At 47.5% G+C, this 66,505-nt stretch overlaps 2 long non-coding RNA genes across 2 annotated transcripts; one reads left to right on the top strand and one right to left on the bottom strand.

Moving 5' to 3' along the window:
- Positions 1-31,197: 31,197 nt before the first annotated feature.
- On the bottom strand, positions 31,198-50,567 carry LOC108352419 (uncharacterized). The gene is made up of 4 exons (XR_001840635.3): positions 50,300-50,567; positions 46,009-46,189; positions 39,488-39,747; positions 31,198-39,047 (listed from the first exon to the last, which is right to left on the bottom strand). It is a non-coding gene; the product is annotated as an uncharacterized LOC108352419 (long non-coding RNA).
- A 4,220-nt stretch (positions 50,568-54,787) lies between these two features.
- LOC134481152 (uncharacterized) lies at positions 54,788-60,545 on the top strand. Its single transcript, XR_010056461.1, has 3 exons — positions 54,788-54,928; positions 56,211-58,030; positions 60,291-60,545. It is a non-coding gene; the product is annotated as an uncharacterized LOC134481152 (long non-coding RNA).
- Positions 60,546-66,505: the final 5,960 nt, after the last annotated feature.

Consider the following 66,505-nt stretch of genomic DNA (forward strand, 5'->3'; position numbering starts at 1 on the left):
AAAAATTACCGCTGGGGATTTGGCTCAGTGGTAGAGCGCTTGCCTAGCAAGTGCAAGGCCATGGGTTCAGTCCCCAGCTCCGGAAAAAAAGAAAAAGAAAAAAAATTTACCTAGGTGGGGTGATGCATGCCTTTAAACTCAGCACTTGGGAGTCAGAGGCAGGTGGAGTTCTTTGAGTTCAAGGGCAACCTGGACTACGTAGTGAAATCTAGGACATCCAGGGCTATATAGAGAAATCCTGTCTCAAATCACACCAAACCAAACCAAATAGAAAAAGAAAGAAATCTAGAAAGGGTTGAATGGGAGGGGTTGGGTTTTGGATCTATAAGGGTCACACAAGGGGCTTGAGCATCTCTAAGGAAGGGATCCCCCAAACCCCCTAGCCTGATGCGGGGGGGGGGGGGGGGGGGGAGGACCACAGAGGGCCGGAAAACAGTTATTGGCCCCACAGCGCCACCCGCTGCTCACTATGGAGTAAAGAAAGCCCAGTGTGAAATCAAGGAGAGCGGTGGACCCTGAACCCCAGAGAATGAGGGGAAATTAAGCAAGGCCGTGTTAGTTTGTCTTGTGACGTGAGCACATAACGACACCTCAGGGGATTGGCTGCATCTATAAATGTCTGCCAACTGGGAGTCATCAGATAAAATGGGAGGTTTGAGACACATGTTGACTCACAGACCAGGCTCTCTCCAGAGGCTGGGCCTATGTGCTCTGTGTGTCGAGAGCTGACTGGACCAGAAAAGCCAAGTAGAAAGTGGCCTTCTCTTTAATGACCCTAGGAAATGGCACTTCTAGGCACCAGACTGTCTAGGGATGGGCTTGGAGATTGGGGTATAACAAGCCTACTGCTCACTGACTCAGACAGCCCCCCTGACTCCCCCCCCCCCCGCTCCCTCCCTCCAGCATTCCTTTACAGAGGAGACACAGGGGAGAGTCAAGGAAGGCTGTTTTAAGGTCTTCCTTGCCAAACCCACAAGAGCAGGTCAGTGATTTCCAGCACTCTTCAGAGTAGGTGGGGCACCTCGGTGACTGAGGGAGAGGAGCGTAGGTACCATGGATCTGTGCAGACAAAGCAAGCCTACAGAGTAGTCTATAATCCCAGCAGGCCTTATTCAGCCAATTCCACTCACCTCGCTGTCTGACATCTACATGTCAGGGCTGGGGAGGACTAAGGATGCTCGGTTTCCAGCTCAACGCCTGTCGGGGACTTTGCCGGTGGAACCAAATAATAAACATGGAGTGCTGAACCCTTGAGCTGCTCAAATGTAAGAAGACTGAGAGACACAAACACCCCCGTATGGGTGAAGACACGGTGTGTGGGATCAGGTGACCCTGAACAGCCTAGGGTGGTTGCTGGCTCAGCTTCTCCGGATCAGGAACTGTGTGTCCCTGCCTGTCAAAGTCCATGTCACATCCGAGTAGGGTACAGGCAAACATCCCAAGCCACCAGTTGCCTGTCCGGAAGGATCCCTCATAATGAAACCAGCCCCATAACAGGGCAAGCAGGGGGTTGGGGATTTAGCTCAGTGGTAGAGCGCTTGCCTAGCAAGCGCAAGGCCCTGGGTTTGGTCCCCAGCTCTGTAAAAAAAAGAAAAAAACAAAACAAAACAAAACAAAACAAAAAAAAAAACAGGGCAAGCGGAAGGCTGATGGTTCTTGACTTGCAGTGGTCCACTTGAGAGTGGCTTCACCCAAAGACACGAAAGCCAGATCCTTTCAGTAGAAATGGGTAGTTGGAAGTTTTGAATGTGGCTTCGTCTCCCAGGCCAGTGACATGCAATCTGATGCTCTTTGATGATGCTGGCGGGGAGCAGTGATCTCAGCTCCTAGTGTACCCTGCAGTTGATCACGTTGGGCCCCAGCCACATGCTACAGCACGGTGTGTGTAGCATGTACAGGGTTTCCCACTCAGGGTGTGTCAACGTGGTACATTTTTACTGAGGCACAACCTGGTCATTACTTATGAAACAGTTGGCAGTGGTGGCCCATGCCTTTAAACCCAGCACTTGGGAGGCAGAGGGAGGTGGATTTCTGTGCATTTGAGGCCAGCCTGGTCTACAGATGGAGTTCCAGGACAGTCAGGGATACACGGAGAGACTGTGTCTTGATTTCCCCCACCAAAGATGCTAATGGCTGCCAATTCTCAGTCCCTTAAGCTCATTAGCTGGATTATCCTTCCTAATACATTCCTTATCTCCTTTCTTTTTTTTTTTTTTTTTTTTTTTGGTTCTTTTTTTCTTTTTTTCGGAGCTGGGGACCGAACCCAGGGCCTTGCGCTTCCTAGGTAAGCGCTCTACCACTGAGCTAAATCCCCAGCCCCCCTTATCTCCTTTCTATATGTAGCTAGGACACTTAGATGCTGCATACAGCTTAAACCTCTTGGAGGGGACCCAGGACACCAGTCCCACCAGCCCTCCTGCTAACGCTTGTTCAAAGCAGTCTGCTCCATTTATTTCTATGGCGGACAAGAAGGTAGGGTGCCTTAGTGGAATAAGAACCAAGCAGCCATGTAACACTTGGGCAGCGGGCACCCTTTTCGAGATCTTTCCTTTTGCTTTCTGTTAACATCTTTGCACATTTCCCTACAAACATCTCGTCTCTGGATTCTTTCAGTTTTGTTTTGTTTTTTTAACTTATTTCTCTCGAGAGCTCATGAACCAAGGGAACAGTCTGCCTGCGGTGGGGAAAAGAGTGGACCACTTCCGGCTGCCTGCTGCACCCGCTCCGCAGCCAAGAGACACAGTGGCTGGTTCAGGGCGGTCTGTTTGCTGACTGCAAACAAGGGCCCTGCTGGGGACGTCAGGGGAGCAGCTGCTGGGTGTCCAGCGAAGCTCCAGTGTGGTTTGTAAAGTAAACGGACTCTAATTTGGACAAATACGGCTGGGGCCTGGAACCCGGGACAGATAAAGCTGCAAGGAAGTGTTGACCCGGAGGGACAATGTTTCCAGACCAATGGGAAGCAGGAGTGGCCCAGGAATGTGGTGCTTTGCCTGAACTGCCGAGAGCTACTGTCTGCTCACAGCAGAGAGCGCTATAGCCCACAGCCATCAGACACCTTAGGTATTAAACAGGACATTTATAGGAGAATTGAGAGGGGGCATGCACCATGGAAGCATTAAGTGTCTGTTTACAGTTATATCACCTTGTAGGGAGCAAGTTCACTTAAGTTTGAGGTTTAACATGCCTACCCTAGAGCTCTGGCTGTCATGGGAACATCAATTAGACATTAAATTTTTCCTTTATAGTCTGTGTGCATGTGCGTGCGTGTGTGCGTGCGCGTGTGTGCGCGCGCGCGTGTGTGCGCGCGTGTGTGTGTGTGTGCGCGCGCGCGTGTGTGTGTGCATGCGTGCGTGCGTGTGTAGAGTTCTCAAAAGGGAATGAAATTTTGTAGGAAAAAGGCAGAGTGGCTGGCCCAGAGCGCTCACTAGATGGTAGCTGATGATGTCTCATTTATAAATATTCACTCAACAAACGCAGCGCTTGTAGCAGAGTCCTACTTCCCTAGTTCAGCCACAGTTTTCTCTGCAGCACTGCTCCCTGTGGAAAACCTTTGTCAGGCTCTGGGATGAGCAGGGTGGCTGAACAGGTCCCCCTACTGAGGAAGAACGGAGTCCATGCATCAAGAGGAATTCCATGAAGTTACTGGGGTGTCTCATAGCTTCCAGGACAGGTCCCTACATCAGGGATTGGCATTGAAGTCAGGACTCTCCAGGACAGGAGGCATCAGAGGCCTGTGGCGGGTGAGCTGTGCTGGGCAGCAGGAAGGGTCACTGAAAAGGCTCTGGGAGGTTGGCTGGCCCTAGGGAGGCTCATTTCTTTCCTAGCAAACCGCAGAGGCGGCCCTAAGGGCTGAGTCTCCATGGTAACACTGTCGTTGGGCTTACACTGCTTGCCTATTGGTGTATCCCCCTGCCCCCAAATTTACCCTTCTCCATGGCCAGCCTGGTGTCTTGCCTGGCTGCAACTAAGGAACTGATCTCAATCTCAATCCGTGATCTATGCCACAGGTCTGCCCAGTGCCCCCTGTGGGATAACTATAAAGTTCTGACAAGCCCGAGCTCTGCCAGGCACCCTGGTAAACAAGTCCCAGTACTGGAGTGGAATAGAGGAGCCTGAGGCTGGCAGAGGAGGCACAATTTGTAGCTGAGGAAACAAAATGTTTTTAAGATGGTTGATGATGACAGTGGCCCAAGGACACAGATTTGCCCGGTGTCTTTAAAAGTGGTCACGTCGGGCCTGGCACCCTGGACCTGTAACTCCAGTTACTCAAACACTGAAGAAGGAGGAACACAAGTTCTATGCCAGTTTTCTTCTCAAAAATAAAAGATGAAAAAAAGAGTTGTGACTGTAACTTGGGAGAGAGTCACCTGACATACACAAAGGTCTGGGCGGAACCCCCAGTGACATACTTGCACACTCGCACACACACATACATACATGCTCATGCAATGCACACACATATGCATGCATGCACAAGCACTTGCACACACACAAACGCTCGCACATGTGCGTGCACACACACATGCATGCACACCCATGCACACGACAGTACACTCATTCACAGACACACACACATGCATGCATGTGCACATGCACAGACATACTCAAAGATGCATATGCACACATACTCACATGCACACACACACATATGCATTCTACGTGCATGTAAACACGTAGACATACACACATATGATGATGGATTTTCTGTCCTGTGCATTTTGTCATAATAAAAGCCATGATCTAAACTTAAACTGAGAGAGTGAACAAGCAAGCCTGATTGCTAGGAACACTGGGAAGTCATCTGAGACAAAATGTTAAAAGTCATTTCAGCATGAAGACATAGTTGACAAGGAGACCAAGCCATGAAGATCACATGTCTATCGACCAGTGGGCTTCCTCTCATCTCATTGGCTCATTCAGTCACACTTCCCTTGCTGAGTTGGGAAGCTTCATGAGACGTTCGTTCTCGATGTCCTCACATCGAGAACACACACAAATGAATTCTGTCACCTCTCAGGCATCTTTCCTTCCCTGTCCCCACCGCCATAAGATAGCTAACTATCTATTTATTGGTTATGCTTTGTAAGGACCTGCCTGACTCTGCCTCCTGAGTGCTGGAATCAAAGGTATGACCCCCACCCCCACTGCCACACTGACAGCCATAAGGCAGAGCTAAAAGTGACCATGAGAACCTCACACCATTGGCTGTAAGCATCTGCATGGTAAAGAAAGGTCACCATGGGGCTGGAGAGATAGCTCAGCAGTGAAGAGCACAGACTATTCTTCCAGAGGTTCCAGGTTCAAGTCCCAGAGCTCATATGACAGCATGACAGCTCACGACTTTCTCTAACTCCAAGATCTGACTGAACACCCTCACCACATACAGATGGGAAAAACACCAATGCACATAAAAATAAATAGATTTAAAAAGAAAGAAGGAAAGATCGTCATCTTAGAGCCAGAATAGAACAACCACTCTGTCGGTTTCTGATTGGCCTCAGTTTCCCCAGTGTCCAGCGTAGGCTCACTCTTAGAGGAGCTGCATGAGAAGAATGCCCTGGCTGGAGGGAAGAGAGAGAGAGGAAAGGAGGGGCAATTCTCTACCATCTACCTGCCATCCACCCATGACATCTCATTCAGACAAAAGGACATTCCTGACCTGGAGAGGTTAAGGCCAAAGGCATTTTTTCGTGAGTAATGACCTAGCTGGGGTCACGACAAGACCTCCTGGTTGCTAATCTGAGTTGACCTCTTCCCTGCCCCCTCCTCACTCCAACTCTGACACTTGTGCGCGCACAGACACACATGTGAAAACTTGGCCATCAACAGGGCCACTTGATGACTTCAGTTAAGTCCAATTAACTCCCCACCTGGAATAACTGAACTTTTGTGCCTCCTACCTGTTTCTTTGATACCTCATGTTTGCCCGGGTAAAGTAAACTTTGTACAGATACGGAGCCTGGCTAGAAAAGCCACGCTTTTTCTGCGTGCTGACAAGCATGTGACAATGTTTGCTTCATCCACAGAGGGTTCACTGATCTGTGTTGTTCTCCAAACTGCACCCCTCCCAAAAAAAAAAAAAAGCAGAACCAAAAACAACCAGGCACTGACATGTGTCCATCCAATCTCAGTAGACGCCCCTAAAAATACTGTCTGCCTCAACCCAAGTGAGGTATCTGTGGTCAGAGACTCAAACCTCAGTGAGCTGCATGACCAGCATGTAGGCTGCCCAGCGTACTCAGCCACACTCAATGAAGGTTTGTTGAGTGACTAGAAGAACTCCTATCCATCTATTTTACAATATCCACACTCTGTTTTATCTTTTTTTTTAACTCTGTTTTCTCTTGATGTCAATATTGAGAAGACCACCCCACTTGTTCAGTTTTGGGGATCAAACACAGGGCCTTGTGCACGCCGTGCAAGCAGTCTACCGCCGTGTTATACCCCGGTCAGTATTGCCATTGCTCAGAAGGTGCTCTATTCTCAGTCACTGTCATTAGTTTATAGACGTAAGTCTATAAGCAGCCCACACAGGAACATTTGCCAAGCACGTGGTGCACACCTTTGATCCCAGCTCTAGAAGCAGGCAGAGGTCTGTTCGAGGCCAGCATGGTCTAGGAAGACGGTTCTAGGACAGCCAGGACCACACAGAGAATTCTCAAAAAATTATATATATATATATATATATATATGTATATATATATATATATATATATATATATAGTGTGTACACAGAGAGAGAGAGAGAGAGAGAGAGAGAGAGAGAGAGAGAGAGAGAGAAGCAAACCGGAACTGCACAAGCAGGGATGCCACTGTTCTTGTCAGGCAGGTGTAGAGTCTTTTTGTTTTTCCCAAAACAGTACAGCATGGCCAGCAGAGAGAGTCATGCCGTTTCTTGGGCTTTTCTCACAAACTAAACAGAGGTGAAGCCAGAGCAAAACTTCATGAAGCCCCGTAAGGTCCTCACCTGGGTAGGCTGGAGTGCCAGTCCTGGGTGGCTGGCTTCCCAACAGGACTTGCTTGCACTTGCTGGGTTAGTGGCAGCCCCTTCCCAGGGAGTCCAGAGGAACATCAAGGAACAGTAGCTTCTGGGCGGGGCTTCCCCTGCATCCAGCTGTGTTATATCCTTAGCCTCGGGGAGTCTCTGTGAGAACATTTCCAGCGACAACGGAGGTAACAGGCACCCAGGACCAGTGATGTGGGAGTGCAATTGACAGCCCTGTTGTTATCATTCAATGAGTTTCAAGGACCAGGAAGGACCTTGCATTTTCTGCTTGAACAGGGACTGCATGCTTTCTTTTCCTTCCTGTCTCTTGAAAGGTTATGCAAATATAATTAGCCACCCCCAGGGTCCTTAGTAATCTGTTGAGCACAGCTGGCTTTGTCCCAACTGGTTTTTGATACCTAGCATTCTATTCTCAGCTTCTGTGGGAGCAATGTTCTAAATGTTTATTAAATGTATTTTTGTCAGGTAGAGTAGCTCACTTCTTTAATCCCAGCACTCAGGAGGCAGAGGCGGGGGATGGGGGAGGGGGGTGGATCTCCGAGTTCTAGGCCAGGTTGGTCTACAGAGCGAGTTCCAGGATAGCCAGGGCTACACAGAGAAGCCCTATCTTGAAACATGCCCTCCCCGCAAAAAAAGGTATTTTTAAAATTCAGATTTGCTCCATCACTATGTGCTTTGAAATTAGGGAGCTTAATTTAATTTTTGTTTCTATTTAAGTTGTTTTCATTAAAAACTGACTTTTCCTCATGTAGGCCCCCAAATCGATTCCTTCCGCAAACATACCACGGAAATTACATCCATTCTCCCGTGGGACCCTGGGATCAACTGAGAAAACATTCAACCCCAGTGAGACCTGCTCTATGAATCCATTACATGAGTTACAACAACTTTACTAATCTCAGGTGGACGTGGGGCAGATCTGTCCTCTTTGGGCGGTAAAGGACTCTGGAACATCCCCCCATCCAAATCTAGGCATCCTGAGAACAGGATATCCTGCCCAACTCGGTCCGGCCAGCACCCGGAAATCAACTGTCCAGTACCTTTACATTCTGACCACCAACCGCAGAGTGATAAGTCCTCTGAAGATTTCTCAAAATGAAGCAGGGAGGATGTTAAGGCGATAACGGCCCACAGCGGGGGATGAAACAAATCGTGACCTTCAACAGCAAAAGTCAGGACGTGACCGGCCCCAGATACCAATGACTCATCCTTAAAATCAAGAAGCAGTAGAAGCAGCCCATTCCCTGCACAGCTCTCTGCTGAACCTCCGGGTCGTCCCTTCCTTCATTCCTTGGGATCTGGCGACATCTGCTGACAGTCGCTGGTTACTACGTAAATGAACCTTTAAAAGTTTCTAGAACCGGGGTTGGGGATTTAGCTCAGTGGTAGAGCGCTTGCCTAGGAAGCGGAAGGACCTGGGTTCGGTCCCCAGCTCCGATGGTTGTGAGCCACCATGTGGTTGCTGGGAATTGAACTCAGGACCTTGAGAATTGCTGAGCCATCTCTCCAGCCAAAAAAAAGAAAAAAAAGAAAAAAAAAAATTAAACCGCATAGCTCAGTGGTAGAGCGCTTGCCTAGGAAGCTCAAGGACCTGGGTTCGGTCCCCAGCTCCGAAAAAAAGAACCAAAAAAAAAGTTTCTAGAACCGCATCCGCACGCCAGTGAAGGGAGGTTTGTAATCCACAACCCTCATCTGCCTTTGGGCGCCTTTAGACTCCAAAACAGGAAGTAGTACCTATGACGTTGCTCATTCAACAAGTAGGGGAGCCTCACGTCCTGGCTCTACGCTCGCAACAAGGCAGAGAGCAATGTGGGCTGTAAGTGGTGTGCGCCTCAGTACTTGAAGGTGTGATGGGTTTTTTTGTTTGTTTGTGGTTTTGCTTTTTGTTTTTTGTTTTGTTTTATAGTCAGAGGTCGGTATGAACAGCTCTCCCGGAGTACAGGGAGTTGAGGAGGTGGGGAGTTCCCGCCTGACCCTGAGGAGCCAGCTGAGGCAAGGAAGGGCTTATGGGAGAGTCCTTGAGGAAGGGGTGACCTCGCAGGAGACAGAATAAGGGCATAGGAGCTGAGTTGAGCAGGGATTTTGTGTAGGCAAAACCCTGAAATGTGTGTTTGGGACATTCCAGAAAATACCGCGGAGAAGCAAGTGTGTTCTGTTTCTGCTGCTGAGGTGGAATTTCAAGCAGGATCTTTGAGAAAAGAAGGCTCTGCAGAAGATGAAACTCTAACGGGAAAAAATGCTGTAATGCTTCCAGCGCTGTGGTTTACTACAGCGGAATGACGTCAGAGATGACTTCTAAAATTATGAACTAATTTTTTTAAAAAATAGAGACTTGCGGGTTGTGACCCCTTTGGATGCCAACCAACACTTTCACAGGGGCCGCATATCAGATATTTGCATTATGATTCGAGACAGTAGCAAAATCACAGTTATGAAGTAGCAATGAAGTGATTTTCTGGTCGGGGGGGTCACCACAAGATGAAGGACTGCACTAAAGGTTGGGAGCATTAGGAAGGTTGATACGCGCTGCTTCAGAGAAACAGGAAGTTGTGGGCCACTCCATGTGGCTGCTGGGGAAAAAACAAACAACAGGAGCCGCAGCGCCCTAAGAACTCCAGCACAAGAACTAAATTGAATGAATACTCGTGTGGCTGTGTAGCCCTGGCTGTCCTGGAACTAGCTATAGAGACCAGGCTGGCCTCGAACTCACAGAATCCCATCCTCCTCTGCAGCACTGGGCAACTAAAAACATAAAGAGGTAACCTAGCTAATGTAAGCTAGGCCGGTTGGGTGAAGCCACCAGGTGGCGCTATAATCTCAAAAAATGACCATCATCCTTGTTCCCCCGAGAGGATATGTGACTGTCTAAAACAGCCTCCTCTAGAATTATTTGCCAAGAACCCCGCACGATAGTGCACATCTTTAATCTCAGCACTTGGGAGGTAGAGGCAGGAGGATATCTAACTCTAAGGAGACCAATAGGTCAATCACTATTTCTGTATCCACTGTCTGTGCCTTCCGTGTGAGTTCTCATTCAGACCCTGGGTGTCTCTTGCGTTTGAGTTACTGGCTTATATACAATTCTCTATCTGGGTCCAAAGGGTGTAGGCTGAACCCTGAAAACTGTCAGCATCTGCAGTATTTCCTTCTGTGGCAAGAAGAAGGAGGAGGAGGAAAGGAGGAGGAGGAGGAAGAGGAAGAGGAAGAGGAAGAGGAGGAGGAGGAGGAGGAAGAGAAGAGGAAGAGGAGGAGGAAAGGAGGAGGAAAAGAGGAAGAGAAGGAGGAAGAGAAGAGGAGGAGGAGGAAGAGGAAGAGGAGGAGGAAGAGGAGGAGGAGGAAGAGAAGAGGAAGAGGAGGAGGAAAGGAGGAGGAAAAGAGGAAGAGAAGGAGGAAGAGAAGAGGAGGAGGAAGAAGAGGAGGAGGAAGAGGAGGAGGAGGAAGAGGAAGAGAAGAGGAGGAAGAGGAGGAGGAGGAGGAGGAGGAGGAAGAGGAAGAGGAGGAGGAGGAGGAGAAAACCTTAGAATGGAGCTGGTAATGTAACTCAGTGGGCACAGGTCTTGCTAACAAGCCTGATGGACAGTTTGGTTCATCAGTCATGAACCAAATGATGGATAATGATGAGTCATCCTTTGACCTCCATACATGTGCTAAGTTTGCATGTATACATTCTCTCCCTCTCTCTCTCTCCCTCTCTCTCTCTCTCCCTCTCTCTCTCCCTCTCTCTCTCTCTCCCTCTCTCTCTCTCTCTCCCTCTCTCTCTCTCCCTCTCTCTCGAGTTACGTTTTATTTCGTATGTACGTGTGCTTTGCCTGCAGGGCCCGCTCGCCCACAGCACCTGGGTCTGAGCCACACTAGGACGCTATTCCTCATCTCCGGTTGACCTGCAGCGAGCGATCTTACCTTCTACCTCGTGGATCGCTCAAGACCCCATCCACCAGGGACAATTAGGTAAGCTTCCCCTCTGGTCAGTGTAAGCACCTCCCTGTGTCTGAGGAAATGACCGTTGAGTGTCCGGCACCCCTCTGGCACTCTTGGAGGCAGAGGTAGCCTCAGCCATGGTCTTTAAGGCTATGGCTGGCCCTCTTCACCTGGCCCCATTCTCCTACCGTTGGAGCTGAAATTCTAGTTCCCTTAGGCCTTCCTGGGCCACTGTGCCCCTACCTGACCTTTCTTCACTTTCCCTTTGGAGCTGTCCCTAATTCCACAGCTCCTCTAGGCCTTTGTGGCTTTTGAAACCCACTTCCCTTAGGCCACTTGGGCCTCTGCACCCCTACCTGACCTTTTCTCACCTCTGTAGAGCTGTCTGTCCCACAGCTCCTCTAGGCCCTTGTGACTTTTCAGTGCAGTTTCCTTAGGCCCTACTGGGCCATCGCAACCCTTCCTGTTCTGACTCCACCCTTGGAGCTCCAACCCTGCAGTTTCTTTAGGCCCGGCGGGGCTATTGGAACTCTCTGTGCCCTCTTCTACTTCTCTCACTTTGGAGGTAGCTTTCTTGAGTCCATTCCCAAAACTTTCCTAGGGATCAGACCTTCGACAAGAGCTCGGTTCTCATTCTCACCTTCTGGCCTCTACGATAGTCCTGGTTCCAGACTAAGCTGACCCCCATTGAGTTGTGGTGATGACCCACGGAACAGCTTGGTCCTCATTTTGTCCTCCCTGAGTTAGGGGGTACCTACAGCTACAATGACATTCCACGTCCCCTTTCTCATCTATGGGAATGGTATCTTTCCTGCCCTTATTTCTTTGGGATGCCTTTTAGAAAAACCTCTCAACTCTACACCTGAAACCTGACCTGAAGGGCCCTAAATTTATTCACCTGTCCAGTCAAATTTGGCCTCAATATCCCTAAGATAATTAATCAATACGAATGGCCACCTAATGGCACCCTTGATCCTAATATTAATCAGGATCAATTGGAGAAATAGAGATTCCTCATTCCCTATTTCTCCTTTCTCCAAAACCTCTGTCTCCCAGGACTCCCACTCATGTAAATGTCCTGTCTTCTAAGGTACCATCAACGGCACTGTCCCATATCAGGTGAGCCACCTGACTATGTGACAGAGAAAGGAGAGAAAAACAGAATAAACCACAGACTATTCTCAATGTTGCCACACATCTCTACTCTCTAGGCTTTGATTTAATTCTCTGAATTTTCAAAGGTATATGATTAAAGCCCTGTAAAACCATTAACGAATGAGTTAACTTAAAATGTGTGACACTAGGGTAGATAGTTAAAATCTGTACATAGGAAACATGAGGCTGGGGCTGGAGAGATGGCTCAGTGGTTAAGAGCGCTGACTGCTCTTCCTGAGGTTCTGAGTTCAAATCCCAGCAACCACATGGTGGCTCACAACCATCTGTAATGGGATCTGATGCCCTCTTCTGGTGTGTCTGAAGACAGCTGCAGTGTACTCAATACATGAAATAAATAAATCTTTAAAAAAAAAAAAAAAGAAAGAAAGAAAGAAACATGAGGCTGTTGCCATCTCGGTCACTGCCCCCCACCCCACCCCACCCCATCACGGCTGACAACTGTCTTTGCTAGCATTTGAAAGGATGGACTTGGCTTGCCATGGACCTCACTCCCATCCTGATTAAAAAGTGACCAAACGGCCTAAGTCGATCAAGGAAAACAGCTCCTCCTAGCTGTGAGGCCCAGAACCAGCAACTCTCCTCCATTTTATTTATTTATTTATTTATTTATTTATTTATTTATTTATGAGTACACTGTCTTCAGACACACCAGAAGAGGGCATCAGACTCATTACAGATGGTTGTGAGCCACCATGGGGTTGCTGGGATTTGAACTCAGGACCTCAAGAAGAACAGTCAGTGCTCTTAACCGCTGAGCCATCTCTCCAGCACCCCTCTCCTCCATTTTCAATCACACTAACAAACCACAACCGAGTACCTTCCCTTCCTCTTCAGCCTCCCCGATTTCTCTTTCTCTCTCCTCAGCAATAGGCTGCCCACCCAGCCAGGGCTGGTGATGTTCCAGACCAGGACTCCAAATGGGATTACAATACCCCCGAGGGCATCCTAACAAGGAATCAATTATTAACTTGCTTCCTGGCCAGTCTCCACAAAGCTGCCCTTCAGGTAGTAAATTATGAAAAATCCCAAAAGGTCATCCAAGGTAAATATGAAAATCCTTCACAATTCCTAGACCGCCTTATGAAGGCCTCCTACTAAAGTGGCTCCTGAGACTCTTCAGGGGGCTACTTCTCCTTCCCAGAGTTCCCCTAACATTAGGACCAAACTTTAAATGTCTATTGAAAGAACCCCTGACTTCTCAGGCAAAAAAATCTTAGCTGTGGCCTTCAAGGTGCCCCATGGAATGAAAAGGACCCCAAAACAATAGTACCCAATGATGACCAAAGCCTCTCAGCTGGCCAACGCAAAAGCCCTGGCTCCCTGGTCTCCCACAGTCTAAGACCCTCCACGTTCCTGTTTCAATCCTGTCACTAGGCTCATGCCTGGCCTTATCTCATAAACCACCCTGACCATGTCCAAGGTGCTACGGAAGAACACTGGAGTGTTGACTGCCTCCATGTTCCTCGTGGCATGGGGACATCAAACCCTGATCATCTTTCAGCCAGTCTCCTTGGTCTAACTATGGACAACTGTCGGGGACAGGACTTCCCTTGTCCTGACCACTGCCAGGAAGCCCCAGGTAACTATCGCAGTGTCAGGGTACTCAATCTCCTTTCCTTTGGACACCAGAACCACTTTTCCAGTCCTGACAAAATTCAGGGGATCCACACCTCCTTTCTGTTCCTCCTTTGTCAGAGTAGGAGGACAACCTTACCACACTCACCAACACCCCACTGAACTGTAATTTAGGGGCATCTTCCTTACCCATTCCTTCCTTGTGTGACAACTTGTTCCATTCCCTTGCTTTGAAGGCACCTAGGCAAAATGGGAGCTTCTGTTTCTTTGCTCCCCGCATCTGCTTGACCCCAGACTCACCAGTCATTCCCATCCTCCAAACTACACACTCTGACACACTCCCCCACCCCCAGCCTCTCAGACACAGCCTCAGGTATGAGGGCCTTAAAACTACACACACACACACACACACACACACACACACACCACTCTAATCAAAACCCCACCAAATATATAACCAGGCTCAAGACCTACTCCCTCCCCCCTCAAAGTCACAAGGGGACTCATCTCTGACATCTTTGGAAAGAATCTTTTTTTTTTTTAATTTTTTTTTTTTTGTTTCTTTTTTTCAGAGCTGGGGACCGAACCCAGGGCCTTGCGCTTCCTAGGTAAGCACTCTACCACTGAGCTAAATCCCCAGCCCCTGGAAAGAATCTTTTGTGTCCCATTTCTTTCCCCTTTAACACCCCTGTACTCGCCGTCTAAAAACCCAATCACTCAGTTCAGGATCTCTGACTTACAAATTCAGCAGTAGTTCCCCCTCACCCCTTAGTGTCTGACCACCATACTCTCCTCTCCTCCATCTCCTCAGAGACCTCCCATTTCTTCGTCCTAACCCTTAAGGATACCTTTTGTATTCCTCTGGACTACCAGTCACATAACACCTTTGCCTTTACCTGGAGGGATCCAGACACTCACACTTCTACCCAACTCACTTGGACCGTCCTACCCCAGGGGTTCCAGGAAAGCCTGTGTTTATCTGATTAGGCTCTGGCCTCTCACCTACTTTCTTTGTCATTTTCTAAATCCTTATATGAGGTGGCCCACGGCCCCTCTCATGAACCAATCCTTGTGCCTATTACCAAGCCCTTTTGTAGACTTCAACAGGCCCTCCTCCAGGCTCCAGCTGTACATTTTCCAGATGTAACTCCCCCCTTCTTTCTCATGTCACTAAAAAGGAGGAATATGCTCTCGGAGTCTTTGGTCACCAGCTTGGACCTTTCTTTGCATTAGACCATGCTATCCAAGAATGGGGTCCTTGTGTGTGAGCTCTGGTTGATGGGGTCCTTGTCTGTGAGCTCTGGCTGCAGGTGAACTTCTTGTATGTGTGTATGTGAACTGAAGAAGTTATCCTTGGGTCACCTGTCACTGCCTTATCGCCTCACCACCTATTCCGTCTCCTGACGTGAAAGGGTCTCCAACACTGCCCTTTCCAGACTTCTCTCCCTTCAGGAGGCATCAGTAAAGGATGCTACACTTACCTTTCAGTCATATTCATATCTCAACATTACAAACTGACTCAAGTTACTGACTGGCTTCTGCCACCCATCATGGTCGGTTCCAAATTCTAGAATCTACCTCTCCAGCAATTTCTTCCCTCCAGCTCCTCTGGCCATTTATTTCTCCCTGCCCACTAATTAAGGAGCCTTTTTCCGGCCCCTGGAACTTGCTTTGCTTTCCAGAGTCTCACCACTGGGTAACTCCCTAATTACTACAGCATTTGCTCCTCTCCCTCTGTTGGAACCCTCCCTGTTTCCCTTCCTTCTCCCCCCAGGAGCTGCCTGATAAGCCCTGTAGCTTCCTTAAGCCCTTCTGGGCCTCTCTGACCTTGTCTGTCATTTCGGTTCTATCTGGAAATTTCACAGCTTTTCCATTCCCTCCTGGGTTTCTTTGTCTCTCAGCTCCCACTCGGAGCTTGTAGGAACTCTCTTCGACAGAGTTCATTTTGTGGCCCTGTGTCTCTTCCTCCACAGACTCAGATTTTATCAAAGCTTCACTCTGTTACCACAGACAGCTTGGCCTCCGTACAGTTTACATGGCTGCAACTGGCATGCCTGGTTTTCAATGCTGGCAACTTCTGTCACTGGACAAACGATCCACAAAGCAGTGCCCTTTTATATTTTTAATTAAGTGCCCATGTGCCACCAGATGGGAGATAAGGAAGTGGGGGTCATTGTTAAACTTGACCACAGACAGCACTTACCACAGCCACACATCAGGCATAATCCACACCCTAGGTCTAGACATGGCAAAAGAAGTGGTTTAAAGTACCTCAAAGGTCCTCATATGGGTAATATTATTATTGATAATATTGATCCCACTCTCCTGTCATACCATCTTTTGTTTCAGACCTTAACCTCTGCATATCAGCTAGATTGACTGACAGCAGAGAGAGGTGATATTTTTGTCTCTTTCTTGGGTGAATGCCACCTTTAGGTTAACCAGTAGTAAGGTAGGGTGAAAGATAAGAACCAACACTCCAGGGGTTGGGGATTTAGCTCAGTGGTAGAGCACTTGCTTAGCAAGCGCAAGGCCCTGAGTTTGGTCCCCAGCTCCGAGAAAAAAAAAAAATCCAACACTCCAGTCAGATTCAAAGCAAAAAACAAAACAAAACAAAAAAACAAAAACAAACAGCAAACAAACAAAAAACCATAAGAAACAGCTTGATGCCATTGACCGTCTAGATGCTATATTTCTTAACCCTCTTCTCCTTTTCTTACTAATTATACCCTTCCTTATAAACTTCTTATTTAAACTCTTCAACAACAAATACAAAAAGATTTCTAATAGGACCTTTAACCAGTTGTAATTACAGGATTACCGACCCCTAGTTTCAGAGCCAGAGGCCTGCAACACCCAATTATATCCTGAGAAGACACTCAAAATGCCCCGAGGACCTCAACGCCCCTGACCAACAGGAAGCAGCCTGGTGATAACACCACCCTCTTTCTCACCTCTCCCTTTCTAACTTCTGATTGTTTATTAAACAAAAGCGTGGATGGTACTCCCTGAGCTGAGCACCACAGAGGCTGTCAAAGCGGCACCAGGTCTCTCCTTCCTGCCCCAGCCTGCGGCCACCTCAGTGAAATGCTATCCAAAATGGCAGCTCCTGTCAAAATGGCAGCACCACAATATCTCCTCTGGCAGCTGGAGCTGCTGGAGCTGTCCACGGTGCCTCACCTTTTCCTCAGTCTATGGCCAACGTGTGGAGCTGTCCACCTTCTTTCCTGCGTCAGCCCACAGCTTTCATGAAACACCACCGCAGGAGCTGGCCCACAGCTCCTCCCCACCCCAGCAGACCCACAGAGATGGCGCCTCAGCAAAAGCTGACTGTAGCTTGGAAGGACTTCCCACTCTAACCCATAGGCCTGGTGCAGGGATTGCTGAAGAGGCTTCCCCTCAGAGCTGTATGGTTCCTGAGCTCCCATGTTTCACGATGCCCTTCTGCTGACATACCTTTTCCCCTCAGAGCTGTGTGGTTCCTGGGCTTCCGAGTCCTGGGACACCCTCCCATTCGAGCAGAAATACTTACAAGGGTAACATGGGAAGTGTTGGTGGGAGGAACAGAAGGAAGGGAAATAATGTAATTATATAATAATCTCAAAAAAGAAAAGAAAACCTATCTACCCTGCTGTGTTCCTGGCTGGTCTCTCTCCCTGCTCCCACATGTTCCTGGCTGGTCTCTCTCCCTGTTCACACATGTTCCTCCTGGCTGGTCTCTCTCCCTGCTCCCACATGTTCTTGGCTGGTTTCTCTCCCTGCCCCGACATGTTCCTCCTGGCTGGTCTCTCTCCCTGTTCACACATGTTCCTCCTGGCTGGTCTCTCTCCCTGTTCACACATGTTCCTCCTGGCTGGTCTCTCTCCCTGCTCCCACATGTTCTTGGCTGGTTTCTCTCCCTGTTCACACATGTTCCTCCTGGCTCATCTCTCTCCTTTCTCTGTCCTTCTCTGTCTCCTTACTCTGCCTTCATGGCCCTGCTCCCATCTGTCTGCCTATACCCCTCCTCCAGGTCCTCACTCCCTTCCCTTCCCCCAAATATATCAGATTTGTTACATGGCATGATTTCTCAGGGGTATCTTGGCATGGGCCTGCCAGGTACACTCCATCCCCTGCTGTATTACATTTCATGACAAAGTCCCCCAGCAAGGAAACCCTGGGCATTCCTCTGCCCCTTCTCTATGAACTAGCGTGGCCCACGGCCTCTACCAAACTCTTTTCTAGTGGCTTCCTGCCCTCACAGGGAATCTTAGGTCCTCATAAACCACGGCCCTGCTGGGCCTGATGTTTAAATTCCCAGGACGGACCCATTGAACCAAAACTATAGAAACTTAAAGACCCAATCTCCATGGCTCCTGCAGCTACCAACAGTCCCTGAAGCCTGTGGATGTGGCCCCTCCTGGGCTGTGGGGTGACAATACTCTTCATTCCATGAATGTCTCACTGTGTTTCTGGCAGACAAAACCAAACAAACCAAAAACCCAACCCAGTACATCCCAGAGCTTTTCAGAATGCTATCTCTTCCCTGGCCCAGCCTGTGTGCTCTCTTCTCAGCCCCATATGTCCAGTACCTGCTACATCTGCCATCGGTGTCTGCTGCAGATTGACTCCAGGAATCACTGTGGACACCACAAGCCACAGTGTTTCAGGAAACCCTGCACTGCCCCCACTCACACCTTTATCAGTGGCTTACAGTGGCTAACGTGGCATAAACGTCTGGCAAAGCCGTCGCATGCTTGTGTAAGGAACCAGGACAAGACGTCTGTCTGAATCCAGCATGGATGTGACCGTTGTAGGCCCACCCATCTGGTGAGTGTCGGCAATGTTACTTCCCCAGTACTCTTATGCAATGTTCGTTCTAAGTGTTTAACCCTCTCACACAGTATTGCTGGCACTAGGGGTCCAGTGGTGAGCACAGTAAGGCAGACACAGTCTTGGAGAGCTCAAGGGGCACAGGGAATATTGATCCCTCAATGGCTACATGTCCTTAATGAGAACATGGGGTACTTTGAGCACCCCCTAACTGAGGATGACTTTCTAGAGACTTCGGACCCTCTAACCAAAAGTGAGCAACAACTCCCTGACTGCTTGAGGTGCTGCGAGCTAATGGGACCTGCCGCTGTGGGTGCAGACTCCTCGTCCTGAGCCTGGAGAGGTGATGTAACAGCAAAACCAGCACCAAGGCTGGCCCAGACCCAAGCAATACAAGAGACCGATTTTCAGCCATATTGTCAGGCTGTGTTCAGTTGAAGGGCACAGGAAGGCTGGAGAGGACAGCACCAGAGCTGGGGCACTGGAGGTGTAATTAGCCCTTGGAGGGAGAGGACCCCGAGCTTCTCAGGTGGCTTCTATCCTTCACCCACTCCTCAAAATTGATAAAATGCTGGCCATGCTAACTTTCAATGATCCCCGTCACTGACAGATTAGCATACCCTGGGCTTCTCCATAGAAGTCAGCTGTCCTTCACTTTCTTGCTCAGGTCTTTACTATTTTTTTCTGCCCCACCCACCCTCTCTGGTCTTTACTCACTTGGAGGCAAGCTAAATGGTACCAAGATCCTCCTTTCCATGAGTTGGCAACTTGAGAGCCAGCTTTGAACAATGAGAAATTTGCATGTCTTCTAGCCCGTGTAATTACCTGCTTCCTCTTTCCGGCTTCATCTAGAAAACAATTACTGCAGAGGCAGCCTTTTCCTAGATGAGTACTGTGTCAGGCAGGCTACATCAGGACGTGGCTGGATGTGTCAGGCTTTTTAGGGTCTATGAATCTTGGCTATCAGGGCCATCTCATAGACATGTCCACAGGCCAATCTGATGGAGGCAGGACTCCGTTGAGGTTCCCTCTTCCCAGGTGTCTCTAGTTTGTGTCAAGCTGACAAAAAACTAACCAGAGCTCTTCGCTTCCCTCTGTGTAGCTGACCTCCAAGCTGACTTGACTCAAAGAGTATGGCATTTTAAACCGTCTCGTCCTTTTCATTCTCCTCCTCGGGAAGGAGGCTGCATTGGAGGCTCTCCAAACAGGATCCAAAGAACCATTTTAAAAGCTAGAACCAGGGCTGGAGAGATGGCTCAGTGGCTAAGAGCACTGTATATGCTTTTTCAGAGCTCCTGAGTTCAAATCCAACCAACCACGTGGTGATTCACGACCATCTATACTGGCATCTGATGCTCTCTTGTGGCATGCAGGTGTGTATATGCAGACAGAGTACATAAAATAAAAATACAAAAAGTACATAAAATAAAAAATACATAAAATAAATACATCTTAAAAAAAAAAAGCCAGAACTGTAGTTTTGATGGGTCAGCATTTTCTCGGCTTCAGCTCTGTGCCCAGCCCTGGCTTGTAGACATACTGTTGCTTCCAGGGTCTTACTGCCCGGTGGCCCCTGGTCACCCATATGCAGTTGTCTAAAGCTCCACTAGCATCATCCTCTCTCAAACTGGTCCCTGTCCCATCTCTAGGCAACGAGCTGGAAGTTATCCTCAGTTGACCGGGCTCCCTCATTCCTCGAAGAAAGAACGAGCTGGACATCTTGTTTGCTTTACTGTTGTTGTGATAAAATATCTCAATGAAAGCAATGCCAATGAACAGGGATCAGCTCTGCTCACGGTTCAAGGTGACAGTCCACCCTGAGGCAGCAGGAGCCTGCAGCAGCTGGTCATCTCACATCCGCTGCCGAGAAAAAGGGCAATGACTGCTTATGCATGCTCACCTCCATTTCTCTTTCTCTATGCAGCCGGGGATTCCGGATCAAGAAATGGTGCAACCTACAGCCAGGAAGGAACGGAAACTGGGAGCCTTCCCTCCCAGGGAAGGTAATGGGGTAAGAGGCAGAGGGTGAAGGGTTGTGAGTGTTGGAGAACCCTGCTTTTTAAGGTTGTAGTCCACCATGCTCGGACAGCTCCCTGAGCTCAGTGCAAAATGGAGGACTCCCATTTTCAATGGGGCTTCCTCTTCTCCACCTGACCCTATCTGAGAGCCTGACCTCCATGCCCCCCTGCCTGAGTAATGTTTTGCCCGACCCCCAACCCCACCCCACTCCCACTTCTGCATTCACAGCCAGACTAAGGAAAGGGGAGAGAGAAAGGCTGGTTCAGTTTAAACCTAGGAAGCTCCCCTCTCCTCAGCTGTTATTTTAGAGCCTGAGAATATTCTAGGTCTGGATAGGAAGTCAGTGTCTGCATGTGAGACCTGGGGGAAAGAGTAGTGAGAAAGGCAGAATCTGATGGCCTGTCCAGTGACCACGCAGGGTCCCAGTCACAGCTCTATGTTCTAAGGGGAAAAAAACACGGGTCTTGTGGTGGGTTGGTCTGATGCTGCTCTCATTCAAATGCTAAATTCTGTGCCCCAAGATCTAATTGGTCCAAGACGAGCAGAACCCCACCTATAACAACGTTTGTTGTATAAACCTTCCCCCCTTCAAGTTATCCATCACTGTTTAATAAAGATTCCTACAGCCTCTAGCTGGGCAGGAGAGAGGTAGGCAGGGCTTGGAGGTTCCCAGGCTTGGGGGCTGAGGCAGGTAGCATGAGAGATGGAAAGAGAAGAGGGGGTGGGGGAAAGAAGTGAAGTCACCGTGGGGTAGGTAGATTGTAAAGACTCATGACCATGAGGGTCAGCTCGTTGGAGTAGGAGCAGCCCAGGCAGAACGTGGCAAGTGATACCTCGTGGTTACTGACAGGGATGAAGACAAAATGGCACAGAGGGTCCATATCTACCCATAGTGCTTTATGGCTTATTATAAATGTAAAGGTTTTGTGTCTTTTATTTGGGAACTAAATGGTCAAAAGTGGGGGTAAGAAACCTTCAAATAATATTTACAGCCACAGGGTCTGATAGGCAGTTATGTAGTCATTCGGTGTCTAATATTTATTAAATATTTAAGGTCAGAAGGACAGGGACATAAGCACCATGTGATCAATGCTTTAAGGAAAGTGTGAGCAAAAGAGCCGGTAAGGCCCAGGAGAGAAGAGGAACAGGTTCTGTGGGCTCTGAGAACTCGAAGAGTAGGGATTCTGAGCCAGGCTGTGAAAGGTGAATTTCAAACAATGAATCAAGTCTGAGGGCTGAAGAGATGGCTCTTGCAGAAGACCCAAGTTCAGGTCCCAGCACCCATGTCAGGCAGCTCACGGCCACCTGAAACTCCAGATCCAGAGGAATCTGACGCCCTCTTCTGGCATCTGTGAGTGTCTGCACTCACATGCACACACACACACACACACACACACACACACACACACATCCCACACACATAACTAAAAAAAAATTAAATTAAATTCATAAAGAAGTCTAGAAAAAGGGCTGGAGAGATGGCTTAGCGGTTAAGAGCACTGACTGCTCTTCCAGAGGTCCTGAGTTCAAATCCCAGCAACCACATGGTGGCTCACAACCATCCATAATGGGATCCGATGTCCCCTTCAGGTGTGTCTGAAGACAGCAACAGTGTACTTATATACATGGAATAAATAAAATAAATCTTTAAAAAAAAAAAGTCTGAAAAAATCAAAACCAAACCAAACCAAACCATGCCCGCATAGCGCTCTAAAACCCAGCATCATTTTACCTAGCTTTTTGTCTGGAATCTATAGTCAAGGGTAAGGACTACCGTGAGTCAAAGAGATTCATTCAGGGCTGTGGGAGTCAGCTCCTAAAGCCATGTAGTAGGGCATCTCCTGTCCTAGTCCCCGCCCCCCAGGCCAGACTTAGCTACCCAGTCCTGTCACCTCAGTAATGTTTCACCACTCTGGGTTCAATTGTCTTGCAAGAAGGGCACTGAGGCAGTAGGGGACAAACGGGCAGCAGTCTGTCACAAGCCTGAATGGCCTACCCTCTGCATATTGCTCTACTAGTAGTGATGACTTGATGGAGTCTGCCTGGAAGCTGATCCAGCCCAGGCGGGAAGAAACCCGTTCCTTCCTTTTGACCCTGGGTGGTGATGCTCTGTCACAGAAAGCTGTCCTTCGGGGCTTGGGGATTTAGCTCAGTGGTAGAGCGCTTACCTAGGAAGCGCAAGGCCCTGGGTTCGGTCCCCAGCTCCGGAAAAAAGAACCAAAAAAAAAAAAAAAGAAAGCTGTCCTTCTACACTGTCATTTTATGGTGGGAGAATTTGATCTCTAATGAGGTTTAAATGGAAAATTAGCTCTTTAAGTGTCAAGCTGAGCAATTCGCATGGCAATCAAGGAGAAAGAATGTTGAAGGCTTGATCAGTAAGGAGAAGGGCCATCCACTGACTCAGTCTGCAACGTTATCAGTGCACTGGGATGCTTCTGGCCCCTCCTGTCAAGAAGAGCTAACCGCTCTAAGCAGTCTGTAGCAATGAAATGTTTTCCAAAGGCAGCTAACCACTGGCCCTATGGGGTAGGATCCCTACATCTGACTGACTGGTCTCAAATGTCTAGCCTTTTGGATGCACTGTTCAGTGTTCTCACAAGAACCCCAAACTCAAGTTTCTAAACAAGAATACATAATCAGTTCCAACCCAGTCCCTGCCTGTCTTGTGTGTGTTTATAGTATGTGGATGTGTATTGTGAGCACGTGTGGGGTGTGAGGTATGCATGCATTATACTTGTGACTTGCGTGTCGTTGTGTAATGTATGTGCTGTGTTAGTTCAGAGTAGTGAGGTTAATATTAATGTGGCATCTTTGTGGTGAGTGTGAGTGTGTGTGTGTGTGTGTGTGTGTGTGTGTGTGTGTGTGTGTGTGGTGTGTGTGTATAATGTATTTTGTGAAGAAAATCCCTCAGGATGTCCCCTCGGGGACAAAGTAAGTTGTGAATAAACTTGACAGTTATGGACTGTGGGGGTCTCTGCAAGCAACAGGGACAGCAGGGCAACGATCCATGTGAAGCAAGAAAGACATTTAGTTCAACACAACTTGGCTAGCTGGTGCTGGCTCAAAACTGTAGGGGCTGGGGGTTGGAGAGATGGCTCAGTGGTTTAGAGCACTGACTGCTCTTCCAAAGGTCCTGAGTTCAATTCCCGGCACCCACATGGTGGCTCACAACCATCTGTAATGAGATCTGATGCCCTCTTCTGGTGTGTCTGAGACAGCAACAGTGTACTCCTATACATAAAACAAATACATAGTTCTTTTTAAAAACATTATAGGGTCTGAACAGTTTATTTTTGACATATTTAAACACAGTACAACATTGGGATAAGTTTTCCTGGCGGCAGTTATCACAATAATGCTTAAGGCATGGATACACGGTGTTCTTTTTCATAAGGACAGGTTCTATTGACGGAGAAACAGCTCAGGAAAACAGTCTAGGCAAGAAGAATCTGGGATAAACCTAGAGGCTGGCTTTATTGGGACTCAACTGGAGAGGGTGCAGCCCAGCGTGACAGAGATCTGAGGTTTGGTTGGTTGCTATGTACTGTAATGCTAAATACTGGCCCTGGTTACCTCAGGGAGGAGAGAATCCTCTTGTACACCAAGTGATGCTATGTGACCTCACTCCTTTTTTTTTTTGGAGCTGGGGACCGAACCCAGGGCCTTGCTCTTGCTAGGCAAGCGCTCTACCACTGAGCTAAATCCCCAACCCCTCGCTCCTTAATTTAAAACTATTGGTTGACTAAAGAAGTTAACAGCCTATAACTAGACAGAAGAGAGGTGGGTGGGGTTTCAGTTCCTGGGTTTGGGGGGCTGAGGATAGACCAAGGGGAGGGAAGATGCCACGGGGTAGGTGAGTCATGAAACATGGCCATGAGGGCCGGCCAATTGGAGTAGGAACTGCCCAGACAGAACATGGAGAGTTATAATTCAGGGTTATTCACGGATTCCAATGGCACAGAGGGTTGATACCTGCCCAGATCTAACTTTAAAGACTTATCATAAATATAAAGGTTTTGTGTCATTTATCTGGGAACTGAATGATCAAAGGCAGGGTAGAAGCCCCTGGTTGAGATTAAATATTTGCTATAACACAGAGATGCCTTGTTTTTTAAAAAATATTCATGAGTATTTTGTCTGTGTGTAGTCTGATCACCACATGTGTGACTGGTGCCCTTGGAGTCCAGAAGAAGGCATCAGGTACCCAGACAGGGGGAATCAGGTAAGACCTGACTCTACACACAGCAAAGACCCTCAGGTCACTAAGAACATCCCCTTCCAGCTTCCCAGCAGGAAACGGGTAAACAAGCCTTTCGTTGAAGAGACATGCATGTGGGTTTAACACTCCCCTCTCACTTTGAGGACAAGGACCTCACAAGAGATATGCTCCCCAATCCAAGGGTCACCCTTCCCAAATCCAGGGCCAGTCCTACTGTCTGAAAGACTCTTCAGTAAGGAAAGGATAGTAGCCAAGATTCGAGGAGACACCATCAGAGCCTCTAAGCTAGCCTGTCCACACAGAGGCCTCTGGGACGCGGCAGCCTGTGACTCCAGCCCGTGACTTCCTGTCCCACAGCAGCACTCTTCTAAGGGGAGCCGAGTGTACACTCCTGCTCTGTTGGTTACGGCCTGCTGCTCTGAGGCCCAGGCACTGCTGCTAGGAGACTTACATCAGCTTTCTGGGGAAAACAGATGGACGTTGGAGCGGCCAAGTAATCTTCCAGCACTTTCTCATGGCTAATTATGGCCATAATTGCAGAACTGGGAGCCTCCTCTGAGGAGAAAGAAAAAAAAAAAGACAAAGATTGAGTGCACTTTGGGAAATGTTTCTTTGGCCTGGATTCCTCAGCCATAAATTAAGAATATCAAGTTATCCAGGTGGCCATGGCAACAGGCCTTTAATCCCAGCACTCGGGAGGCAGAGGTAGGTGGATCTCTTGAGTTCAAGGCCAGCCTGGTCTACAGAGCAAGTTCTAGGACAGCCAGGGCTGCACAGTGAAACCCTGTCTCAAAAAAAAAAAAATCAAATTAGATGTTCAAGATTGGAGCATATTATTTTGTATCTGCATGGCGGGGAGGAAGGGGGGAGTCACTCCATCCTTCTGCAGAGGTCAGACCAGATAAAGGGACCACTTGGAATAGAGTAGACCTTGGCTGATGCTCAAGGTTACCAACACCAGCTCCCTCCTCCCACCTCTCTCCCTTTTGTCTTTCTCTACGCCTCTCACCTGGATGGATGTTTTACAGAAGGGAGAAATAAATCTTTGTTTATTTTTTTTAAGATTTATTTATTTATTATATATGAGTACACTGTAGCTGCCTTCAGACACATCAGAAGAGGGCATCAGATTGCATTACAGATGGTTGTGAGCCACCATGTGGTTGCTGAGATTTGAACTCAGGACCTCTGGAAGAGCAGTCAGTGCTCTTAACCGCTGAGCCACCTCTCCACCCCAAATCTTTGTTTCTATAACGTGTTTAGAAAACATTGTATGAGTGGATAAAATGTCTGAGCAGGTAAAGGTGCTTGCTGCCAAGTACGAGATGACCTGAGTTCAATCTCAGGGGCCCACACAGCAGAAAGAGACCACACGCATGCACGTGCACAGACACATCATAAAAGAAAAAGACGTGATCTAGCTTGCTTTCTATTGCTAAGAGATAAAGCGCTCTAACCAAGATCAACCTGGGAAGGGACAATTTCATCTTACCGGTTTCAGTTCATTATCAAGGAAAGCTAAGGCAGGAAGGAGCACCGGGCAAGGAACCAGAGACAGGAACCATGAAAAACACTGCTTGCTGGTTCCCTCCCCTACTGCCTCCTCACGCTCAGCTAGCTTCCTCATACACCCCAGACGAACCTGCTTAGAGATGGGGAGACCCCCAGGGGGTTGGGTCCTTCCATATCAATAATTAATCCAGATACTCTTTCACAGGCTCGGCCACTGGCCGGTGCGAGTGGACAGTTTCTTAGCTGAGGTTTCCCCTTTCTAAGGTGTGTCCAATTGACAACAAAAACCAGCCAGCCCAAGATGCAACTTAAAAGTCACCTATAGGGGCTGGGGATTTAGCTCAGTGGTAGAGCGCTTGCCTAGGAAGCGCAAGGCCCTGGGTTCGGTCCCCAGCTCCGAAAAAAAGAACCAAATAAATAAATAAATAAATAAATAAATAAATAAATAAATAAATAAAGCAAGCTACTGAACTCCACCGAATCTAACATAGTAACTGTAATAAATGATCACATTTGAAGCTGACTAACCGGGGCAAAGATGCAGGGCCAGGATGAAGCATCAGTCTCTAGATGACCTCTAACTCTTGCTTGTCCCGGAGTCCAATACCTGTCAGGGACACAGACGTCCTTGCATCCACAGAACTGTAGGGAAACCAGGAATGTTAACCATGCAGTTTTCCACCCAATGGCTGGGAGTGGATATTGTTAAAGACCTGGTGACCTTTTGCTATCTGCACACCTCACCCAGGCAGACCTCACCCAAATACCCCAGAGTATCTATCCCAGTCTCTCCCTCCCTAGGTCTTTATCTTAGCCTCCAGTCAGTAGAATACATCCTTAGGGGAAATGTCACAAGTATTTTATAGCCTCTAATGTTATTGGCCAGCGACCACACTAGATTCTAGACCTTTTGGCTATAGAACCTGCCTTCATAGTCACACGTACTTTGTAAAGGGGTTTCTATGTGTCACACCTTAAGCTTTACGGCGCACCTGGAATTGTAAAAATTGTTGCCTGGAAACCTTTTCCCAAACTGTACTGTGTTTTACATATGCTGATCATAAACTGTCTGGCATCAGACTTCCCGAAGTTTGATCCAGATCCATGAAGTCACCTGAACCAAGTTTCCATTCTCATCTCTCTGCAATGCGTTTCCCTGCCTGCTGTGACACGTGTAGGCCCCCCACTCAGATGCCCTGGGAGTGGAGCACTATGCTGGGCCCTACTGAGAGAGCTTCCACACCGGAGGCAACTGGGAGAAGGAGTGACATGGCACTACGTGATTTTTCAGTCAGGTGGATAAACACGAAATCAGATGCTTACACGTGCTCTGTCCGACCTCTGGGATGTGCCAGCCTGCCGGCCAGGCATCCTCCCCAGCACTTGGCATCTTCCATGGCGATTTTGCCCAAGTGTACCCTGCTCATGGGTTTCCCACCAAGGCATCCTTACTCACCAACCTAGTGCCGGGAGGAGTCAGTGTCTCACCTCAGCCTCACCTCTGACTTACTCCCTTCAAATGATCCTTGAATGAGGAGTCACAAGATGAAACACCATGAAACCAAAACACACTTGCCGTGTGGAGTGTGGGCTTCTTCCCCCTCCCATCCCCGGAGCTGAGGACCTAACCCAGGGCCTTGCCCTTCCTAGGCAAGCGCTCTACCACTGAGCTAAATCTCCAACCCCGGAGTGTGGGCTTCTTAGCTAACCTCAGTTCCCCTTGCTTTCAGTCTAATGAACTGCTCATTCTTCTTCCCACTGAACGATGCCCACAGTCCCTTGCAGTTTCCGATAGAAACCATCTCCGTCACCCCACCAGAAGTTTCTCTAATTGTTTGGTATGGAATTCAAGCATGGAATTCAGTCTTAAGCAGTTCCGGTTTGCATAAGGGGGCTTCTGATAATTGTATCTGACCTTGGCAGCTGGTTGATCAACGGTAAAAGGGCTCTGAGACACAATGTTAATTCTGCTTGTTTAACCGCTTACATTGTTTCTTTACCACTCTACAGAGATTTTAGGTGGGGCTCAGGAGTGGCTTCACGGGCCACGTGCATGCCTCACAAGCTTAAGGACTAGAGTTCGGTATGCTGCACCCACACGAAAAGGAGGTACCGTGATAACGTTCAGGCAGACCCCTGGAGTTCGCTGGCCAGACACTGTGAACCCCAGGTTCAGTGAGAGACCTTGCCTCAAGGTGGGTGGACAGTGAAAATGGTAGACATCCAATAACAACCTGCAGCCTCAATGTGCTCCTGCATGGACACACGAATCCCCTCCCCCACATATACATGCACATATAGGCCAAACACACACACAAAAAAATGATCAACACATTTTTTAAAGTAGAGTTTTTGTATCAATTCAAATTATAGTAAATACAAGTAAACAGCCAAGTCCCTCTGCTGGCAGCAGCCACGTCAAGCAGATGCTATTCACACCAAATCGCCATACTGCTCGGCGTCATCAAAAACGTGGGTACGACCATTACTAAGAACTTTTCTTTAGGGGTTGGGGATTTAGCTCAGTGGTAGAGCGCTTGCCTAGCAAGCACAAGGCCCTGGGTTCGGTCCCCAGCTCCGAAAAAAAAGAAAAGAAAAAAAAAGAAAAGAAAAGAACTTTTCTTTAAATAAAAGTAGACCTCTGTGAGGCTGAAGCAGTAAAATCGTAGGCCTCAGGCAATCCTGTAATGTATGGTTAATTCCAGGCCAGCCTAGTCTATATGGTGAGATTTTATCTGGAAAAAATATAAAAATTATATATTTTAAAATTATTCTTAAATTTATGTGCATGGGTGTTTTGCCTGCGTGTATGTCTGTGTAGCAGTATACTTAATGTGTGTTGCTCAAAGAGGTCAGAAGAGGGAGTCAGATCCCCTAGAACTGGAATTACGGACAGTTGTGAGCCACCATGTGGATGCTTGGAGCCGGACCCAGTAGAGGTGTCTTAACCACTGAGCCATCTCTCCCACCTAATAATAAATTATGAAATATATGTGTATGTATGCAGACATTAGCACAGCATGTAAAAGAGAACAGGAGTATCAAGTCCTCCTGCACTTGATCATGCTTGGCAGTTTTGGATCCATTACATGGTAGTGTTGGTGCTCCTGGAGGCTAGTGGTGTTAACTTCGCCTAAACTTGCTTCCCGCATGCCTCAAGTAGCCTTGGGTATCTGTTAGAGTCACTGTGAAGATCTCAGATCTCCATGGCCAGAGCTCATCCTGGACCAACACCAACCAGAACCTTCATGGGGGTCAGGCCCCAGCATTCTCTTTTCCTTTTCTTTTCTCCTCCACCACCACATCCTCCTCCTCTTCCCCCCTTCTCCTCCTCATTCTTTTTCTTCTTCTTTTTTTTTTTTTTTTTTGGTTCTTTTTTTCGGAGCTGGGGACCGAACCCAGGGCCTTGCGCTTCCTAGGTAAGCGCTCTACCACTGAGCTAAATCCCCAGCCCCCTTTTTCTTCTTCTTTACCTCTTTCTCTTCCTATCTCCTCCTCTTCCTCCTCCTCTTTCTGTCTCCTCTTCCTCCTCCTCTTTCTGTCTCCTCTTCTTCCTCATCTTCCTTCTCCTCTTTCTCCTCCTCTTCCTCCCCTCCTGTCTTGTCCTCTTCCTCCCCTCCCTCCTCCCCCCTCCTCCCTCCTCCCCCTCCTTCTCCCTCCTCCCCCTCCCCCTTCTCCCTCCTCCCCTCCCCTTCCTCCTCCTCCTCCTCCAGCCATGACAGCATTAGTTACCTCTACAGAAGCCACAAGTCATTCCCAGCTCAGGAAACAAGGTCATCCTTACCAAGGACTGTGGGGTGGCAATAAAAGCAGAAGAAAGGACAGGAACTATAAACTGGCATTTTGCTACTCCGTGTGACAGCCTCATTGAAAGTTACAGTCAGCAGGAAGAAGCTGTAAGGACCTGGGGTCTTTGCTCCTCACCAATCTTCCTCCCTCCTTCTTTCGTCATGTATGTATATGATCATGCATATATATGATCTTTCTGTGTCTCTTTCATACCTGTATAGCTATGACAAACTAGGCACAGTAAGAGATTACTGGCGGGGTTGGGGATTTAGCTCAGTGGTAGAGTGCTTGCCTAGGAAGCGCAAGGCCCTGGGTTCGGTCCCCAGCTCCGAAAAAAAGAACCAAAAAAAAGAGAGAGAGAGAGAGAGAGAGAGAGAGAGAGAGAGAGAGAGAGAGAGAGAGATTACTGGCAACAATAGAAACCAAATAATTATCTAGGAATGGTAGCACACACTTTAATCCTAGCAGTTGCTGGCAGGGTGGGGTGGGGTGAGGGAGAGAGCAGGAGTAGAGACTGGCAGATCTCGGAAGTTCGTGGCCAGCCTGGTCTACATATAGAGTTCCAGGACAGGTAGAACTGTACAATGAGATCCTGTCTCAAAGGGGTGGGAAGCAGGAGAGAGACAAAGAGAGGAGAGAGGGGAGGTCAGCTCCTACACAGCTACACTTTGACTTATATCTGAGGGTGGAAAGATAGGACGGACTGGTCTACACAGCAAGTTCTAGGCCAGCCAGGGCTGAAGGGAGAGACCCTGTCTCGAGAAAGAGACAGAGGAAAAGGGGGCCGGGAATTATCGTGATGCCTTACTTAACACCTACAAACTATAATATTTTCAGAACATGGGGCTTGCCAGACCCAAGCTCCTCTGTTTACCACCCAAGCTACAGGCCACTAAGCTGGGGCATCGGAGTGTCAAGGAAGACGACTTTATTTGAGAAGCAGATGGTCCTCCCACATGAAAATGGAGGAATGACAAAGATTACCCTTCCTCCCAGAAGCTTCGTGCAAGGGGTTTTGGTAAGCAGTAATAGGGTCCCAGGCTAGTGGGTGCCTCACACAGTAAATGGATAAATGATTTGTTAATCATAGCCAGGATCACAGAGTCAAAATACGTACACTGTACATATAAAAAAATCATTGGTATTTGCCTCATTGTTCCTCCATACCTCCTTTTATTTTATTTTATTTTTTGTTCTTTTTTTTTTCAGAGCTGGGGACTGAACCCAGGGCCTTGTGCTTCCTAGGCAAGCGCTCTACCACTGAGCTAAATCCCCAACCCCCCATACCTCCTTTTAAAAAAAGACTTATTTTATTTATATGATTACAACATTGCTGTCTTCAGACACACCAGAAGAGGGCATCGGACCCCATTACAGTTGGTTGTGAGCCACCATGTGGTTGCTGGGACTTGAACTCAGGACCTCTGGAAGAGCAATCGGTGCTCTTTTTTTTTTTTTTTTCTTTTTTTCAGAGCTGGGGACCGAACCCAGGGCCTTCCGTTTGCTAGGCAAGTGCTCTACCACTGAGCTAAATCCCCAACCCCGCAGTCAGTGCTCTTAACCGCTGAGCCATCCCTCCAGCCCGCTTGTGTATCTCCTGATACAAGGAAAGAAGAAAGAGTTGGGTGGAATCAAATATGGAATCTTAGCTGGGCCTGGTGGCACATGCCTGAAATCCCTGTGCTCACGAGGCCTCAGAAAGAAAATCAGAGCACATTCAAGGCCAATCTGAGAAAAAGAAAATTAATTAAAATGGAGTCTCAGGGGCTGAAGATATGGCTCAATGGATAAGAGCATTGATTATTCCTGTAGATGACCTGGGCTCAGTTCCCAGCACCTACACAGACATCCCCTGTGAGTCTGTTCCAGGGAATCTGGCGCCCTCTTCTGGCCTTCATGGGAACTACATGCATGAGGTGCACATAAAAACATAAAAATAAAATTTTCCCCTTAAATCCTGCTCTTTCAGTCCTCAGGCTTTGGGAACTGTATGGTGCAATGCAGACGTGGTGAACTCTAAGAAGTTCACTGTTTGCAGCCGGTCCCCAAAGAGCACAGATATGGTACCGAGAAATACAGAGACTCCCCAAGAGGTGGATCCCACACTCGCAAAACATACATCCCCACGCCCCCTTGCCCCTAAGAAGTACAAGCAGGGCCTAAAGAAAATGTCATCCAACAAGGCCAAAGCCGTGAGCACATGCGAGGGGCTCGGGCTCAGGATCTCAAATGGCCCATCTCCATCACAGATTCCACTGACGAGCCTACACCATATCTCGTCCATCTCTTGCTTGGGAAGCATCCTCAGGCCCACATCTTCAAGGGCTGTACACTCTTCCAGTCGAAGGCCAGGATCCCAATCCCAGGCCCAGGGGACTTTAGCTCCCTAAAAGGGCCCACAATAAGGGCTACAGTCTATGCTGTTGGCGACAGATGGGCTTAGTCTCTTCCCATCCTACAGCTGCCAGCTGTACAATATGGCTTCCTGTGCTATTTCTACAAATAGCCCTGGAGCAGGGGAGAATGACAGAACCTTTAATGCTGGCCTTTAAAAGGAAAGCCAGCAGAACCCTGAGCGGATAACTTTACATTTTAAGGAAATAATATACGGAACAAAGGACAGCCCTGTGGTCAGGAGACGGGGGCGGCAGGGATCATAAAACCTACGAACCCAACAGGCCACTAAGTTGGAGCATCAAAGTGTCGAGGAAGGCGACTTTATTTGGAAAGCAGATGGTCCTCCCACATGAAGATGGAGGACTCTTCTGACAAAGATTGTCCTTCCTCCCAGGAAGGAAGGACAGAGACTCAAACTTGCCGTCTTCGCCCTGGCGTCCCAGGGACAGGAAGTCATTGTGAGGGTTTTGTATCTGTCTGGGTTGTGTAACTGTATTTAGCCAAGCCTTTAGGCCTAACTTGCCCGTGCACAGGAAGTACAGTAACTGGAATACCCCGTCAATGACTCTTACAAGGAAACAATTGGACCTGGGACACACGCTAAAGGCAAACAGTCTTTTCAGGAAATCAATAGCATAAAAGAAAGCAAATCAAGTAGCTACCAGGGCTAGGGGTGGAAAGAGGGGGACCGCAAGAAAGTACTGTGAGCATTCAAGGCCATAGAGACCAAGTCCCGAGGGGGTAACGGTTATCTGGGAGTATTAATTCATTAGATTTATTTTATTTTTTAAGATTTATTTATTTATTATATATAAGTACATTCTCGCCGTCTTCAGACACGCCAGAAGAGGGCATCAGATCTCATTACAGATAGCCATGAGCCACCATGTGGTTGCTGGGAATTGAACTCAGGGACTTCCAGAAAAGCAGTCAGTGCTCTTAACAGCTGAGCCACCTCTCCAGCCCTCATCAGATTTATGATTGACATACTTTGGATGTAACACGAATGACTACATGATTGTGTTTAAATTAAACAGTTGATTTTATGTGTATGGTTTTTGTTTGTTCTTCTGTATTTCCAAGAGGTTTTCTCCGTGTATAACAGAGCCCTGACTGTCATGGACTCAGTTATATAGACCAGGCTGGCCTTGAACTCACAGCCTCTGCCTCCTAAGTGCTGGGATTAAAGGTGTGTGCCACCACGACTGGCCCTAGGTTTGCTTTTGAAAGTTACTGTTGTGTGTGAGTTTGTGCATGGGCGGGTATCTATAACACAGTGCACTTGAGGAAGCCAGAGAACCAGTTTGTGGAGTCACTTCTCTCCTTCCACCTTTGCATAGATCCTAGGGATCGAACTCAGATCCCCACGCTTGCACAGCAAACACATTTACCTACTAAGCCATCTCACCCGCTCTTGTTCCTTTGGTTTTAGACAAAGTATCACTCTATAACCCAGACTGGCTTTGAACTTGAGCTGTTCCTGCCTCAGCCTCCCAAGTGCTGGTTTATAGATAATGTCCCCATATCTGGCCATGATTAGTGGCTGTACAAAAAGATTTTCCCATGTGACCCTTGCCAACCTGAAGACCCTTACCAGATAACAACCCTCAACCCTAGATCTCAGCCTTCAGAGCCCTATGAAATAGATCTTTTCTCTGTATAAATTACCCACTCTGGAGTGTTGTGGCATCTAGACTGATAATCACCCATCAGATTATTTAATTAGCCCAGCATTCTGGGCTGGAGAGATGGCTCAGAGGTTAAGAGCACTAGCTGCTCCACCAGAGGTCCTGAGTTCAATTCCCAGCAACTATGTCATAACTATTTTTTTTCTTTTTTTCGGAGCGGGGGACCGAACCCAGGGCCTTGCGCTTTCTAGGCAAGCGCTCTACCACTGAGCTAAATCCCCAACCCCCGTCGTAACCATTTATAATGAGATCTGGTGCCCTCTTCTGGCCTGCAGGCGTACATGCAGGCAGAAGACTGTATACATAATAAACAAATCTTTAAATACCTTGCATTCCAGCAAGACAGAACTGGCTTGACTGAGATGCCCAGCCTGCTTCCTCACTCCATCCCTGCACTATAAGGGTAGGGGGGTTGCGGGAAGATTTTAGGGGTTGGGGGGGGCTCGCAGAGGCCACAGGATTTAGCCTATAGCTTCTTGCTTCCTGTGGTTTGTTATACACACACAAACACAAACCATTTTTTCCCTTGTTTATTCGGTCAAGCTGCTGGGGGAAAAATTAAGCAACAGATTTGGGGCTTGTTTTGTTTCAATTTCCAAATACCAGCTGGTAGATCTGAACTCTTTGTCCCCCCCTGCCCTCCGATGCTATCTAGGGGAGAGAGAAGGCCCCTCAAGCCATTTCCCAGCAGCATCTCCTGAACATTCTCTAAACCTCACCTGACTTCCCATCATCGGAAGTGTATCTTGTAGGCTGGCTGCCATGGAGACACCTTTCAGCCAAGGCAGAGGTGGAACAAGTCGGGGCAGTTCACTCATCTCCATTCCTTTCTTTGACTGCAAGAAGAACCTTGAATTTGAGCCCACAAAGCTACATTCAAGGATGACTTAGTCACACAGTCAAACACAACAGTCCACGCTGAATGCGGCTTCTCAAGGACCACGGGAAGGAAAACGTGCCACCCGGTGTTGCCGGGTAGGCTTGGAACCACGTTTACAGAAAGGCAACAGAAAAGGGTCACTCTACCTTTAGAACACTTCTCTCTCAATACTGAAGAATTCATTCTTACAAATATTTCCTTAGAACGATTACCCAAGGCTCCATGGTATGCACCGTTGATATTCCTCAACAGGTTCTAGCTGGAGCTCAGTCTACCGCTCCTTACCACCCTTCCGGTCGCTCTATGAATGACTGGCATCATAGCCACTCCCCATCCCAGTGCTTTTCACCCTTGGCCACTCAACTCATGGCTGGAAAGGGGGAGAAGTGAGCAAAACCTTCATTTTCCTCCCAGAACATCCCAATGACCACCTCCCAAAAGGGGTCATGGCTTCTACTTCCCAGCAGCATGGACCTATTCGGGACACTTACATAAACCGTACCCTGCGTGCGTGCGTGTGTGTGTGTTGCTAATATGTTGGCCAATTTCTCTGCTCACCCTTGCTTCCTGCCCCCCCCCTTTATGTTTTATTTCGTATATATGGGTGTTTTGCCTGCATGGATGTCTGCTCACCACGTGTCTGCAGTGCCTATAAAATCCAGAAATCATCCGATCCCCCAGAACTAGAGTTACAAATGGCTGTGCACCACCCTATGGGCACTGGTAACTCAGGTCTTCTGCAAGAACAGCCAGGGCTCTGAACCACTGAGCCCACCCTCTCCAGCCCCCACGTATGGTGTTCGTTTGTTTGTTTTTAATTTCTAGTAATCACCTCCTGGTTAATTTTCTTCTTACTGGAAACACTATTCTGGCGCCTTTTCTAGTGAGTTCTAAGAGAAGGAATTCTCTCAGCTTCTGCGTCTAAAAGTACTTTTGCTATGCCTTAAAGCTTGGGTGTAACTCACAGGTAAGGAATTGGGGTTCACTGTTCTCTCCATCAATAGTTTAAAGATAACATTCAGGACCTGCTGGCTTCTCTCATGGTGGATAAATCCATCATCAGTCAAGGGCTCTCCAGTCCTTGTGTCTCTAGATTCTAGAAGGCTGGAGTGCTTTGGGAGAGAGTGTTCTGCTTTGGTGGCGATCTGTCACAGTCTACTCTGTCTGTGTGCTGAGTTATTTCTGTTACTCCGCCTTAAGACTTGCTGTGCTTCCCCACACATCATGTCTGTCTTGTCTCTGTTCTCCGCTGATCCTGGTGACTGTATCCTACACTCGGGAGTACAAGGACACTTCGAGTACACGCTTAAGTGTCCTTAAAGAAATACCTTTATAGCCACTGAACAGTGTAAGGGATTAACTTCACTGGTCGTGAAAGATCCTGTAAGCTCTTCCCAAGAGGAACCCATATACTTGGCTGCCATTGCCAAGCATTTCCTGGGTGTTGTGTTGTGTATTCTTTGTGGTACTGGGAACTGAACCTAGAGTTTCACACAGGCCAAGCGGGCAAGAAACCTCTGAGATAGCTCCCCCACCCTCACCTTGCTTGTCCTCGAGTTATAGCCTACCATATCTGTATGCATTTCTGTAAGACAGAGTGTTTGACTTTTCCTAGTGTCCCTACATCCTAAGACTGAAACATACTTTCACTTTCTCTTTCTTTTCTTTCTCTCTCTTTTTTTAAATTGTTTTGAGACAGAGTTTGCCCTGGCTGTCCTAGAATTTACTCTATAGACAAGGCTGGCCTTGAACTCACAGAGATCCCCCTGCATTTGCCTCCCAAGTACTGGAATTAAAGGCATGTACCACCACATATAGGGAAGACATACATTCCCTATATGTCTACGACTTAATGTTTCATTAAACATCATGCTCTTGACATAATCCATATTTATGTATGCAAATATTAGATTATTTGTCCAGAGAGGGTCCAACCTGTACTGAAACTTAGCATATTCCTCCTGCCTCAGCCTCTTCAGAGTCAGGACTACAGATTTGAAACAACAACCTCGGCTTAGTTCATTTTTTTTAAATAAACTATTATATGGAGTTTAATTCCAAATAAAAATATTTTTGAACTTTTGAGTTTTTCTCTGGGCCTCCATTTTTCTTCTCTCAGGGTTGGCCCTTTGCCAACTATCAATTCTACATCTAGTCCTCCAATATCTCCTTGTCTTGGTTTTTATGGGGCGGAATATTTCACTCCAAAGCTGAAAGACTGACCCTTGGGAAATCTGCAATTAATCAACTAGTTAATTCCCATTAGAAGCAGACAACGTGTAGTGAGCCGTGGTAGGGCATGTCTACAATTCCAATCCAGGAAGTTGAGGCAGGAGGATAGCACAGGCCAGCCTGAGCTACACAGTGAGGTGCTTCTTTTGATTCAAAATGTCAAGAAGACACATAACTGGGTATCCATCTAGTGTGTTGTGCCCTGGCACATGAACTACTGGGTACTGTGACATAGGAGATGTTGAAGAGCCTACTGCTTTAGCAGAATTCTCATGCTATTGTTAGCTTTTAGGTTGAAGTCTCCTACTTTGTACTAAAACTCCTTGTGACTTCCACCAGGATTCTAACAAGGCACCCAACAAGCTTAGGTCCTCTCCTACAGAGCCTCCTATGACCTAACAATTTCCTCTGAGGAAATCCTCTGTTTTGGATGGAAAAGGGAGGTGGAACATTCCACCATGCGAGGAAGCCTAGTCAGCCCAGCAAGTACACAACTCAAAGTCTTCAGGAAGTCCCTGAAACTGACCAGATTCACTAGGCCCATCCTTCTCCAAGCACGTGTAAGCTCTGAGGACTGCTGAGAGTTAGTCTCAGACCTAATGAACTGCCCAGAAGACTCTCAGATCAGCTAAGCCACCAGGAAAAAGTGGAGATCAGTCAAACTGCCTGAAAAAGGCAGAGACAGGTAAAGTTGCCTGAAAAGGATGTTGAGCTGCCTACAGGCTATACAGTGAGCTCCAGGTTCACAGCTTTTGTGAGCTATCACCCAGGCTGGGGTGGGCTTTGTTGATGGTCTTCAAGTCATTTCTGCTCCTATAAGTAACCCCTCACCCATACTCCTGTAAATAAAGCCAGTGAAACTCACTGGTTCTCTCAGTTGGATGTTGGTGGTGTCTCTACTTTGGTCTATCATGGATTCACTGTCTGGGGTGGGCAGACATTTCTTCACATCTCCCCAGAAATAGTATGACGTAACACTTCCTCAAATACCTGTCAATGGGTCTCCCCTGTCTCACTTCCTGTCTGTCTCCCAGGCTCTCCACCCCAAGTTCTCTCTTCACCATTCTCTTCCATATTATATGATCTCTGGGCTCCCTCAGTAGCCTGATCAGTATTTTGTGTGCACATGCTCCCTTCCATTTACCAGCACAATATTTGAAATGATCGTATACAATGACCTTTTCTCCTCAGGGGAGCCTCTCTCCTTTCAGCATTCTTGGTCTGGATTTGATGTCTTGCCATTACTTGGTGTTCTTGGTGTGGTGAGTTGTTTTGGGTGTGAATATATATGCAAGAAACAGGAGAGCACCAAGTAGCCATGACCAAACCCTTCTGGATCAAACCCTACCAGGATCAATGTCTATGTTGTTGTGGAGCAGATCAGTAGCAGACCACCGAATGGTGACCGTGTCATTTATTTGGTGCCAGCTTGGCTTTGGAACACACTTGGAAACGGTTTCTCAGCTGGTCATTCCTGGTAGTCACATACAATCCGCTTTTCCTCCCAGCTCACACTCCAGTCACAAAATGGCTCCTTGCCGAGTGCGGAGTGTAAGCAGACAGTTCAAAATGGCAGAGGTTTTGGGTTTCACTCAGCCCGCAGGCACCCACTTACCAAGCTTCGTCGCTTTCCCAATTTGCTTCAAATGCCAAACGGCCGCTGACTGGCACTCTACGAGCTCTTTGACCACCTCTGCAGCTGCAGGAGGACTGGCTCTGTGGCTGCTCTCACTTGGTCACGGTCAGCCTCTGATGCGCCGCGGTGCTCTTCATCGTCAGGGACTCCTCTCTGTGAACCATCTTCACCCAGCACCGCTGTGCGTCCTTAGTGTTATGTCCACAGTACAAAAGAAATACAAGGGGTTGGGGATTTAGCTCAGTGGTAGAGCGCTTGCCTAGCAAGCGCAAGGCCCTGGGTTCGGTCCCCAGCTCCGAAAAAAAGAAAAAAAAAAAGAAATATTCAGTAAAATGCTGTATAACATAACCCTTATTTTTGTTATTGTTGTTTTTGGGTTTTGACTTTTGGGTTTTCTGTTTTGTTTTGGTTGTTTGGTTTGGTTTTTCCATACAGGGTTTCTCTGTGTAGCCCTGGCTGTCCTGTAGCTCACTTTGTAGTCCAATCTGGCCTCAACCTGGGAGATCCACCTGCCTCCTAAGTGCTGGGATTAAAGGCATGCGCCACCACCACCCAGTCATAATCATGATTTTTAATAGTGCATTCCAGAAGTGAATGGCAAATTTCAACAACACAAAACCACAATTACCTTCCTGGCTGTCTAATGAAGCCACTAGGGTTCTCTGCTGGGTATCTAGATGAAGTCCAAGCTTCTCACTCCGGGATACATTTGCATGCAGGCACTGGCAGCATGGCCCAGAGGTTTGGTGTGCAGACTGCTTTCCCACAGGAACTGGATTTGGCTCCCGATTACCCACCATGGGCTGGTCACAACCACTTGTCCCTTCAGCTCCGGGCCTTTTGACACTCTTCTGGCTTGTTCAAGCACACAAACTCACATGCACAAGACTATACACAGAGACAATTAAAGTAAAATAAATACTAAAATAACACAGCAAAAACAAAAAAATGAAAATAAATAATTATTCAATAATTACATGTAATAATCAGTGGTTATGTATGCCTCACCCATTCTATTCCGCATCCCAACCCCTGACCCCTACAAGAATTAGGGTTTCTAATAGGCTGGCATTACAGTCAATCAAGTACTATACCCCTCCTCAAGTGCCTGGGGTTTCTCTATGTAGCCCTGGCTGTCTTGAAACTCACTCTGTAGACCAGGCTGGATTTGAACTCAGAGATCCGCCTGCCTCTGCCTCCTGAGTTTAGGATTAAAGGCTAATCAAGCTCTATTCTATCAGCTGCTATCTCTCTTAGGCCCAGCAAGTGTATGCGCATGTCTGTCAACAATGACACGATCCCGGTGCTTCACTACGGCCATCACCCCATTTGCCACCATCTGTGCTTGCACTGTGTTTGTCTAATGATGCTAAGACGGGGCTCAAGTTGCAGCACAACTGCAGTGAGTTCAAAAGGTCACAATCCACAAACCAGACTGAGTCACCCTTTCACGACCTTTAGCTCTTCGGGACAAAACCTGCACTCTGCTGAAACTCCCTTCCTCTTCCGCAATGGCTGCTGCCCGTCAAGGTGGTTTACTCAGCCTCTTTTCTTTTCTCCTGCTGTATTTGCAGTACATTCTGTGTGTCATTTCTTCTGTTCTGTTTCTGCTGTTTCCCCAGTCACGAGGAGCCCCACTGAATTCTTTCTTTTAGTCAAAGTAAACAGCCAAGAGAGGAAATTAGACTTCGCAAATAGAACTAAACCATTCACTGCTCCTTCCCAGAAGAAAGACAGCCACATAATAATAGAGACCACCCAGGGTTTTTTGCTTTTGGTTTTTTTGTTATTAATAAAGTCACTGTTATTTCCACCCACCTCCAACCCCGTATTAATACTTCCAAAGTGTTACAGAGAAGATTCTTTTGCAGAATCCATCATCCGATAAGGTGCCAGCTCAGAGCTAGGAAAGACACCATTCCCGTGGAGTGACAGTCACCGAAGCTTAGGGATGGGGTAGTCAGGGCGTGTGACCTCGGGGGGCTGACACATCACAATTCATCTGTACAGCTGACTCATTTCTTCCTCTGAGGATTTCATGGGAAGCCAGGGACCTTTACAAAGAAGCATACTCTTGGGTCCATAGCCTCTTAAAGACGATTTATTAAAACACAGAAAAATCCATCACAGTGCTTGTATCTGTGTACCTTGTGAAACTCAAGCCCATTTTGAAAGCTGTTTCTTTCTCTTTTTAATTCTTTTTTTTTTTCCTGGAGCTGAGGACTGAATCCAGGACCTTGTACTTGCTTGGTAGGCAAGTGCTCTACCACTGAGCTAAATCCCCAAAGATTTATTTATTTTATATATGTGAGCAAACTGTAGCTGTGTTCAGACATGCCAGAGGAGGGCATCAGATCCCATTACAGATGGTTGTGAGCCACCACGTGGTTGCTGGGAATTGAACTCAGGATCTCTGGAACAGCAGTCAGTGCTCTTAACTGCTGAGCTGTCTCCTCAGCCCCTTCATGTTCTATATTCATTACTGTTTAGCTGATTGAAATTTTCTCTCGTAAGTAGCGACTTATAGCCAGTGGACTTCTGCTGAAAATCTGTATTGTAATGGAAAACTATTCAGTGTGGAACCGTATCTCATTTAGAGCTCTTTAAAATGGAGTTTAACCCGGGCCAGTATGATGGCTTGGCAGGGAGAGGTACTTGCCACATAGGCCTGACGTCCTGATTTTTGAGCCCCAGAACCGACAAAAGGTGGAAGGAGGAAGAGATTACACAGAGTGACCTCTGACCTCTACACGTGCACCGTGGCACATGTACATGGGCGCACGCCAACAAATTAAACCACTGAATCGTCGACGTGCACCACCATCTCGTTATGAAATAGAACATTTTAAAGCTGGTATGAAAATTAACGCCAAGCCAGAGCAGGAGGCACAGGCTTGTAGTCCCACCTACTTGGAGGCTGAGGGCAGCCTGGCTAACTCTGCAAGACTCTATCTCAGAATCAAAGGGAAATAAGTGGGTAAGGTAGGGTGGCTTAGAGAGTGGGTACTAGCTTATGTACAACGCTCTAGGTCCAGTCCCAGTAGTGAAAACAGCTAATGTTGAATTCAAAGTAATACCTAGATACTCCAGTGTGAAAAGCCTTACAGATGGCTGGGTTTCCTATGCAAATAACTTCTTCCAAAAGAAGATGTTAATCCTGTCACCCCAGGAGACAGGTTAGGACAAGTCTCCCTCAGTCTAATCATTCCGAAAGTCAGTTCCTCTGGAGGTATTCGTTTAGGGGGGAAGGGTGTTAAAGCAAGCATGGCGGTGTACATCTGACATCCTGTACACGGGGTGCACCTGACATCCTATACACGGGGTGCACCTGACATCCTATACATGGGGTGAAAAGATGGGAAATATTGAGTTTGAGCCCAACTGATACAGGGTGATTGAAGAAACAGAAAGAAGAAAGGAGGGAGAAAGGGAAAATGGAGGGGGAAGAGAGGGAAGAGGGGAAAGAGAGGAGGAAGGGAGGGAGAAAGGAGGGAGGGAAGAGAGAGGGAAGAGGGAGGGAGGAAAGGAGGGAGGGAAGAGAGAGGGAAGAGGGAGGGAGGAAAGGAGGAGAAAGAAGGGAGAAGGAAGAATGAAGGGGGAGGGAGGGGAAGGGAGGGAGGGGAGAAGAGAGGAATAAGGGAAGAGGGAGGGAGGAGGGGAGGACGAGAGGAGGAAGAAGAAAGGGGAAAAGGAGAATGGAGAGAGGAAGGGAGGAGAGCCTCCTACACTGTAATCAAATATCTGAGGAGGGAGAGAGGATAGGGAGGAGGGAGGGAAAAGAGGGAGGAAAGAGAGGGAGGAAGGAAGGAAGAGAGGGAGGGAAGAGAGGAGTAAGGAAAGAGGAAGGGAGGAGGGAGACAAGGGGAAAAGGAATTTTCACTTTCAAGTTCATCTCTCAAGTTCATGCTGCCCTTCCCCATTGTACCAACAGCGATGTCATGATGTCATCAGCAGGCAAGCCCTAAGGAGCTCATCTCTGCCATTGTGTTTGTAGGCATCTTCCCTGAGACCTGCTGCTGCCTTGCACGCCGCCACCTCGGCTGGGCTGCAGCTCCAGCTGTTTGTTCAAAGGCTCAAAAGACATTCTTTAGATGTCAGGAAATGCTGAGAGAGGCAGATTGCCCGAGCTGTGAGGGAGGGTCTTCCACGGCTGTCAGCCTCCCACTCTGCGATGAAATACCTGAGGTGATTAAGGTGAGCAAGGCTCATTTTCCATCGCAGTTTGGTCTGGTTTTGTGGTTCAAGTGAAAGATCGAGTACCCCCATTGCTTCGGGCCTGAGGCCAGGTAGTCAGTCCAGTCACTGCCAGACACTGCAAGACATTCACCTCCCATCTGGGGAAGGGAGGGCAGGGGTCAGAGTCCCCTAGTCCCATTCAAGTACATGTCCAGTGACCAGAAAACCTCCTGTAAGAGGCTCTGTCTCCTGAAGTCCAACCATTTCCTTCCAACAGTGATATCACATGGAGCCTTGTGGGAGACAGTCATGATCCAAAATGATAGCAAAGGCCAGAACAAAAACAAAAGAAAGTGACAGAAAAGGAAATGTCCCCAAGTCTGTACTGTAGGAAACCTGGCTGAGGTTTTTCTAACTTTCTAAATCAGGACTGCAACATGAACTGTCAACTCATACCTGAGTGTTCATCTCAATAGATGAAAAAGGGGGAGAGGAGAGCGGGAAGGGGAGAGAGAGGAGAAGGAGGGGAGGGAGGGGAAGGAGTTGGGGGGCAGAGAGACAGAGAGAGAGAGAATGGGCACCATCTTCTGTCACTGTTTCTTCTGTGAGTCCTGAGTTAACATCTGCCCTTGGAATGGCTTAGAAAGGCGTCCCCAGGATAGGTTCCAGGAACTGAGTTGAGAAATACCATTTGATTTGTAAATCTGGGAGGAAGAAGAAGGGTAAAAGAGATTCTTTTTGATATGGTTTGTAAACTTGCTCCGTCTGGGACTATAAAGCGACAGCTTAAAACATTTTAAAGATTACAGACATCTTTGGTGAGATATTTTATTTCAGAGGGACCATTCAGAAGGATGAGAGTCATTCAGTCTTAGAGCGTTTGCTTGGAACTAAAAACCAGAGCCAGAGAAACAGTGCACAGGTAAAAAGCATTTGCTGTGCAATGCAGACACCCAGTTGAGTTGAATTAAACGTTATCTCGTGTATGTGTGTGTGTGTGTGTGTGTATTGTGTGTGTGTATGTGTGTGTGAGTGTGTGTTTGTGTGTGTGTGTGAGTGTGTGTGTGTGTGTGTGTGTGTGTGTGTAGACACAAGAGGTTGGTGTATACAGAGTGACAGACCATCTGGGTTCTCGGGCATCTACAAGGAGTCTTGGACCACAGCCTCAACAGGGAGAGGCCACTGCTGCATTTCTTTCTTTCTTTTTTTTTTTTAAGATGTATTTATTATATATGAGTACACTGTAGCTGTCCTCAGACACACCAGAAGAGGGCATCAGATCTCATTACAGATGGCTGTGAGCCACCATGTGGTTGCTGGGATTTGAACTCAGGACCTTCGGAAGAGCAATTGGTGCTCTTAACCACTGAGCCATCTCTCCAGCCCTGCATTTCTTTCTTAACTAATATTTTGCATGATGAATTTTTAGAAGAAAGGGTCTAGAGATGCATCTATAGCCCATGAATTAAAGAATCTTACCCATTTGAGGTAACCCCTGGAAGTGTGCTCATGGGGCTATATGCCTCTGCCTATAGGCATATGCTTTTCTAAGAGATGGGAGCTTGGTGACCAGCTAGTCAACTGCTTCTGCATGTGATGTGCATGGGCTGTTGGTTGGGCCATGAGTTGACTCTACTGTCTGTCCCCCCATCCTTTATAATAAAGTTGTATCTATATAACCAATATGTTACCAAAACATTAGCTCCTTAGTGCATTTTCAGGGCTTGCAATTCATTACAATTGATCTCTGTACTTATAGACTATTTCTATTTGTACCTCGCCAAGTGCAATTTTCCCTTTGCCTCGTTTCTCTTTTAGAGACTTAAAGTGTGTTCTGTTGGGTCGTTCCCTTCTTCAGAAGCTCCGGGTGATAAAGTTTCTCTCAGAGAAAGAGCTCTCGACTGACGATGTTTGGCTTTTCCCCGCCTGTCCTTTCTGGTACAGTTTCTTATTGTGTCTCGTAGGAGGATTCATGCCTCATCTTTCCCACCTGGAGGTGTCGGATGCTGACAAAGTGGGTTTTATGACCTACTTTAGATGGAGAGGAGAGGAGAGATTGGCGGTGCAGTCCAGTGGCACACATTTGCTTAGCCCAAAGATGTGGGCTTGATCCCAGCATCACAATCAGTAAATCAGTGAATGGAGAGAGGAAAATAGAGCATGTGTAATCTGTTTCTATCCCACCCTTTCTACTTAGTGGCATTTTAGCAACATTATCCGGTGTTACTCAAGAGCTTCACCATCAACGCCTACAACCCTGATGTGCCCTAAGCAGCATGTATAGCTATATCAGGAAATAAAATTCTGTTGAAGAACACTGACCTAATTCAACATCGAATCCGTCAAAATCGCTAGATTTCTCTTGCTTCTGTTGAAATGCGGATGTTCAGGTTTCCTTTCTGTTGCTATGATAAAAAACCACACTGGCCAAAAGCAACAGAGGGAAGGGAATGGCTTGTTTGCCTTCCACTTCCAGGTCATAGCCAACGCCGAGGGAATCAGGGCAGGAACCAAAGCAGGAACTTGAAGCAGAATCCATGGAAGAATGTGTAATCACAGGATTATACTTAGCCAGCTTTCTTACATTGACCAGAGCTGCCCAGGGAATGGTGCTGCCCACAGTGGGCTGTGCTCTCTGAGATCAATTAACAGTCAAGACAACCCTCCACGGACAGCCTACAGGCCAATTCCGTGTGGTTTCCCTGATCCCCACTAATGAGCTGTGGATGCTGGTCATACCTGGCAACAAAAGTTGGTTTGCCCAGACTTTTGATGACTTGGACTTTGCCTTAATAGCTTCTGCACAGGATAAGCACGCCTTTCTCCATACTTTCCCCCTCTGTACTACCAATGTAAGGATAGTAATAGTTCTCTGCACCCACCTGGTATGAGCATTAAAGATAATAAACACAAGGTTCTTAGTTTCTGTCTATGACAAAACTAGGCTCATTGTTAGGAGCTGTCATTACTCACCAGACAGAATCTTATGGTTGGTAGATGGAGAAATTCATCCAGAAGCTACTACTGAGATTCTACAAGGTACCCATGTTCATCTTTCAGCATCATGACAAAATAACTGAGTTCAACAACTTCCAAGGAGGTAAGGCTTGTCTGTCCCATAGCTTCCAGCAGTCGGTTTTCTGTCATTTTGGGGCTGATGAGAAAACAGAATATCATAGCAGGAAATGTATGGTAGGACGAAGCTGCTGACCTCATGGTGTTTGGAAAGGAGGCAGAAAGGGAGACAGTGACAGACAGACAGACATAGAGAGAATGACATAGAAGAACTGAAGAACCCAGTACCTCTCTCAAGAGCCTGACCAGCCAAGGCCAGAGATGTCCTCAGGAAGAACCATAGACTATCTTGATGCTAGAAATGACGCTGATGTGTCCTACACAGCAAACACACCATCACACTCCTCACCCATGCCCTTGGAAGGCATTGCCAGTGGAACTCTTCTACCCCAGTCATTAGTCACGGATTAGAGCGTCATGAAGTAGTTTCCTCCGAACAGAAACATGTAGGTTGATGTCTATATGTAGGTGAGGGCTGGCCCAAGTTAAGCCGAGGCCTGTAATTGGACAGTGAGAAAATGGGGCGGGCACAGAGTTTTGGTAAGTGGGAAAGAACCAAGATGAAGACAGAGAAGGATGACCCAGATCTGGGTGCCTTAAATGGCCATAGGTAGTTATGAATATATCTTAGTTATGAATATTTCTCAAGGGATGGATTTCTATAGGTCAATTTATCTTATCTCGGTGGGCTGTTTATATCTTTATCAATTGGTTGTAAGTTTATTGTGTGGGACATACTGTGGATTGGGAATTTAACATATAAATTTCACTGCTAAATTACAGCATATTGAGTCTTGATTTTAATGGGTTGCTGGGAGTTTAATACCATAACTATTAGGGGGGGCGGATGCTGGGAATGTAAACAGAGCAGCGGCAGAAAATTATGCGGGGGTAGCTGCTGCTGGGACCAGGGAGTGGGTGCTGGGAATGTGAGCAGAGTCCACAGTAGGAGAGCCGTGAGATAGGCGGTCTCTGTATGTAATTGACGTGGGAGCGACCCGCCTTGGGAACTAGATGGGTAGAGAGATTGCTGCTTGGCTCAGAGAGTAGCCGGGTGAGATGGGATGGAGTTTAGTGGGTGAGACACTTTGCTGACTGAGATGAAAATATCCCGCAGATGCCATGTGGCCCTACGGTGCCGGCACTAGAGAGGAATAAAAGAAACCATTTTTTTAATAATTACTGCAACAGAAACACTCCCTCTGAGAGGTAGGGGAGGCTCGCGAGACTCAGAGGCAAACGAAAGCCACGTGTGTAGGAAAGCTCCGACTTCTAATGTAACACAGAAACGCAGCGAACAGCTGCTAGAAAACAGAACAGCTACACTGGCCTGTGGAGAGTCCTCAGATCTGTCCCTCTGCCTGCCAGCTGGGCAGGGCTGGAGGTGTGGAAGTCATCTCCCATGGTGGGTTCTACTTTCAGTGATAAAGCTGTTCCTGTAAGGAACTGCTTACCCGTACTGCTCTTTTTTTTTTTTTTCCGGAGCTGGGGACCGAACCCAGGGCCTTGCGCTTCCTAGGCAAGCGCTCTACCGCTGAGCTAAATCCCCAGCCCCAACCCGTACTGCTCTTAGTGACCTCGATTAACACTCATTATTAGTTCACCAAATTGGACTTGGGTGGAGTCATTACTTTGATCTTTTATGGGTTCCCTTTCTGAGGGGTGTGTGTGTGTGTGTGTGTGTGTGTGTGTGTGTGTGTTGCATCTCACCCAAGAGAACCCTCTCACACAGCACAGAGTTACCATTAAAGATCAGATAGAGAAAGGCACGTAAGTGTTCCAGCAGGGAAGATGTGCGACGATATCTCAAACTCTGATAAGGTTAAGGAGACGTGCAGGCCAGTGGGCCATGCTGCCACACAAAAGGACCAGTAAGGCTGAGTGAGCTCAGACTCCAGGAATCTCAGAGACTTGAGATTGGCCGGAGTCGAGTTCCTCCCTACCCATTTCTGTACCTGCTGTGGAACACGTAACCACGCCACACCACTGAGAGGACCGTGGACAGTCAGTCACGTGAGGAAACACCTGGGGTCTTCCCAATGCTAACAGAGCATCACTAACATCTCAAACTCAACCAATGGAAAACATCTACCCCTAAATCCTATCTTACGCCTCTATGTTTATATAGTCCCCGTCCACATGGAATAAAGCACAGAAGTTATTTCACCGAGGACTGTTTGAGAGTGACGTTTTTTACTGATCTGTGACACTTGGGAAAGAGTTCTCTCTTCCAAAGCATTCACCACTGGACCTTGGACCCAGCTGGCTAGCCAACACAGCCTGTGCCACTAACGTTGTTGCCTTCGTGGTTGGTAGCTAACGAGAGCCATGGGACCTTGGCTACCTGCACCGGCACAGGCTGCCCAAACCTCCTTGCTTCTTTTCTGAAAGAGTGAACACTCCAGAAACGCTCCAAAGCCAGAGCCCTGGCAGAACCTATTTGCCCGGGATCCACTTTGCTTTGTGGGAGGACAACAGACAACAGAGACAAACGTTGTAGAATGGTCACAATGTTTTCGTCAGAGTCTTAGGGAGTCCTGGTTTGTTTTTGTTTGTTTGTTTGTTTTGTTTACTTGATACAAGCTAGAGTCAAACGAAAAGAGGAACATCAATTGGGAAAACGCTTCTATCAGAAGGGTCTGTGTGGCGTTCTCTTGATCACCAACTGACAGAGGAGGCCCAGCTCACTGTGGGTGAATTGTATTGGAAAGCAAACTGAGCAAGCCATGAGGAATTCCTCCATGGCTTCTGCTCCACTCCTGCGGCTGTGTACCTGCCTTTACTTCACTCAGTAATGGAGTTTGATCGGGACATGCAAGCTGAAGTAAATTCCCTCCTCCCCAAGTTGCTTTTAGTCAGAGTACTCTATCATAGCCCCCAAGACACCTATATTTAAAGTATAATTTTAAAGTCCATATCTAATTATTCTCAGAACTGGAATGTTATTAGTAGAGGATAGGTGGAAATTATTCGTTCTCTTTTGCTATATCACCATGTAAACAATATTCTCAATTTTGTCTCTTGCCCAGTGACTTGGTTCTGGTCTACTGCTGTGAAGAGACACCGTGGCCAACTCGGTAACTCTTATAAAAGAAAACATTTGACTAGGGGCCTGTTTATCATTTCAGAGGGTTAGTCCATTTTCATCATGACAGGAAGCCGACAAACGTGGAGCTGCCATAATACCCGACATCTTTATACCCTGATCCACAAGCAGCAGGCAGAGAGAGAGAGACACTGTGCCCAGTGAGGGCTTTTCAAATCTCAAAGCCCACTCCCCAGTGACACACCTCCTCCAACAAGACCACACCTCCTAATCTCCCCCCAAACAGTTCATCAACCAGGAAGTAAGCAAGCAAACACATGAGACTATATACTCATTCAAACCAGCCCGCCCAGTAATCAACAAATGGATCTCATGAAACTAAAAAGCTTCTGTATAGCAAAAAACAAAACAAAGCAAAAGAACTGTCGGTCAAGTTAAGAGACAGCTTACAGAATGGGGCTCTGTAGCCCACAGAGGGCTAGTGCCTAGAATAGACAAAGAACTCAAGAGACTTAAGCAGCAAGAAAAACAAACAACCCCATAAAAAAGGTGGCTTATGGGCTGGAAAAATGGCTCAGCGGTTAAGAGCACCGGCTGCTCTTCCAGAGGTCCTGAGTTCAATTCCCAGAAACCACATGGTGGCTCACAACCATCTGTAATGGGATCCGATGCCCTCTTCTGGTGCGTCTGAGGGCAGTGACAGTGTACTCACATACATGAAATAAGTAAAAATAAATCTTAAAAAAAAAAAAAAAACAGGTGGTTTACGGAACTCAACACCAAGTTCTTAAGAGACGAACTACAAGAGCTAAATCCCCAGCCCTACAAGTAGCTAATACGTATTTGAAAAAGCTTTTCGGGGTTGGGGATTTAGCTCAGTGGTAGAGCATTTGCCTAGGAAGCACAGGCCCTGGGTTCGGTCCCCAGCTCCGAAAAAAAAAAAAAAAAAAAAAGAAAAAGAAAAAGAAAAAGCTTTTCAACATTCGCCATTGGGAAAACTCAAGTCATAGCTACTTTTGAGATTCCATTTCACCGGAGTCAGGAAAAAAAAAACAAAAAACAAAAACTAAAACAAAAGACAACACACGCCAGGGAGGGTATAGACGCTGGGAAGGGTACAGAGAAAGAGAATTGTACACTCACTGTTAGTGGATGGGCAAATGAGTATACCCACTATGGAGATCAGTGTGGAGGTTCCTCAAAAATCTAAAGATACATTCGGCCCCGTGTATTAGTATCTTACAGTTGCGGTGATAAACAAAAGTGTTTGTTTTGGTGTACAGTCCCAGAGGAAGAGAGTCCACCATGGCAGGGGAGGGCCTTGCAGCAGCTGGAACTGGAAGCTGACGGATCACATTTCACCTGCAGCCCAGAAGCAGAGAGGGCAAACAGGAGGCGGAGTCACACTATAGACCCGCCTCCAGTGTTGTACTTCCTCCTCCAAGGTTCTGCATCCTGAAGATTCCGCATCCTGAAGGTTCCGCATCCTGAAGGTTCTGCATCCTGAAGGTACCGCATCCTGAAGGTTCCGTAACCTTGCCACCCAACTGGGGACCAAGTGTTCAAATTTGTGAGCCTATATTTAAATATGGGGGACAGTGCTCATTCAAACCACAGCACCTAGCGATATCACTCCTGGGCGATATCACTCCTTCGGGTGAAGAGCTCCACATCGTACTCATAGATATTTGCACACTGGTGTTTACCGCTGTTCTTTCCACAGTAACTAGGGAATGGACCAGATACAGATAACGAAAACAAGGTACACATATAGGACTTTATTCATCTGGAAAGAAAAATAAAATAATGGAGATTTCGGGAAATTACGATTTATTTTTTAAAAAGTGGATAGAACTGGAAAAACAGACTAAATGAGATAGCCCAGGCCGGGGCATGTCTTCTCATGAGTGATCTTAGCCTCGAATTTTTGGATTGTGTTTGGAGTGTCTATAGACGTCAAGAAGCTGGAAAGAGCTGTCTTGGGGAGGGGGCGGTGAAGGGATTGTAAAACTCGTGAGCTGGATAAATAAATAAATCTTAAAAAAAAACAACTCGTGAGCTGCGAAAGAAGGAGAGGTAGATACTGGGGGCTAAAGGTTTATGGTAGGAGTGGGAGGGAGGGAGAGGGGCAGGCAATAGGGTGGGCTAGCCAAAATTAAGGATTATTTACAAGGCTCATGAAAGCACACTGCTTTGTAAGTTATTTAAAAGACATATAACTTGGGGCTGGAGAGATGGCTCAGTGTTAAGAGCACGTACTGCTCTTCCAGAGGTCCTGAGTTCAATTCCCAGCAACCGCATGGTAGCTCACAATCATCTGTAATGGGACCTGATGCCCTCTTCTGGTGTGTCTGCAGACAGCGACAGTGTACTCATAGACATAAATAAATCATTAAAAAAAATAAAAAAAAAAACACCATATAACTTGGGAGCCAGTGAAAAGGTTCAGCAGGTAAAGGCATGGCTGCCAACAACCTGTGTTTGATTCCCCAGGACCTAACCATGGAAGTTAGGAAGGAGAGAGCCGAATGTTTCAGGTTGCTTTCTGACCACACACACACACACACACACACACACACACACACACACACACCATTAAATAAATGGAATTTAATAAATAAAACACGCACATGTGTGTTGGTTAGGGAAGTCTCAGAGTCGCCCAAGAAACATAAGCAATTGTCACTGCTTTTGGCTGCCAATCAGAACTATGTTCTAAGTCGCTGTTCCTGAGGACACATCTGACTTTGTCTATAGAACATAGAGAAATCAAGCTAGAACGGACTTGGAAACATCCAGGGTTTTGTAGTACAGGACGCTGGCAGAGAAACACCCTCAGTCAGCAGTGACCCAAGGTGATACCATATTGTCCTATAGGCAATATATGTCCACTGGTGCAGTAGTGACGTGACTCCTGCAAGGGTAACCAGTTGATTTGTTTATGCTTGCTCTTGAGGCCTGGTCCACAGGAGAGAAGTCATACCTGCTACTGTAAACCTAATCAAAAGAGTGTGAATGGACCGGTCATAGGTCCTCGGGGACCATATTACTGTTGTTATAGTGGTAAATGGAGATGTGGTCAAACTGCTTTCTAAGTGTTTGTGTTTGTATCCATAAATCAGTGCTGTTCTCAGTCTTGATCTAAGTGGCTTTTTCTGCATCAGGACTGGGTAGCGGTCGGTGCAGAGACTCTCACAACTGGCCCAAGCACGGAGTCATCTGACTATCTGCATTAACCTCCCACCTTTACACCAAGACCTGGGGACTGTCATGGGAGACAAGGGGAAAGACTGTAAAAAAAAAAAAAAGAGGGTGGAGAGGGATGGTGTGAAATGTCATCTTCTGGACGTGGAGGTGACACGGCTGTTGCGTTCATGGATTTTCTTCACCTGTGGTTATCTGCATGTGATCGAGTCAGTCATTCTAGAAGGAATGGGAGAGGGTCCATGGCTGATGGACAGCAGCAGTCATTTTTCTTTAGGGGTGTGTAGTCACTGGTAGGTTGTCCACGCACACTCTGGCGGAGGATAGGCCCACACCCACGTGCATTCAGACAACACTAACAGAACTCAGTGGATATATATATATAATCAGAGAGCATGATGTTGGGCATCTGGAGGTGAAAGAACATAAACGGGGAGCCGCGTCTCTCACTCCAATCGTGGGATGGGGTGCCCCCAGGAATCACAGAGTAGCCATCTTGATGTAACAGCAGGAGGTAGCTTTTATTAACGAGATCCCTATTAGCGGGATCCCGGATCGATATGTATCCCACACAGGAGACAGAGGAATCGACCCCGAGCTTCCAAACTTGGGGGTTTATATAGGGGCATTCGCGCGGTTACACAAGATTGGTCAATTCAAATGGTGCACAGTTACTTTCGGCGCGAAATTACATCAGCAAGGTGTACGTGCTCTCTAGCAGCTCGGCAGGCAGGTAGGGTAGCTCATCTCACTCAGGGGGGTGAAGGAAGGGGAGGGGGTGGCTACAGATGGTCAATGTCCTTGGGGCTGATAGCTGGTCCGGCAGGTCCTATCTCTAACACCCCCTCAGGCACGTCCTAACTTTTTGAAATTTTAATTCTTCAGAGGGAGTAGAGGGTAGATATGATCAGGATACATTGTATATATTATAAAATTGTCCGGCTGGAGAGATGGCTCAGCGGTTAAGAGCACTGACTGCTCTTCCAGAGGTCCTGAGTTCAATTCCCAGCAACCATATGGTGGCTCACAACCATCTGTGAGGGACCTGATGCCCTCTTCTGGTGTATCTGAAGACAGCAACGGTGAACTCACAAACATAAAATAAATAAATCTTTAAAATAAAATTGTTTAGAATAAATAAAAATATTGTACAAAGGGGTTGGGGACTTAGCTCAGTGGTAGAGCACTTGCCTAGCAAGCACAAGGCCCTGGGTTCGGTCCCCAGCTCCAGAAAAAAAGAGAAGAAAAAAAAATATTGTACAAAAAGAAAGAACTGGGAGGTGGGGGTGGTGCTTACCTTTACTACTGAGGCAGGAGAGTCTCTGAGTTCAGCCAGGTATGCAGAGCAAGTTCCAGGACAGCCAGGGGTATTTAGGGAAATCCTGTCTTGAAAAACCAAATGGAAGGGGAAGTAGATTCATTAGCAAATATCAGCTGGCAGGTGTTTGACCGACTGTCTCATGCTCTGAGTTGGACACTCCTGCCCTCCCTAACTAGTCAGACAACCCCCACCCCACCCCACCCCCACCCCGTGGTGTCCCTCTCTGATCCTGTCATAGGCTTTCTCTTCTTCGTCCACCCATAATTCCTGGTTACCCTCCCTGAGTCCCTCCTGATCTACCCTCTTGCTCATCGTCCCACCCACAATGGCCTCATCTTGGACAAATTCATTCACCCCAAAGTCTGCCTTCTGGTAAGTGTGCCCCAGGGTCCCACAGCTCAGCCTTCTTCAGAATCCAGCCTGGAGAAGAGTTGGGGCCTCCCGGAGGGCGCACTCTCCAAGTGGCAGCTGCCAGGCACTGCAGGAAGGGAAACCTACCCGCCATGTTCCCTGTTACATCTCTAAAGCTTTACAGTGCTTAACACAGGCCAGATGCTGGACCGATGTCCTCAAAAGAAGAAAGAGAAAAGGGAGGAGGAAAAGAGGGAGTGGAGTGGAGTGGATGGCGGTGGGGACAGAGCTGATTTAAGCCTTGGCTGTTTACCAAACCCTGGCCTTGGGCAAACAACTCAGGCTTCCCGTCCCCAATAGCCTCAGAGTTCTCATTTGCAGATCCAGGCATCCTTCCCGGGTTCGGAGGACTGAGCCAGATAAAGGGTAACAGGTTAGGGTCTGGCCAGAAACTGTGGTCTCTATACCACTGTCATTATCACTGACAAGGACTATGGGCCATTGAAGAGTAAGGGACAGGACAGGTGAGGCCATTCACTTTGCAGCTGCTTCCACGAGTGGCCCTGTGTTTCCCCCCAGAAGCCCTCCTGGCACCCGGGGGGCTCCCAAGAAAGGCTGTGACTCCCTGTGAGAGCTGCCACACAGTTGCTGGGAAATGGCAGATCAGCTGTTTCACACACACACACACACACACACACACAGAGAGAGAGAGAGAGAGAGAGAGAGAGAGAGAGAGAGAGAGAGAGAGAGAGAGGAGAGAGAGAGAGAAGGAGCCAGCAGACCCATTAACACACTCAGTGTGTTCTGAACCTCCAGGAACTCAGCCTGAATCACCACCCTTGTCAACAGTGCCTCTTGGCAGTGTCTGAAGATTCTGTCCTCAGCCTCCGAACCGGGTAACTAACTTTGGGGGGTTGTGGTGGGGAGGGGAGGAACAGGAAGAAGCCTCACTGCTGACCGAGTGCCCGCTGTGCTAAGAACATTCGGTTACACAGATGGAGGGACAGCAAGGACAGCTGATGGTAGCGCGTGGGACCGGAGCTCAGTCTTTAGGAGGAGCCTAAGCGATTTAGTTTTAACCTTAGCTGTGGGCGCGAGCGCTCAGTGGGTGGAGGGGCGTGGCTAGGCTGCTGTAAGAAAGCATCACAGATTAAACAGCTCACATGGTAGAATTTCCTCCTCCTGTTCCTGGAGGCTGAGATGCCACTGATCAGATCATAAAGCAAATTTAGAATCTGGGGAGGACCTGCTTCCTGGCTCACGGATGGAGCCTGTTATCCGCGTTCTCACAGGACTGAAAGAATGCTCAAGGGTGGGGGTGGGGGGATATGTCGATGCCTGCCTATCTAGAATCTTAGCGCTTGGAAGCTGAAGCAAGCGGATGGGAACGCTGAGGGTAGTTTGGGCCACATAAACAAAACCCTGTGTTACCATTTGAATCTATAATGTCCCACACAGGCTCATGACTTGAATACTTGCTCCTAAAGGGGGAAGTGAAAGCCTAGATGGAATAAGAAGGTTCTTTGATTTAGGCTCCAGGTGAGGCTATGCTATCTCTGGTCACTTCCTGTCTCCCCGTCTTCTAGTCCACCATGATATGAGCCGAGCTTCTATGCCCTGGGATCTTGCCCACCATGATGAGCAGAGACCCTGAAACCTGTGAGCCAAAATTATATATCTCATTTTTGGCCATTGTGATTTAAAAGCAATTAATATTAGGAGTTGGAGAAAGAGATGGGGGAGGGAGGGAAGGTGGAAGGGGAGAGGGAGAGGAAGAAGGAGACTGCTGTCTGATGTCCTATTATAAGCTCAAAAATCCCTTCCTGAATGTTGCCGCGATGGCTTCATCCAGTCTTAACCCCTTCCTAAAGCCCCCCTGTCCTTAGATCGTCTCACCATGGAGGAAGGGCTTGATACAGGAATTTGGGCTACAGAAGATGTCATATCTTGGTTGTCAATTTTACTGCAAACTGCTAGGCACTTCTGCAGGGGGTTTTCTTGATCAAATTATTTAAAGCACAAAGCTCCACCCTGAATGTGGGCAGCCCAGATAAAAAGACATGGAAAGAAGACATTTAGCTTTTTGCCTTTTTTTTTTTTTTTTTTTTTTTTTTGTCTTGCTGGCAAGTTCATCTATCCCTTTGCTACAGCATTGCTCAATCTTTCCCTTTGCTGCAGCTTCTTCAATCTTCCCGCATAGACGAGGACCAGCAGCTCTTCAGGGACCCTCCAGGCTCACACTGGGACTCTTGAGACATCCAGCCCCCTGGACCAAAAGATCTCTGCATTCTCAGCCTCTTCACGGGACACAGACACTGTTGGGCCATCAAACTGCATCCTGTAACCCAATCTAATGAGTCCCAACTTTGTGTGTGTGGTGTGTGTGGTGTGTGTATATGTGGTGTGTGATGTGTGTGAGTCACGGTGTGATGGGTAGTGTATGTGTGTGTGGTGTGTGATGTGTAATGTGTGTGATGTATAAGGTGTGTGTATGGTGTATAGTATATGTGTGTATATGTATGTGTGTGTGGTATGTGGTGTGTGTGGTATGTGTGTGTGTGGTATGTGTGTGTGTATAAATGTGTGTGTCTGTGTGGTGTGTGTGTGTGTTTGTATGTGTGTAGTATGTGATGTGTGTGTGTAGTGTATAGATATGTGTGGTATGTATGTGTGTTGTGTGTGTGGTGTATGTGGTGTTGTATGGTATGTAGTATATGTATGTGTATATGTGTGTGTGTGTGTGGTATTTGATGTGTGTATGTGGGGGTGTGGTATATGTGTGTGGTTTGTGTGTGTTTGTGTGTGTGGTATGTGATGTGTGTGTATAGTGTATAGATATATGTGGTATGTATATATAGTATGTGTATGTGATGTGCTATGTAGTATATGTGTATGTGATATGTGTATTGTGTGTGCTATGGTGTGGTATATGTGTGTATTTATGTGTGTGTGGTATGTGGTGTGTGTGTGTGTTTGTGTGTGTGGTATGTGAGGTGTGTATATGTGTGGTGTTTGTGGTGTGTGGTATGGGGTGTGTGTGTGTTTGTGTGTGTGGTATGTGATGTGTGTATAGTGTGTAGAAATGTGTGCATATGTGTGTTATATGTGGTGTTTGTGGTATGTGGTATGGGGTGTGTGTGTGTTTATGTGTGTGGTATGTGATGTGTGTGTGTATAGTGTATAGATATATGTGGTATGTATATATAGTATGTGTATGTGATGTGCTATGTAGTATATGTGTATGTGATATGTGTATTGTGTGTGCTATGGTGTGGTATATGTGTGTATTTATGTGTGTGTGGTATGGGGTGTGTGTGTTTGTGTGTGTGGTATGTGAGGTGTATGTATAGTGTGTAGATATGTGTGCATATGTGTGGTATGTGTGGTGTTTGTGGTGTGTGGTATGGGGTGTGTGTGCATGTGTGTGTGTGTGTGTGTGTGTGTGTGTGTGTGTGTGTGTGTGTTCTACCAGGTCTGTACCTTCAGGAGATCCTTACCTGGGGTTGTAGGAGAGGTAGTCACAAGCGTTTATTCCATATGGCAGGAAGCCACCTTCCTGACCTAAATACAAGGTTTTGACCACAAAGGCCCCCTGGTGAGAGCCAGTTATGGCAGAGTAGAGGGCCATGCCTAGAGCAGGACCATCTGAGTTTGCATTCTGACAACTGTCTGACCTTGGAAGAGTGTAATTTCCTGTGTTTTCATCGCCTCATGAACATGTGAGATGCTAACCACATTGCCCAGGACCATGCCAGACACAAATCCCACCTCAGCACTGGCGTCACCAAAGAAGCTGATTCAGTTACATTAAGAGCAGCCAATGAGGAGACTGGAGAGATGGCTCAGTGGTGAAGAGCACTGGCTGATTTTTCCAGAGGACCCCTCTTCAGTTCCCAGCACCCACCTGGCAGCTCATTACCACCTACAACCCCAGTTCCAAGGGATCTGACATCTTCTTCTGGGCACCAGGCATGCAGACAGTGACGGCATCTATTCAGGTAAAACACTCATATACACAAAACAACAACGATGACAAAATACCTTAGCAAATCAGCCAACAACACCAAGATTTTCTTAATTTACTTATTTTATGTATATGAGTGTTCTATCTGTATGTACAGCTGCACTGACAGAGGAGGGCATCGGATCCCATTACAGATGGTTGTGAGCTACCATGTGGTTGCTGGGAATTGAACTCAGGACCTCTGGGAGAGCAGTCGGTGCTCTAACCACTGAGCAATCTTGGTGCCCCTGGCACCGAGCTCCTAATGTTTGTAGAAGCCAGCAGGGTGGAGTGAAGACAGCTGGAATATCATTAGGGAAGAAGACTTGCTCTGCTGCTTCCTAGTTATGTGACCCTGACCACAGCTCCTCCTGCGTCTGAGATTCTTCCTAAAAATGACAGCGGTTCAGCTAGGTGTGGCAGACTGGGCTTTTAATCCCAGCATTCAGGAGAGACAGCAGGTGGCAGATAGTTCTGAGTTCTAGGCCAGCCTGGTCTACAAATCGAGTTCCAGCCCATCCAGAATGACCCAGTAAGATGCTGTCTCAACACCAAAACTAACAACAACCAAAAGAAATTAAGACAACAATAATTGCCTACCTCTCAAATTCCTTAGATGACAGGCTGATGATGTGACCGTGAGAAATGGGTTTTAGATTGGTTTGGTTTGGGGGGACAGGGTCTCAGTGTATAGCCTGAGTTGACATCAAACTGGCAATCCTACTGTCTCAGCCTCCCGAGTGCACTGGTGTGCACTGCTACAGCTGGTGTGAGACATGAATGAACACTCTAGAACACAGAGGGGAATTACCCATGTGAGTCTTCTTCTGCACCGAGAACCTTAGGCCAAGACGAGTCAATGGTTCTGGAATTGTTAAGGCTTATTCCTTATATCATCTTATGTCCCCAGAAGCATGCATGAGTCTATACGAGCATTCATTCTGCAGTGAGGGGAGGAGCCAACCTGGACAGTGGTAGAGACCGCGGGAGTCAGTGGGTGGAGCTAGTGTGGTCTCTGTGGAGCAAAGGCACACATCTCACGTAACATCACCATAAACATGAGAACGGCTAAGGACGTGCTGAGTGACAAGATCCTATGGCTGCTCTGTTAGGATGCGGATCAGGAATATCCTTTGGGGGTGGATGTCTGTTCCCTAAGAGGAGGTAACTATCGTGTGTGCAGGCTCTCCATGGTAACCTGGATGAAGGAAATGTACTGCTTTGGTGCTGGAGGCTGGACAATGGTGAAGGTGTCACAGAGCTGGCTCCTTGCGAGGTCTGTCTCCTTGATTTGTTTGATGGCTGTCTTCTCGTATTGTGGCGACACACATCTGTAATCCCTGTGCTTGGGAAGCTGAGACAAGAGGATCTCAGGTTTGAGAACAGCCTGCTCTATACAGTGAGACACTGCTTTAAAAAGAAGGGGTAGAGATAAGAGAAAACATTTTTCTTTTCTTTCCTTTGTTTTTGTTTTGTTGTTTTCAAGACAGGGTTTCTCTGTATAGACTGGAACTGGATATCCTGGAACTCGGTTTGTAGACCAGGCTGGTCTTGAACTTAGAAACCTGCCTGCCTCTGCCTTCAGATTGCTGGGATTAAAGGTGCATGACACCACCATCCGACCACTTTCATTTTCTGTAAGGATGCTAGTCATACCGGGTTAAGATCTCTGCCATAAACTTGTTTTAAATTAGTTACCTTGGACTGGAGATGTGGCTCAGTGGTTAAGAGCACTGGCTGCTCTTTCAGAGGTCGTGAGTTCAATTCCCAGCAACCACATGCTGGCCACAACCATCTATAGTGGGATCCGATGCCCTCTTCTGGTGAGTCTGAAGAAAGTGACAGGGTATTCATATAAATAAATAAATTTTTTTTAAACTGAATTACCTTGTTTAAAAACCCAGACTCCAAATTCAGTCGCATTCTGAGGCACTATGGACTCAGTCTATAAAGTGTGCCATTTCAGGAGACCAAACCCACCTGCAGCTGTAGATACTCAATGGGATCATCCAAGGGTACAGAAATGGGAGCTAGTCACTTTATTGTGCCCCTAGAAGTTTTTCTCTGCCCCAATCCAGCACCCTGCTCTGGAAGCTAGAGACACAGCTGCCAGGGACCCTGGCCATGCAAGGCCATGTCTTCCTGACTTGAGAATCTTGACTTTGCTATCAAGCTCGAAAACACCCTCAGAAACAAACAGACACAACCATGACACTCACTGCTCCCATTTAAAGCACTGTTTCTCTGACTTCTAGTTCCTGAGAAACTCTACATCAGAAAGACTCTGCCCTCATTCGCATGTGACAAGAGGCACAGCCAAGTGGCCCTGTGGAACATCACTTTGCCTCCAGCTTCCCAGCACAGAGAGACCAGGAATAAGAAAACTCCTAATTAGTGATTTAGTCCAACCTCGGATGGCCATTGGCTCTCACCCTGGGAACTGGGTGAACCCCATTGATGTTCAATATTTTGCTCTCATAAGGGTTTGAAAAAATGATGGAGGTGGTAAATGATTTGTTTTGTCCTTCATTTATTCTTTCACACACATGCACATCTTTCTCAAGTGCCTGCCATGTGCCGGAGCTCAGGGGAGAGGCCAGGATCAAAGGACGCTGCGTGGAGCAGGGCGCCTTTAGATGGCCCTTGCTGATATGGTAAGGTTTGGATGGGCAAAGAAGCCCCAGCTGGAAGACCAGGAACAAAGGCCAGGAAATGGGAAAACAAACTACATTTAGGGTATACAAGCACCTGCAGTCTCACAGACTCAGAGAAACGATTGCGTCTGGCTAGAGGGGGCTGCGGTCTCCACGAGAAAGTTAGGATACTCAGCAGGGGAGGGAGAGCTCCACAGACCTTTGCCTCTGCTTGAGGTAAAAGAGAAGGAATGGAAGAATTAAATGTGGGTGGAGGTGGGGGAGAGATCTTCTTCCTTCCGGGGGTCGGGGGAAGGATGCAAAGAGAGAGGGAGAGAAAGAAAGCCTCGAGGATGATTAGGGCTGCTTCGCTGAACCGGCGCATTGTGGGTAAAGTCACTGGAGCTCTTGATTCAGCCGGTGAAAGTGGGCGGTTGGATTTGCATGTCAGTGTGGGAAAAGTGACTTGGCTGAGGCCTATTTCTGAGCCTCTGATGAATGATTTTGTTCGTACGCCATTTGTAAGAAAAGTGCTTAGGCAAATACTTCCGTTTCAAAAGGGGGGGTTGGGGGGTAGGGGAGCCAACAGAGGCCGACGCTGTGCCTTGTAATGGCCCGGTAGGATTGAAGTTAGAACCTATAGCGAGATCCCTGAAACACGACCATAGCTGAACATCCGTTGCCTTCCCCAGAACAAGGAGAGGGTCTGTGGCAGCCATCCCCATGTCTGGAGGACAGCCTGTCCGCTAAGGACTGTTCACTGTATTGATCATGGAGGGTCCTACCCAGTCTGCTCTGTCAGGCCGCAACATTTGTGAGATTTAATTTTCGGAGCATCGAGGAAACAGTAAAAAAAGAAGCTTTAAGATGCTGTCTCCCGGGGTTGGGGATTTAGCTCAGTGGTAGAGCGCTTGCCTAGCAAGCGCAAGGCCGTGGGTTCGGTCCCCAGGTCCGGGGGGGAAAAAAAAAGATGCTGTCTCCCTTCTGGAATACAAAGAAAAAGAAGGGAATGGCGTGGGAAAGGGTGACAGAGCCTGCCCCTCCAGAAACATGTGATGCCGTTCAGAGAGATCGCGCAGGAAGTTCAAAATGTGGGTTGAACTCGGTTATTTTCTAAAATTGTGCGAGCCTGTAAATACATGGCCAGATCAAAGGAGACTTAAAGACACGGCAAATCCTAAGTCTAGGCTGAGATCTCTTGGTAGAAAAGAGAAGATACTGTTTAATGAGTGTCGCTGGGCTGGGGAAGATGGCTGAATGGTTAAAGGACTTGCTGTTTAAACATGAGGACCAGAATTCAGGTCCCCAGAACCCACAGAAATGCTAGGGTGCAGTGGTAGCCTACTATAATTCCAGCCCGGGAAGGCAGAAACAGGAAAAGCTGGCTAGGCAGACTTAGCATATTGGCTCTGGGTTCTAATGAAAGACCCTGTCTCGGGTTGCGGATTTAGCTCAGTGGTAGAGTGCTTGCCTAGCAAGCGCAAGGCCCTGGGTTCGGTCCCCAGCTCCGGAAAAAAAAAAGAAAGACCTGTCTCACTGAAGTAGAGCAATCAGTGGTGATTCTCAAAGTCAACCTTGGGTTTCCGCAACCATGTGCACCCACACACATGTGTACACATACTTGCACACCATACGCACACCACGTGAATGTGTAAAAATGGCAAAAGCAAATTATTGGACAATGTAATATCCACTTGACTCCACGAAGGTAGATAAGATCGCCTGATGTTAAGGACATGGGAAACATGGTCGAATGTTGCTGACGCAAACATAAACTGGTAGGGCTGCCACAAAGCCAGAGTTACCACACAATCTGGTGATCCCATTCTAGTTATGGAAACAGATCCAGACAAAGATTTGCATATGTCAGCGTTTTTACTAACAGCCCAAGGTAGTAAATGCCCATTAACCGACAAGTTAGTAAGTAAATGTGTTACTGCCAGACATGGAATATTATTTAGTACTGAAAATAAGTCATTAAAAGACATAGGGAAGCCAGGCGGTGCCTTTATTCCCAGCACTTGGCAGGCAAAGCCAGGTAGATCTCTATGAGTTTGAGGCCAGCCTGGTCTACAGAATAGGACAGCCAGAACTACACAGAGAAACCCTGTCTTGAAAAACAATGGAAATTTGAAAGGAATAAAGGAAGGCAGGACAGAAGAGAGAGGGGGGGGGGACAGGGAGGGAGGGAAGGAAGGAAGGAAGGAAGGAAAAGGACACGGAGGCTGGGCATGTTGGCACACACCTACAATTCTTGAGAGACTAAGGCAGGATAATCCACTCAAGGCCAGCCAGGGCTTTGGGGTGAGACTATAACCCCCCCCCCACCGCCACGTAAAAGAATAATCAAAGACACAGAAGAATCTTATGTGCATACTTCTATATGAAAGAAGCCAATATAAAAAGGCTCTATGTTACAGTGACTCCAACTCCATGACGTTCCAGAAGAGGCAGTCTTATCAACACGTGAATAGTGTAAAAATAAAGGGGGCGGGGCTGGCGAACGTGTGGAGCGGAGGAGAATTTCAGGACAGTGAGATTGCTCTGCAGGGGACTATAATGGTGGGTGAGGTCGGTACTTGTCGGTCAGAACCAAAAAGGCTGACTCCTGCTGTCAGGTCAGGCTTTGGGTGGTTGAGGTGTAGGGCAGTTTTGATCAACCTCCCTCATGCACAAACAGCAGGGTAAGCTGGTGGGGGAGGAGTCTGACTTGTGGGCAGGGCATGGAATATATGGGTATTCTCCATACCTGCCGCTCCAGTTCCCAGAAATCTAATCCTGACTTACAAAATGTCGTCTATAACATCAAGACAAATGGACGGAGACCTCACATTGAGGAACAAAGGAAATCCCTAGAAACGGAGCAGGCGAGGATGTGGATTCTCCTCAGACTCCCCAAGCACTGAATTCCTGTCTTTCTTTTTCCTTTGCCATGCAGAGTGGAGCCCCCGCCTCCAGCTGACTAGGTTAAGCAGGGTGCTACTCTGTAGCAAAAGGCTGCCCAGGCCCTTGGCTCACATCCTAATCTAGGACCAAGGAGACCACACAGTTCTAGCTTCCATGATGAGAGGTAACACATTTGTGTCACTGGAAGCAGCAAGGGTGTGATAACTTATACAAGTGGCTGAAGAAAACCATGCAAAGCTAGGCGTGTCGGCATAAATCTGTTATTGAAGCACTTGAAAGCTGAGGCGGGAGAATTGCCATGAGTTAAAGTCAGGCCGGGCTACACAGTGAGCTCCAGGTTAATGTGGGCTGCAGTGTGAGATGCTGTCTCAAAAGAAGAGGAGGAGGAGGGGAGAGGAGGGAGGAGGGAGGAGGGGGAAGGGGGAAGAGAAAGAAAAGAAGGAAGGTGGAGGGGGGGAGTACATGCCTTTAATCCCAGCACTCAGGAGGCACACATAGGCAGACAGGTCTCTGAGCTCGAGGCCAGCCTGGTCTATAGAGCAAGTTCCAGGACAGCCAGAGCTACACAGAGAAACTCTGTCTCAAAAAACAAACAAACAGGGCTGGGGATTTAGCTCAGTGGTAGAGCGCTTACCTAGGAAGCGCAAGGCCCTGGGTTCGGTCCCCAGCTCTGAAAAAAAGAACCAAAAAAAAAAAACCAAACAAACAAACAAACAAACAAAAAATAGGGAAGAAAAGAGGAGAACTGGAATCATTTTTAAAATACAGGTTTTGTTTTTATTTCTATATTTCCTTAAGAAGACCAAGACCTCTGAGTTCAATTCCCAGCAACCACATGGTGGCTCACAGCCATCTGTAAAGAGATTCGATCCCCTCTTCTGGTGTATCTGAAGACAGCTACAGTGTACTTATATATAATAAATGAATAAATCTTTAAAAAAAAAAAAAAGAAGACCAAGACCTGCCAGAGCTAAAGCAAGCCAGGCCTCGTGAACCTGTGTTCATCCCTTCTATTCTCTCTCTCTCTCTCTCTCTTTCTCTCTCTCTCTCTCTCTCTCTCTCTCTCTCTCTCTCTCTCTCTCTCTCTCTCTCTCTCTCAAACCTCATCCCTCCTCCACCTCAGGAGAGAGAAACAAGACTGAAAGGAAACCAGCAACTTCCTGAAGCTGGTGACCCACAGGCCTTGAACTGCCCAGCTCCAACTGACAGTCCATTCCGGCACCAGGAGGCAGAGGCAGGAGTGTCATGAGTCCCGGTGACAGAGGGAGACACCCAGTATCGACCTCTGCCTCCTACCACACACCGACAAGTGCACATGCATTTACACATGCACACACATACACCACACACCCATGTGTACCCACATGTGCCATGCACACACATGGCCACACATTCAGCACACACACTCAGAAGTCCAATACATACACACATGTGCACACATATATCACATACACATACAACCATATACACTACACACACGTTTACACCCCCTCTACATCATATATACACAGAACACACTCACATAGATCACACAAACATGCACACACACACATACCTGCATATACCGTGCACACACATACTCACACATACAATATGCTCATACATGCACACACGTATACTACACCCACATACAAACCCACATACATTACACAGACTTACACCCACCTATATCACACATCATACAACACACATGTAGACCACACACACATACATACATCATACACACACTCATACCACACATACAGCACACGTCATATAACACACACATGTAGACCACACACTCATACACACACACACATACATCATACACACACTCACACCACACATACACCACACATTTTAAAAAACAAAACACTACTTAAGGTATGTGACTAACCCTTGAGTTGAAATAAACAGTCTTAATGGTGTGGATTGTCTTTTTGTAGGGTTATAAAGATCATTATGAATCAAACAACCTTACAGGAAAAAGGAACTGGTGTTAATTCGAATCCCTTTGAGTCATCCTTGTTGGTCAGTCAGTATGAGGGATGTGCACTTTCTCTATTTTAAAAAAGATTTATTTATTTATTTTATGTGAGTACACTGTCACTCCTTTCAGATGCACCAGAAGAGGGCAGGCATCAGATCCCATTACAGATGGTTGTGAGCCACCATGTGTTGCTGGGATTTGAACTCAGGACCTCTGGAAGAGCAGTCACTGCCCTTAACCACTGAGCCATCTCTCCAGCCAGATGCACACTTCCTGAAGTCACTGCCTCCCCTCCAGGGGCTTCAAAAGTCCACATTCACCATTGCCTCACAGTCTCCAAGTCAACGCCTCCTGAAGTCTAGCCTTTGAGCTAAGGCGTCTTCATGTCTCTGAATGTGGGGCCCTTCTGCACCCATCTCTCTGCTGGAAGCCTCTTGTCTCCCATGCTGCGGATGCTGTGCAACCTCTGATGTCTCTGTCCCCTTTCTGTTTCAGGCGCCTCTTTCCTGTGCAATCCACTTTCAAACTGTCCCTCTTGTACCTTCTCAGCTCTGTCTGATCAGCTCTTGTCCTGTTCAGAAGACACAGGCAATGTGTCCTACTCATCCCCCTGCACACTGAGTCATGTAGCTGCAGCCCAGCTTCCTCCTGGCTCCTGGGAGCCAGCCTCCTTGACTCTGCTGGGCATCCGTGTTTTCCAAAGGGCAGCTTCAAACTTGCCTCCCCTGGGCCTTTGCCATGGCCCTGGGCTCATTACCCAATCATCACTAAATAGGCACGACGGCCTTTGCTATTTCCCTGCTACTCCCAGTGTCCAAACTCCATCTGGAATGAGTCTGAGCCATGACCATGTGGGGAGGCACAGAGCAGCTGGTAGACCATCCTATCTCAGCCTCCTGAGAGAACGAAGCCCCGCCCTAGCTCTCCGACTTGCCTCCGTTTGTGACTCAATTGCCTATCA

This window comes from Rattus norvegicus, chromosome 12 (assembly GCF_036323735.1).
Source record: "Rattus norvegicus strain BN/NHsdMcwi chromosome 12, GRCr8, whole genome shotgun sequence".
Taxonomy (NCBI): domain Eukaryota; kingdom Metazoa; phylum Chordata; class Mammalia; order Rodentia; family Muridae; genus Rattus; species Rattus norvegicus.